Source organism: Lactuca serriola, chromosome 2 (assembly GCF_051521515.1).
Source record: "Lactuca serriola cultivar US96UC23 chromosome 2, Lser_US96UC23_V15, whole genome shotgun sequence".
Taxonomy (NCBI): Eukaryota; Viridiplantae; Streptophyta; class Magnoliopsida; order Asterales; family Asteraceae; genus Lactuca; species Lactuca serriola.
This window is the reverse complement of record NC_136409.1, coordinates 187,093,745-187,165,833: the sequence shown is the minus strand read 5'-3', so window position 1 is coordinate 187,165,833 and position 72,089 is coordinate 187,093,745. Positions and strand designations below refer to the sequence as shown.

The 72,089-nt window shown below is 39.5% G+C and overlaps 2 protein-coding genes across 3 annotated transcripts; both read right to left on the bottom strand.

The window, feature by feature from the left end:
• Nucleotides 1-27,492: 27,492 nt before the first annotated feature.
• On the bottom strand, nucleotides 27,493-30,271 carry LOC145087766 (SUPPRESSOR OF GAMMA RESPONSE 1-like). The gene is made up of 6 exons (XM_079025828.1): nucleotides 30,100-30,271; nucleotides 29,171-29,303; nucleotides 28,907-29,093; nucleotides 28,329-28,819; nucleotides 27,961-28,233; nucleotides 27,493-27,850 (listed from the first exon to the last, which is right to left on the bottom strand). Exons 1-6 carry the CDS (start codon nucleotides 30,105-30,107, stop codon nucleotides 27,797-27,799), a joined length of 1,146 nt encoding a protein of 381 aa, XP_078881954.1. The 5' UTR covers nucleotides 30,108-30,271; the 3' UTR covers nucleotides 27,493-27,796.
• A 34,923-nt stretch (nucleotides 30,272-65,194) lies between these two features.
• On the bottom strand, nucleotides 65,195-67,885 carry LOC145087765 (serine/threonine-protein kinase STY13-like). 2 transcript variants are annotated; one of them, XM_079025825.1, is made up of 6 exons: nucleotides 67,320-67,885; nucleotides 67,051-67,183; nucleotides 66,783-66,978; nucleotides 66,582-66,706; nucleotides 66,196-66,354; nucleotides 65,195-66,025 (listed from the first exon to the last, which is right to left on the bottom strand). In XM_079025825.1, exons 1-6 carry the CDS (start codon nucleotides 67,451-67,453, stop codon nucleotides 65,699-65,701), a joined length of 1,074 nt encoding a protein of 357 aa, XP_078881951.1. In that variant the 5' UTR covers nucleotides 67,454-67,885; the 3' UTR covers nucleotides 65,195-65,698. The 2 variants fall into 2 exon arrangements, with proteins under 2 accessions (XP_078881951.1, XP_078881952.1); XM_079025826.1 differs by having other exon boundaries at nucleotides 67,324-67,453.
• Between the last annotated feature and the right edge of the window lie 4,204 nt (nucleotides 67,886-72,089).

Here is a 72,089-nt window from a genome sequence, read left to right as displayed (position 1 = left end):
GGTTTTTAGGTTGGCCCGTTCATATGTCTATTTGGTTGGGCCCACCTATATACTTGTTGCGTTTGGCCCATTATTGTATGGTATGTGGTATTAATGGGAACTCACTAAGCTTTTTTCTTATGTTTTAAGTTTAAATTTCTAGGTGCTTTTGGTAGCAAAGGGAAGGGTGTGATTGCACAACATCTGCTTTTATGTTTTAGAGATCTTCCACACTCTTGATTTTATAACTTTGATTTGATGATGTTTGAAACAAATGGTCGATTACTCTTTTGAGAATTAAATTAATTCAGTTTTCATTTAAGTATTAAATGAAAATTTTGGGTTGAAATTTGTGTTGGATTAGTGTCTAAGTCCATAACTATTTTGGTATGTACTTGACCCAATGGTGCATGGTCCTTTTGGGTTGCCTTCACCAAATCAACTTGATAGGATGAATTATGGAGAGAAAGGATTAAATATGATTTATTAATATATTATGAGAATAATATATTAAAGGAGAAATCATATTGTTTAATTAATATTAGTCAATAATTAATTGGTAATTAGTTTTGTGACTAAAAGAGATTAATTAAACTTAAGGGACTGGAATTGTAATTATAAGATAATTGCAATTTGGGCCATGGATTGCCTTTGATTATAAGGTGGACGAATTCTATGGGGAAAGCCCATATGAAATCGTCCAAGGCCTTAAGGAAAGGGCTCAATGGGTTGCTTAGGGCTTAATCATCCAAATTAGGGTTTCCTTGTTAGATAACCCTAATTGCCCCCTATGTAAAGAGATCCCTTATGACCAAAAACGTCGCTAAGACTTGTTCTAGGGTTTCACATGTTTTTGGGCTGCCTTCATCCTCTCTCCTTTTCATCCTCTTGCTTATGGTGTTTGTGAACCATTAGAGGAGTGACATTTGTGACTCTAAGCTTTCTGAAGTCAACACAAGGAGATTTGGGATTGTTATTGCTATATAACAATCAAGGTAACATCTTAAACCTGTTCTCATGTTAATATGATTACTTGAATGCTAGAATTAGGGTTTATAGTCTTGGATAACTTGCATGTACAATAGAGAAACCTAGATCCAAGCTTTTGGGTTTGTATGAGCACATAGGATGTCTTATGACCAAAACCCATCAGTGGTATCAAAGCCTAGACTGGTTTCTATTGTATTGATGCTTGATATGTTTAAAAAATACAATTTTTTGGTTTCTATAGGCTAGACTCGCCGAGTCCATAGCTGAACTCGCCGAGTCCATGCAGACTCGACGAGTCCAAGCCTGACTCGACGAGTCAACTCGTCAGATGGAGCATATTTCGCGATTTCTTGCTGTTTTTGCTTATGGATAGTTACCTTATCATATTAGATCAATATAAATCCGATTTTATGATATATTTGATTATATTCTTGATCTAATTGAAGATATTTATCAATTAATAAAATATTTGTTTCCTTATGTGATAATTGATTAATTATTTTGATTAAATTGGTAAATTGTTTTGCAAGAAATCATTAAATAAATCAAATATGGATAATTATGTGATTAATTGTTAATTTAGATTATTTGTTATTTGATCCTTATGTTATGAAATGTTTCATATTTTCCCCTTTAGGTTTTATAGTTTAAATTTGAACCCAAAAGTTTTGTTGTTTTGAAATTTAAATAGTTAAAACCCTAATGTTTTGAAAAAGGTTTCAAAACTTGCCCTCAAGTTTTGGAATTTAAATTTTGATTAATAGTTTAATTTTGATGTATATTTAAATTCTAAACCCTAATGTTTTGAAATGTTTCAAAACTTTCCCTCAAGTTTTGGAATTTAAAAGTTGATTAAAAGTTTAATTTGGAATGTTAAATTCTAAAACCCTAGTATTGTTTTGAAAAAGTTCAAATCACACCCTTATGGTTTTATTAATTAATTAAGGTGTATAATTAAAAGAAGTTTAATAAATTCATAAAAGTTTAGGTTTACAATTTAATCGAATTAAAAGTATAACTGTTAAATTTGACCACCTAGTATTTTAAAAGTGTAAAATACACCCTATACTATATATATAACATTAAAAGTCTAACATTATATATATGTATGAGTAAAAGTCAGTCTTACCGTTAGTAGGCCTCATTCACGAAGCTGGTCTATAAGGGGTGTTTAAGGAAATTGCCTATAAAATGGCGATTGAATGGGTATCCACTCTTACCCATCGCACTCTTGACTAGTGGAGGGTCGTTAGCCGAACGGGTAGGATAGGACGAAACCTTCCATTATAAGTATAATGAATTATTAAAGTAACTAAATGTTTTCATAAAATTCCCAATCTTAGTTCTTAGGCAAAAGTGAACTAATGCAATTCCATGAAATTACACTTTGTGCCCTTGCGAAGACGTTAGTGGAGCGTGTGTGGTTTACCGGCACACTAAATGGTTCTAAGCAAAGGTAGCAAATGGTGACTCAATGTTTGTCATAGTTCGGTGGAGCGTGTGTGGTTTACAGGCACATCGAATAGGTGACTATAACATGTGGGGGCACCATGTAGTTCGCATGGTTATTCACACCCGCTTTGTGATCCTCGGCATCCCAGTCACAAACTAGAGGGGCATATCGAGATTTAAACATGCCATTGAAATGTTCAATGAATCTCAAAGGATCTAGGAGTTTTCATAGATTTAAAACTTAAATTTCTTTTTCGTTTTTCATGGTGGAAATTAGTGAATCGTCATTCACTTACCTTCAAATATTCTGCAATTTGGGTTACGGCATCCCTCTCCCGAGTTGTATAATATTGTGTTGGGTCCTAGCCTTAGTATCTCATTTGGGTGATTTACTAAGGACTCAATCTATCAACTAACTTGAATTTATTTTCTCCCGTTTTGTAGATGTCAAAGTTGAACAACTATGGTCTTCTCAAATCCCTTGGAATAAGCATTCCACATGAAGATGATATTCCACGATTCGATCAAGGAACAAGAGATCATACTTCACTTCCTCCTCCTCCTCCAATTATTCTCCCTAACCCACAAGTTCGAAGGCTTGAAAAGTTCAAGATCACTCAAGCCCTTTTGGCAAGTAAACAAAAAGAAGGAAAGCTGGTGTATGCACACGTCCTAGGGATAAAGTCACACATTAAGAATGTTGGGATTCGTTGTCTGTGAGGAAATGGCTGTTGATTGGGTTCTTCAGTGTCACACCCCCGAACCAGACGGCGGAAACGTCCGGGGGCTGTCGTGACTCAATTGCATACCATAACATTGAATATATATGAAACATAACAACATTCGTCACCATTCATTTCATATTACAACCAGTCGTGTTTACATGTCATACATTGTTTAAACATTACATTCCCCAAAAATTAATTTGTTCAATTCATACAAAAATAAGCTGCAACCGTCACTGAGTATGATTTCCTTTGATTCACTGGTTCCCTGAGAATACAAGTATTTTGAAAAACGTCAACATATGAAATGTTGGTGAGTTCATAAGTAGTGTTTGAAATCGAATGTTTGTATTTCTTGAAAAACTACCAGAAAATCCGATATTTTCTGAAAAGAAAAGCTTTTAAAAACGTTTGTGAAGATCCATAGGTATGCTTGTTTGTTTCTATACTTGTAAAAAAAAATGTTCATTGAAGATGTATGCATTTCAAATCTGTATGTAATAAAAACCCTAGGGAAACCCGATGTTCCCCTAGTTCTTTTGGAATCCATTAAGTTGCGTTGAAACCATTACGAAATAGTAGTGTCTGTCCCAGGCGACGTTGGAAGGTTCTCGAGCATTGATTATTTACTACAAACCCGCATTACACAAACGCCCAGTTTATAGTTATACTAACGAACCCGAAGGCGTCGTCCGTACTAATCACGTTATCCAATCGCCCGGACTAAGTGTAGTCCCACATCCGAAGAGAAAGAGGTCACGAAGACCCCGGTGACTCCATTAACCGGTTGGGGAAAATATGCGTGCGAGGGGTCCCCGACCCGCCTCGTAAAATATGCAGACTCTTCTAGCAATACCATGGACCCTTGGGGACCAGTGGTACAAGCCATTGAAAGTCACTCTACGTTGTGCCGAGTCGGTAAAACTCAACACTCCGTAGAAAATATGTGTCTTCGGGCCTTAAGATCAGGTCATTGGGCTAGCTAGGCCCAACAAGCAAGATTTTACACTTTTGGGGCCCGGAGATGGTGCGTAGACGTCTGTGCACACTCGTATGTATATGTATTACCAATCGTTATTTGTATGTATCGAAGAGTTAGTAGTTGTATATTTCCATTGGCTCGAGACCGAGCCAATTCGTTTCACAACGACTTTTGGTATTGTAATGAGTTGTATTTCGTTGATAGTCGAGGTGTCATTATTTGATCAAATTGTACATAATGAATCAGCCTTGAGATATTTCTGTTTTCAGCCCCTCATTATTTGTAAAATTTACATTTTCAACCCTTTTATTTCAATATTTCCCGGTTTGGTCCTTAAACTATTTTTCTTGACATTTTAACACCAAAAAGTATTGAAATTAACATTTTCCAGCATATTTTTCATAGAAAACAGTTTAAGCCCCTGAAAATGCAGTTTTTCTCGGTTTTAGCCCTTCTTTTCGCAATTTTGACAATTTTGGCCCAAATTGGAATATTTTTGCAACTTTGGTCCTTTTTAAATTTGAAAAGCATTTTAAACCTTTGAAAAGGGTTTGGGACACTTATAGTCCACTGTTTTACAGAATTTCACAGTTTTGGCCCTTCAAAACAGAAAAATTCGCATAATGGGCATCCTTGGGCCGAAATTTTCATTTTTAGCCCAATAAGCTTGAAATTTATGTTTTTAATCCTCTAATTGAATAAAATTCCAGAAATAGTTTTATGGAAACTGTTTTGGCACATTTCAACCATCAGAATCTGTAAAATGTCAATTTGGGCCCTTAATTTTGTATTTCTCACATTTTTGGCCCAAAATGTGTGTTTTTAGCTTAAAGAAAATTGTTGCTAACCACTTAGCTATTTTTCTTGTATCACTTATTATGTAGGAACATATTTGAAGCTAAAATCATAAAACATAAGTTATATCTCGGTTTTGAGGGGTTTAATGGCTAGATCCAACATTAAAACACATATAAGCATACATATAAGCATGGAAATCATACAAGGCATACAAACACATATAGATCTACACTTTCACTTGTATTCCCCCCCCCCCCCACAAAACTCATAAAAACAGAAAATAGGGGTATGAATCTCACCTTGGGGTGTTGACTCGGTTTTTGGAAGAAAAGATGGAAGAAAAATGAAGTGTTTTTGGCCTTGGCTCCCTTTGATGAAGATCTTGAGTTTTGAGATGATTCTAGGGTGTAAGATCACGATTTTTATATAGATTAGGAAAGGATTTTGATAACAAAAGAATTTAAACCATAGATCTATGCATAATCTTACCTTAGATGATGATTTACTTGCAAAATCCTCTTGGAAAGTCCCTAAATTTCGAGATTTTTGGAGAGGGGAGGAAGGAGAGTTCTTGAGTGTTCTAGAGAGAAAGTTGAGATATTTTTGGTGTGTGTGGTGTTGCTTGGCCGAGAGCAAGAAGAGAAGAGAGAAAAGAAGTGACTCTTGAAGTGATACATGCATGGAGGTATGTGATATGTGCCTAGAAATCCATTAGATAATAGTGAGGTGGCAACCCAAGTCAACTTCCCTTGGATTTGGGCCTTGGGCCGAGAATATGAAGGGAAAGAGGAAAAATTTGGGCTTTTGCCCCCAAGCCCAACATTAGAGGTAGTTTAGGGTATTTATTGGACTTATAAAATAAAATTGTGATTTTTATGCTTTATTAAGCTAGGTTAGGTTAAATTATGGATCAAAACTTGTGTTTTATTTCCTTCTAGGTTCTACCTAGCCCAAAATATTGAAATAAACGAATGTGGGTCCAATTAGAGCCCAATTAGGGTCCTAAACCCATGATAGTCCAATTGGAAGCTTATTGGTCCATTTGGATCCAATAAGGAAGTCTTAGTCCAAAATGGACTTAACCAAAACTTCTAGGGTCTCCAATTGGTTGATGGCTATTTATAGTACTTGTATCTTGTATTTGATTGAAGTTTTTGATTCACATTAGGTTGAATGCATAGATTACATGGCTCAAAATTTACAGTTGTGACATCATCCCCCCGTTAGAGGGAATTTCGTCCCGAAATTCTGTTTGAAAGCTAGATTTGAGAAAACTAGAATAGGTGAGGGTACTTCTGCTTCATTTGATCTTCGTGTTCCCACGTGAATTCTGGCCCACGCTTTGCGTTCCACCGTACCTTCACGATCGGGATGCGACTTTGTTTAGTACGCTTCACCTCCCTGTCCATGATTTCGATTGGTTCTTCGACGAACAGGAGATTCTCATTGATTTCGATTTCGTCAAGAGGAATGACGAGAGTTTCATCTGATAGGCACTTTTTCAGATTAGAAACATGAAACACGGGGTGCACACCGTTTAGCTCCGTGGGTAGTTGTAGTCTGTATGCTACTGGACCTATTCGGGCGACGATTTCGAAAGGTCCAATGTATCGCGGGTTTAGCTTTCCTCGTTTTCCGAAACGTATAACTCCTTTCCAGGGTGAGACCTTCAACAATACTCGATCACCGACCTGAAATTCTAAGGGCTTTCGCCGTTTATCAGCGTAGCTCTTTTGTCGGTCACGCGATGCTTGTAATCGAGCTTTGATCTGGACAATCTTTTCTGTGGTCTCGCGAATGATTTCCGGTCATGTCATTGCCCTATCCGACGTATGTGTTCTTGCTAGCTGGGTGTCACCTACTTCAGCCCAACATAACGGTGATCTACATTTACGCCCGTACAGTGCTTCGAAAGGGGCCACCTTAATGCTTGAATGATAACTATTGTTATATGAAAACTCGATCAGCGGTAGGTGGGTATCCCAAGACTTTCCGAAGTCTATCACGCATGCACGAAGCATGTCTTCAAGTGTCTGAATGGTTCGTTCGCTTTGACCGTCCGTTTGTGGGTGATACGTGGTGCTCATATCGAGATGAGTTCCCATGGCCTTGTGGAGCGACTGCCAAAAGCGTGACGTGAACCTACTGTCCCTATCCGAGATGATAGATTTTGGCACTCCATGAAGTCTTACAATCTCTCGTAGGTACAAACGCGTCAGCCTCTCCATCTTGTAGGACTCTTTGATTGGCAGGAAATGGGCAGATTTCGTCAGTCGGTCGATTATTACCCATATGGTGTCTAATCCGTCCGACGTCTTGGGCAGCTTGGTCACGAAATCCATAGAAATCCCTTCCCATTTCCACTCGGGAATTGCCGGTTGCTGTAACAATCCAGAAGGTTTCTGGTATTCCACTTTTACTTTGGCACACGTAAGGCACTTACTAACATAAGTTGCGATTTCCGCCTTCATGTTAGGCCACCAATAGTGCTGCTTAATGTCCAAATACATCTTGTCCGAACCAGGATGAATGGAGTATCGTGTCTTGTGGGCTTCCTGCATAACGGTCTCTCTGAATCCTCCGATTTTTGGAACCCAGATACGGTTCATGAAGTAGTATACCCCATTCTCTTTGACTTCCAGGTTCTTCTCCATTCCGCGCAATGCCTCGCTAGTTCTATTTTCCGCTTTCATAGCCTCTGCCTGGACTGATGCAATCTGAGTGGCCAAATGAGACTGAATGGTTATTGAGTGCGTTTTCGTACGGCGATTTGTGTACTCCTTCCGACTTAATGCGTCAGCTACCACGTTGGCCTTGCCTGGATGGTACTTGATCTCGCATTCATAGTCGTTTAACAATTCCACCCATCTTCGTTGTCTCATGTTCAACTCCTTCTGATTCAAGATGTGCTGGAGGCTCTTGTGGTCTGTGAAGATGGTGCACTTAGTACCGTACAGGTAGTGCCTCCAAATCTTTAGGGCAAAGACCACGGCTCCCAGTTCTAGGTCATGGGTCGTGTAATTTACTTCGTGCGTCTTTAGTTGACGGGACGCATATGCTATCACTCTTCCACGTTGCATGAGAACACAACCTAAGCCTTGATTTGACGCGTCACAGTAAACTACAAAATCTTCCGTTCCTTCAGGTAGAGATAGTACAGGAGCGCTGCAAAGAGCTTGCTTCAAGGTTCGAAACGCAATCTCTTGTCGGTCTGTCCACTCGAATGGCACGCCCTTTTGCGTAAGCAAGGTAAGCGGCTTGGCGATCTTAGAGAAGTTTTGGATGAATCTCCTATAGTACCCTGCTAGGCCTAAGAACTGACGAATTTCTGTGGGCGTAGTCGGAGTTGCCCATCCTTCCACAGCTTTTACCTTAGAGGGATCCACATGAATTCCATCTTGGCTAACTACGTGGCCTAAGAAATTCACACTCCGAAGCCAGAACTCGCACTTGGAGAGTTTGGCGTAAAGCTTTTCCGTGCGCAGAGTCTCTAAAATTTGTCGGAGATGTCGGCCATGCTCCTCTTTGCTTCGAGAATAGACGAGGATGTCATCGATAAACACAATGACGAAGTTGTCCAGGAACGGTCGACAGATTCGATTCATTAGGTCCATAAATGCGGCAGGTGCATTTGTTAGACCGAAGGGCATTACAACGAATTCATAATGTCCATAGCGGGTTCGAAAAGCGGTTTTTGGAATATCCTCTTCTCGGACTTTGAGTTGGTGGTATCCGGATCGTAAGTCTATTTTAGAAAAATAGCTAGCTCCTTGGAGCTGGTCGAATAGATCATCGATTCGCGGGAGTGGGTAGCGGTTTTTGACAGTGAGTTTGTTTAACTCTCTGTAATCGATGCACATTCTGAAAGATCCATCCTTCTTTTTGACAAAGAGCACCGGAGCTCCCCATGGCGAGTAGCTAGGTCGGATAAATCCCTTGTCCAGAAGCTCACTGAGTTGGCTGGATAATTCCTGCATTTCAGCAGGTGCCAACCGATATGGTGATTTAGCGAGGGGAGTTGCTCCTGGAACGAGGTCGATTCGGAATTCAACCTGTCTCTCTGGGGGTACTCCTGGAAGATCTTCGGGAAACACGTCTGGAAATTCACACGCTACCGGAATGTCTTGGATGTTAGTTTCTTCTTTGGTCTTGTCCACTATGTGAGCCAAGAATGCCAAATTGTTCTTTCGCAAGTGCTTTTGCGCTTTGATGCACGAGATGAGGCGGAGATTCGTACTGGGTTTGTCTCCGTAAATTACTAGGGTTTCGTGATTTGGGAGACGAAGGCGAACGGCCTTCTCGTGGCACATAATCTCAGCATGGTGGGGGCTTAACCAATCCATGCCGATAATCACATCGAAACTCCTAATTGATACTGGCATTAAGTCTATTCGAAAGACGTGCTGGTTAAGGGTTAGGGTACATCCGATGTAGATCTCCCTAGTGGATTCGGTTTTCCCATTGGCCATTTCCACCGTATAGGTTTCATTTAGCTTCTGGGGTTGTTGTTTTAGTAAATGTTTAAACTTCTCGCTTACAAAACTTCGCTCCGCTCCGGTATCAAATAAGATGCATGCATAAGTGTGGTTTAGGAGAAACGTACCGGTCACAACTGCGGGATCTTGAACTGCATCACTCTGACCCATAGTCAGCATTCTTCCTGTTCCTCTGCTTCCGGAGTTGTTGTTGTTGTTAGGGCAATCTCGACGGAAATGTCCCGTCCTTCCACACCCGAAACAGGTGTGGCTAGGCCCTGCGTTGTTGCCGCCGGCATTGGTGTTGTTGATGTTGCGGTGATTGTTGTTGTTGTTCTGGTTGTTTCCCTGACTCTGGTTCTGAGAAGGATAAGTCCTGCAGAACTTTGCAGTGTGTCCCCTTCGGTTGCAACTGGTGCAATGGAACTCCTTACATTCTCCATGATGATGGAAACTGCACTTATTGCACTTGGGAGCGCTACCAGAATAGGGTCTTGAAGTATTTGAAGCAGCTGAGGCTGGAGCATGTGAGGTGACTGGAACCGGCGCAGTAACAGCGTTAACTGCCACTGTTTGTTGCCTTTTTGAGGTCTCGGGGCCCTGACGCCCCTTTCTTTTCTGGTTCCATCCCTTCTTACCATCCCCTTCCTTCTTCTTCTCAGTCTCCACTGGTTTCTCGCCCTTTTTGTGGTTATGATCATATAGCCTCTTTGCCAATCTCTTCGCGCTGTCAAACGTTTCAGGGTTAGCAGCTATCACATTCCCTTGAATGGGGGATGTCAGTCCCCAGATGAATCGTTCGATCTTCTTTCCCTCTGATGTGATCATTCCCGGGCACAATAGAGATAGTTCACTGAATCTCGATATGTAAGCATCGATGTTCCCGTTCTGCACCGTGAGATTCCACAGTTCCTGCTCCATCTTCTGTATTTCACCTCGGGGGCAGTACTCAGCCGTCAACATCTCTTTCATTTCCGTCCAGGGTATAGAGTTGGCAACAGGGAGGGTCATAGCTTCTATGTGGCCATTCCACCAAGTGAGTGCTTGGTCCACGAAAGTGCAGGCCGCGAACTTCACCTTCATCTGCTCGGGGCACTCGCATATCTCGAACACCGACTCTACCTTCTCGATCCATCGCTTTAGGGCGATCACTCCCCCAGTGCCGTTGAAAGTTCGGGGTTTAGCGTTCGCAAAATCCTTGTAAGTGCACGTTTTAGTGGGTCCTTGGTTCGTCCCGTTGTTCGAACTTCCGGATCCTTGCCCGTTACCTCCTCCGTTGTTCCCTCGGTGAAGTTGTGCCATAGCCGCTGTGACCGCAGCAGACACGGCTGCCTAGAAAGCAGTGGAGTCAACTTCCGGCGGGGTTGGTTCGGGATTTCCGCGAGTAGCTGGGCGAGGCATCTTTCTGTCATGAAACGGAAAGATGTTGAGTGTGCGTGGTTTCCGTGAGGTTGTGGTCCTACTGACTAGGGGTATGGTACGGACTTAAGAACTTCTATCATTTAGCACACAATCCTAGATTCGCAACACATAGCAAACACGTAAAAGTTCACTAATATTATCCTATGTCTCTTTCACTATTGCAGACTAAACATACGTTCTCTTTTTGGTGCTAGAAGGGTATAGTTTTAGGTTACCTAGCTATCCCGATCTCATCAAGACGTGTGTTAGTTTTACTTTGGAGGGAATGTAGTTGATCAGGCTACATTCACTCCTTGGTATCACTAAGAACAGTCCCGAATTAACCGAGATACCAGTGTTATTGTGTTTGATTCAGCGTTGGGTCTTTATTCCTAATGCAAGCAAGTATGTTTTATTTATTTGTTTTGTTCAGAGTTATGTTAGTCCTTCTTTTTGGTTTATAGTTGCATATCAATGTATGGCTCGACATGCTAGTTCACTATAAACAAAGCTCTGATACCAACCTGTCACACCCCCGAACCAGACGGCGGAAACGTCCGGGGGCTGTCGTGACTCAATTGCATACCATAACATTGAATATATATGAAACATAACAACATTCGTCACCATTCATTTCATATTACAACCAGTCGTGTTTACATGTCATACATTGTTTAAACATTACATTCCCCAAAAATTAATTTGTTCAATTCATACAAAAATAAGCTGCAACCGTCACTGAGTATGATTTCCTTTGATTCACTGGTTCCCTGAGAATACAAGTATTTTGAAAAACGTCAACATATGAAATGTTGGTGAGTTCATAAGTAGTGTTTGAAATCGAATGTTTGTATTTCTTGAAAAACTACCAGAAAATCCGATATTTTCTGAAAAGAAAAGCTTTTAAAAACGTTTGTGAAGATCCATAGGTATGCTTGTTTGTTTCTATACTTGTAAAAAAAAATGTTCATTGAAGATGTATGCATTTCAAATCTGTATGTAATAAAAACCCTAGGGAAACCCGATGTTCCCCTAGTTCTTTTGGAATCCATTAAGTTGCGTTGAAACCATTACGAAATAGTAGTGTCTGTCCCAGGCGACGTTGGAAGGTTCTCGAGCATTGATTATTTACTACAAACCCGCATTACACAAACGCCCAGTTTATAGTTATACTAACGAACCCGAAGGCGTCGTCCGTACTAATCACGTTATCCAATCGCCCGGACTAAGTGTAGTCCCACATCCGAAGAGAAAGAGGTCACGAAGACCCCGGTGACTCCATTAACCGGTTGGGGAAAATATGCGTGCGAGGGGTCCCCGACCCGCCTCGTAAAATATGCAGACTCTTCTAGCAATACCATGGACCCTTGGGGACCAGTGGTACAAGCCATTGAAAGTCACTCTACGTTGTGCCGAGTCGGTAAAACTCAATACTCCGTAGAAAATATGTGTCTTCGGGCCTTAAGATCAGGTCATTGGGCTAGCTAGGCCCAACAAGCAAGATTTTACACTTTTGGGGCCCGGAGATGGTGCGTAGACGTCTGTGCACACTCGTATGTATATGTATTACCAATCGTTATTTGTATGTATCGAAGAGTTAGTAGTTGTATATTTCCATTGGCTCGAGACCGAGCCAATTCGTTTCACAACGACTTTTGGTATTGTAATGAGTTGTATTTCGTTGATAGTCGAGGTGTCATTATTTGATCAAATTGTACATAATGAATCAGCCTTGAGATATTTCTGTTTTCAGCCCCTCATTATTTGTAAAATTTACATTTTCAACCCTTTTATTTCAATATTTCCCGGTTTGGTCCTTAAACTATTTTTCTTGACATTTTAACACCAAAAAGTATTGAAATTAACATTTTCCAGCATATTTTTCATAGAAAACAGTTTAAGCCCCTGAAAATGCAGTTTTTCTCGGTTTTAGCCCTTCTTTTCGCAATTTTGACAATTTTGGCCCAAATTGGAATATTTTTGCAACTTTGGTCCTTTTTAAATTTGAAAAGCATTTTAAACCTTTGAAAAGGGTTTGGGACACTTATAGTCCACTGTTTTACAGAATTTCACAGTTTTGGCCCTTCAAAACAGAAAAATTCGCATAATGGGCATCCTTGGGCCGAAATTTTCATTTTTAGCCCAATAAGCTTGAAATTTATGTTTTTAATCCTCTAATTGAATAAAATTCCAGAAATAGTTTTATGGAAACTGTTTTGGCACATTTCAACCATCAGAATCTGTAAAATGTCAATTTGGGCCCTTAATTTTGTATTTCTCACATTTTTGGCCCAAAATGTGTGTTTTTAGCTTAAAGAAAATTGTTGCTAACCACTTAGCTATTTTTCTTGTATCACTTATTATGTAGGAACATATTTGAAGCTAAAATCATAAAACATAAGTTATATCTCGGTTTTGAGGGGTTTAATGGCTAGATCCAACATTAAAACACATATAAGCATACATATAAGCATGGAAATCATACAAGGCATACAAACACATATAGATCTACACTTTCACTTGTATTCCCCCCCCCCCCACAAAACTCATAAAAACAGAAAATAGGGGTATGAATCTCACCTTGGGGTGTTGACTCGGTTTTTGGAAGAAAAGATGGAAGAAAAATGAAGTGTTTTTGGCCTTGGCTCCCTTTGATGAAGATCTTGAGTTTTGAGATGATTCTAGGGTGTAAGATCACGATTTTTATATAGATTAGGAAAGGATTTTGATAACAAAAGAATTTAAACCATAGATCTATGCATAATCTTACCTTAGATGATGATTTACTTGCAAAATCCTCTTGGAAAGTCCCTAAATTTCGAGATTTTTGGAGAGGGGAGGAAGGAGAGTTCTTGAGTGTTCTAGAGAGAAAGTTGAGATATTTTTGGTGTGTGTGGTGTTGCTTGGCCGAGAGCAAGAAGAGAAGAGAGAAAAGAAGTGACTCTTGAAGTGATACATGCATGGAGGTATGTGATATGTGCCTAGAAATCCATTAGATAATAGTGAGGTGGCAACCCAAGTCAACTTCCCTTGGATTTGGGCCTTGGGCCGAGAATATGAAGGGAAAGAGGAAAAATTTGGGCTTTTGCCCCCAAGCCCAACATTAGAGGTAGTTTAGGGTATTTATTGGACTTATAAAATAAAATTGTGATTTTTATGCTTTATTAAGCTAGGTTAGGTTAAATTATGGATCAAAACTTGTGTTTTATTTCCTTCTAGGTTCTACCTAGCCCAAAATATTGAAATAAACGAATGTGGGTCCAATTAGAGCCCAATTAGGGTCCTAAACCCATGATAGTCCAATTGGAAGCTTATTGGTCCATTTGGATCCAATAAGGAAGTCTTAGTCCAAAATGGACTTAACCAAAACTTCTAGGGTCTCCAATTGGTTGATGGCTATTTATAGTACTTGTATCTTGTATTTGATTGAAGTTTTTGATTCACATTCGGTTGAATGCATAGATTACATGGCTCAAAATTTACAGTTGTGACATTCAGTCACTTCCTAACTCATATAGTGAGTTCGTAAGAGAGTACTATATGATGAACCGCGACGTGACCCTTATAGATCTCACCTATATGCTTATTGCTGCTGAATCAGCAATGGTTTAGCGAAATAAAAAATCAAACTTGATTGGTGAATCTGCCTTCAAGACCTCATTCGATATAAACAATGGCAACAAAAGACATGCTATGATCGAAAAGTTTGATCATAAGAGAAAGTCAATGTCTAAAGTAGTTCCATGTGTTGTTCCAAAAGAGTCGATTTGCTTTTATTGCCAAGAGAAAGGGCATTGGAGACGAAGCTGCCCCATTTACCTAAGAGATGGGAGAGTCGAAACGTATGGCTCTAATATAGGTAAAATCCATTAACTAACTCTTTTAAGCTTCTATTCTAAATTCTTAATACATAATGTGATAAGATTGCAATTGATGTTTTGTAGGATCGAAGAAAAGAAAGGAAGCTTAAGGGAAGAAGTGAGCAGAATCTAACCGTGAAGGAATGGATTTTGATCGCATTTCTCGAAGATTAGATTCTTGAGCTACTACTTACAGTTAGAATTAGATAGCTAAGAAAGATGTGTTAGCATAGTTTTTCAATGAATTGCATTGTAAGGAAAAAAAATTTCCGCAATAAAATGAATTTTGATTTTATGTTATTTATTTATCCTTGCAATGGCGTACATGAAAAATTGGTGTTTGAATGTTTGTATTATTAGCAATAATGGATTTGATTCTTAATTATGTTGTTTGTGGAAATGTCGAGAATTTACCAAATAGGGAGAGTTTCTCATCACCCAAGTTTCAATTGGACAGAAACTTGGAATCATGCAACTTGGTTGCACGATGAATGAGAAATTTCATATTTGGAAATTATACTAATTCATTGACAAAGTGTCAAGTGAAGAACGTGGAGATCGAATACACAAAGTTGCGTGTTGATCAACTCCACCATAAGAGTAACAAAGATATTTGTCATGATTTACTAAAGTTTTAGTAAATATGATTATACTTACAAGATTAAGTGTAATTCTGAATTGATTGAAAAAGTTTAAATCAATAGCAGAACGAATAAGAAGAATCAAGTAGGCAGAAAGATAAAAGTTTCTCCATTCTTAGAAGAAGGGAGAGTAGCTTTTATGCTTTATGATAGGTCTTAATGATTAAGAACCATATCTCAATTGATCCTCTAAGTGAGTCTTAGTACAATTGTATGTCTAGGAAGAGGAATCAAGAATTGAAGAAATGCTTAAATCAAGAAGTCAATCATACTTCATTCAAAAACAAGTCTTAGAGTTAAGATTGTGACATTGAGTGACAAGAATTAGAAAGTTTTATAACATTCATCAAATGTGGAAAGTTGTGATGTCTTGGATAAGACAAAGACCAACTAGGTCCAATTTATGAAGTGTTTGATAAAAGCTACACTAACTCTTGAATATTTGTTTGTCAAGAAATGGTTGTTGACAAGAGAATATTATATGTCAAGGAGTCAGTGGGAGTCTTAATGGTCTTGAAAGGTTTCAAGAACAAATCAAATAAACGTTATCGATCATCACTAGCACACGAGTTGAGGTTTAAAACCTATCGTGTTGACATTATTTTGTTTATGTGCCAGTCCAATCGAGTTAATTATGCATGTGAGTCCTATAAGTTCTCATTTGAATGCATAAAAGGCAAGGACCTTGATCAATGGAAAGTACATTGATAAGAAAAGGTGAGATGCTTAACTACTTGGAAGACATGGTGGGCAGTTGTGCTACCATAAGGCAAGAAATCGAGATTAAGAAAGTTCGATCCATATGAATTTAAATTTGTCGTAAACTTTGGTTTTGACAAATTCACATGGATATGAACAAATACGCCGTTTAAATCTAAGTGTCATAAGATTTCCTCCTTCATGAAAATGATTGTGAGGAAATGCTTTCACTAAGAAAGATTTTAAGAAGATAGTGATTGTAAAATTGCATTCTCGAATTCAATTATGGTTACAGTATCCCTTTCCATAATTTGAATTGTGAGGTTTGGCAATTGTTTAGACACACATATGAACTATCTAAGGCAAAGGTGTATAAGTTTAAGAGGCCTTGATAAAAGATTATCAAAGCATTAAGTATTAGAAACATGGACTTAAGAAATTCAATTGGTATTGTTCTTCTGGAAGTTAGCTGTTTCTGAATACATGTCGAAGCTAGTGGGAGCATAAGTGTTATGTTTTATAATAATCATCATGATAGTGGGAGCATAAAAGTTATGATTGTATGATTATTAAGGCACGTATTGCAAGTTGGCAATATTAATTATAGAAAACATGGGTTATACCTTGCAAAGTCGTAAGGGTTGTAAAGTTGTTTTGCTATAATTAAGGGAGAGAATATTATGCTTCATTTCAAATCTAAGGGATTAGGTTGAGAAATGTTAATAAATTTAGTCAAGGGTACATAGTGTGTTCTTAAAATTTCGATTATGATTACGACATTCCTCTTCACAATTCGAATTTTGAGAACATAGCAAATAAAACATTATGCATCGTGTCCCATACGCTTCGGGTATAGGATCGATTGCAAATGCTTTAATGTTTGACCATTCTAAAATTTTCCAAATGTCAAGCGTATTTAGAGGGAAAAGGGACTAGAATTGGTTTTGACTAAAATAATTAAACAACTATCAAAGGACAATCCAAAGTTTGACGAGGATTGGTCGCTTGTGAGTAGTTGGAAGCATGGTATTGGATGGACCATATCGACATTATTATGAATAGAAAAGATTCTATTAAGAATGAGTTGTCATATGGAAATTATGGAAATGTTTCCAAATTGGTTGGACCATATCGATTTTATTACGAATAGATAAGAGTCTATTAAGAATGAGTTGTCATATGGAAAATATGGAAACATGTCCATATTGGGAATTGAATATTGAAAATCTATGTGTAGATTAGAAACTTTTATGCAAAAGGATGTTCAAAGGAATGTACTTTGAGTGAGAGACATCATATCTAAGGAATTGTCTTGTAACAATGTCCAATAGAGGACTTTGTAATATCATTGGCAATAGTCTTTGTGACTTGGTGCAGTGACATTATGAAAGGATCATTGCATAGAATGTTAGAATCTAGCATATTTTATAAGTAACAAGAATTTGATATTCTCTCACTTATGAAAAAGGATTTGGAGTTGTGAAATGAGAATGATTGGAAATGTGCTCAATTAGGTCTATTTCACAAAGTAAGAACCATAGGTAAACATTGTGTGCATACTAAGAGCATGGGACAAGTGTAATAATTCAAGTAAGAAGTTGATTACCTGAAACAACAAATAATGAGTAATCGATATGGTGATAAATAAAAGGTGTTTTATTTATACTCAAAGGTTTGAGGCCATATGGGATTAGTATTATTCTTGTGTTTCACATTTTCATGTTTTGACTTCCTGAATAATTTAATTGGTTAAGAACAGTTAAATTATTTGAACGGGCCACAGTCGTTCATATGTTGGAAGTAGGTATGAATGAAGACTGTCATGAATTGGTGTGTGGATTGTCTAAAGAGCATTAGACATAAGCAAATGTTTGCTGCAACATTCGTGAGTGCTTATGAATATGAATTTGAGCATTGGATTAAACCCACGCTCACTTGGATCACTCCATGAATTGTATCACGAGTGATTGGTGAGACGATAACATCTTATATTCTTGAAACCGAGATGTATGAGTTGTATCTTGCAAATCGGTTGCACATTGATAATATGTAAACGCACCAGTAACTTGGTGTTATAAAACATATTGTTGTGTGTAATTCGGTGAGTGAGTGCAAGCAAGCATTGTATCAAAGTTTATCCGTTCCTTTTATCCAAATTAGGATAAAAGCGATATCTTTGGGCCCCTCGATGATTTAGTGATGACAAACGTAAATGCTCGGCCGGGCTAGGGCTAATTTGATTTGTTCAATTAGTCAGTCGTCATAAATCGGGAATCGAGATATAGTACAAAGAGAATGATTTGAAATCTTATCTCATACGATATCTAGAATGGAGGAATATATGATCCCTTATCTAAAGGACACGCGTATCTGATAGGATCAGAGTTGACAGCGGCTTTGGAAAGCTACGATTGCAGATCAGGATCTGAAGTCATACGCAGAATAGTTAGTAGACTTATCCAAGTGGGAGACTATTGGATTAGTGTCTAAGTCCATAACTATTTTGGTATGTACTTGACCCGATGGTGCATGGTCCTTTTGGGTTGCCTTCACCAAAGCAACTTGATAGGATGAATTATGGAGAGAAAGGATTAAATATTATTTATTAATATATTATGAGAATAATATATTAAAGGAGAAATCATATTGTTTAATTAATATTAGTTAATAATTAATTGGTAATTAGTTTTGTGACTAAAAGAGATTAATTAAACTTAAGGGACTGGAATTGTAATTATAAGATAATTGCAATTTGGGCCATGGATTGCCTTTGATTATAAGGTGGACGAATTCTATGGGGAAAGCCCATATGAAATCGTCCAAGGCCTTAAGGAAAGGGCTCCATGGGTTGCTTAGGGCTTAATCATCCAAATTAGGGTTTCCTTGTTAGATAACCCTAATTGCCCCCTATATAAAGAGATCCCTTATGACCAAAAACGTCGCTAAGACTTGTTCTAGGGTTTCACATGTTTTTGGGCTGCCTTCATCCTCTCTCCTTTTCATCCTCTTGCTTATGGTGTTTGTGAACCATTAGAGGAGTGACATTTGTGACTCTAAGCTTTCTGAAGTCAACACAAGGAGATTTGGGATTGTTATTGCTATATAACAATCAAGGTAACATCTTAAACCTGTTCTCATGTTAATATGATTACTTGAATGCTAGAATTAGGGTTTACAGTCTTGGATAACTTGCATGTACAATAGATAAACCTAGATCCAAGCATTAGGGTTTGTATGAGCACATAGGATGTCTTATGACCAAAACCCATCAATTTGGGAAGTTACAAGTTAGTATCAGAGCCTTGGTTTGAGGGATTCATGCTAGAAATGGATGTGTCTTAACTGAAACTGAGGACTATGGGATTCTTTTTACATAAATGTTTTCTGAAAAGTTTTTACAAAAAGAAAAAAAAATGTGACGTGTGCAATCAGCCTAAGCTCAAGTAAGTAATTCCCAAAATACCCATACATGTTGTTATGATATATGTGTTATAATATGATGTGCATGAGAAAAGTTAGACTAAGGATCTGCTCAAGATTGCATGTTAGAATGCTTGCTTAGGAGAGATGCATTTGTACATGTTATATGACCTGTTAGAGATGCATGATAGTGCGTAGGCTAAGAATCTTTCAGGAATTGCATGTTAGAATTGCCTTAAGGTTACTATGCCTTATCGTTTGATGGATTTTTTGCTTGAATGTTGTCTACTTTGTGTTATGTGAAACTTATATTGATATTAATTAACTATTAAGAGAAAGCGTTAAGTTGCATGTCACAAAAATTAAATAGTTTTAGAGTGTTTGGTTCGGATCTACTGCGTAGCTCTCGTTAGAGTCTAACCGTTGTAGTGCAGGATCTTGTAGTTGAAAGACTGATTAATTTTTGTTGCATGCAATTGAATTTGTAAGATAGTTAGTTGACATTAGTAAAAGTCTATCCCGCAGCTGATAGCAGGGTGGGGAGGGATTCTTAATGACCTAACAAAAGTGTTATAATATGCTAGTATGGTCATTTGTGTAAGAGGAATCCTAGAAGGAGAATCTAGGAAGATTAGTGGTATGTGTGTTTGTGTGTGTGTGTGTTCGTTGAACATGTGTGCATTTGATTAGAACGTTTAGTAGTGGTAGTGTATAGTGACTTGGAAACCTTGAGATAACTCTTGGGACGAGTACGAGTAGGTGTGGAAGGTAGTATGGGCTCGTACTACTGAAATCACAAGATCCGTATAGGGATCATGAAGATTTGAAGGGTTACTAAGGAGCTAGTTGAAAGTAAATAATGTGGTTTTGGTTAAGCAAGATGAGGATGATCGTGGTTATAGTTCGGCCCTAGTGTCCATAATGGTTTGAGTCTAAGTGTTGCAAATTTTCACGAGTTGGTTGATTCTGAAGTCTTGAGGGTGTTATCCGTAGTATTATCATATTGAGTTACAGGACTCAAGAAAGAAGCGTTAGTGACGGTTGTCATAGAGATTGTTGTCCTTGTCTGTAACACTCGGTTTCGAATTGCTTCATTATTCGGGGTTGTAGCCGATCATCGGTTATCATAAGGCTTAGGGCCTTGGGGAAGAAAGGATTTGGCCCTTTTTGGATGTGGGTGTTATATTTTAAGTGATCCGAGTGTTCGATGATGTTTCAGAGCCCAAGGGTATAATCATAATTTGTTAGTTCGAGTCTTTATGAATTTTGGGTTCCTTTTTGGGAAGTTTTAAGGCGAGGGTGAGTTGATAGAAGCGTAGGTGTAACGCTCTAAGAATTTCAACCTATTTAAACTTTTCAAAAACAACCCAATTTCATTAAGTTATTACAAAAAGGTTTTCAATACACTTATTATCAGAGTATTCCTAGAACCATATCATAAAACATAAACATGAGGAGCGGTACGATCACGCCTTTGCCTTACCACGGTCTCCTGAAGTACCTGAAACGTTAAACCACAACTGTAAGCCCGAAAGCTTAGTGAGATACCCCCAAAATACCAACCACATATACCATACACATAACATGTCATATCATAACAGAAAAGAACAGCCATGCACTTCGGGTCTACTGTGTGACTGGTCCGCCCCACCGGGCCTTCAGTCCACCTGGTCCACCCTCCGAGTCTAGCCATATACATCGAGTCTGCAGTGTGGTTGGTCCGCCCGCACCGGGCCTTCAACCCACCTAGTCCACTCTCTGAGTCTACAGTATGACTGGTCCGCCCGCACCTGGCCTTCAGTCGGCCTGGTCCACTCTCCGAACCTCGGCACGTCTGGTCCGCCCTCGTCGGGGTTACAGCCTATCCGGACCGCTCGTTAGGCCTTCGGAATATTCGGTCCGCCCTGGGTATGTTGGCCTACAGCACAAAGCAGGACCCACCTCAACCAAACCCCAGTCAACCAACCATGTGCACATAAACATACAATCATATAACAATTAATCACCAATCAACCGATCTAGCAGATCACATACATAGCATACTCTAACCAGGATACCGACCTAACCGGTCACTAACATAGCATCATCCTATATTCCAGGATTCCGACCTTAACCAGGTCTCTAACATATACCATCCTAACTACCAGGATGCAAACATATAGCAAAGCAATAACATAACAACTACCTGGATTTCCATCCGATAAAGGGCCGACTTTGGTGCCTTAGACCCTGTTGATATAGTGAGGATAACTCACCTGCAACTGCCGACTGAAAAGATAAGATCACGCTGCTCCAACCTCCGACACGAAGTCCGCCACTGGTCAATACCAAAAGTCTGAACTCAATAAATACCAATAATTACCAAAATACCCCTGGAAGTCAACTGGTCAACTCTTGGTCAAAGTCAAAGTCCTCAGTCAAAGTCAAACTTCTTGACTGACTCTACTCGCCGAGTCAACCTGCTGACTCGTCGAGTCCCTATGCTCTGAAAACTCTTAGAACACGACTCAACTCGCTGAGTCACCCCAAGGCTCGTCGAGTCCAACGATCATCGATTCCCATCCTGCTCAACTCACTGAGTCATCCCTCGACTCACTGATTCTCGGATCAACCAGAAAAGGCTAGGGTTCCCCGACCAGACTCGCTGGGTCCAAGCATAGACTCGCCGAGTCCCAGGCAATCTTCAACATACTCGCCGAGTTGTTCTTCCAACTTGTCGAGTCCGTGCACATATTCATACAACTCGTCGAGTGCACCAATATGACTCGCCGAGTCCAGACGTGACATCTTCATCCAGACGATGTCAGGCCATCCCAATGCTTCCAATACATAGATCTGGACTCCTAGGGCCAGATTCACACGTAAAGTTTCCAACTTTACGTGCATGCAAGGCTCAACAAGCTCCAACAAGCTAAAAAATGAAGGTTTAAGGCAAGGACACTCTCAATCACGCCCCAAAGCTATCACTTTTTGATCACATGGCTCCAAACCAACCTAGATCTGAAGTTGCAACCTCAGATCTAGTCTCTATACCCGAAATAGATCCCAACCATGCTAAAGAACCCCAAATCATACACCATGGATGAAATAACAAGGAAATAGCTTAAGGTAAAATCCTCTTACCTTAGAGATGAGTCTAAACTGATGTAGACTTCAGATCCACAAGCTCTCTTGATGCTATCCTCAACTTCCTCCAACTTTCTCTTCACCAATTCCTTCTTCAAGGCTTCAATCTTCTCAACAATGGGGTCACACACGAGATGAGGGTTTTTGGATCTCAAATGGGTAGCAAAGAGGCTAAGGGTGGCTATAATGTGCTTTATATAGGGCACAAACCCTGGATTAGGGTTTTCTCCTTTCAGCACCAACTCGCAGAGCCCAGCCGCCGACTCGCCGAGTTGGTCACTTAACACTTGACCAGAACCGCAACTCGACTCGCCGATTCTATCCATCGACTCTCCGAGTCGACCATCCTTATTTACACCAAGAACCCTGAACTTGCACCTCTGAACTCAAGTTGTTACAGTAGGGCTTCTCGTCACCTTTCCGTGGATGTAAAGTTTGTTGGAAACGGACGTAGGACGAAGGAGTTAAGGCCAAATGAAGTTTTAGAGTTTTGGAAGGCCATCTAGCACGCGGGGCGTACTAGATGTGTATGCGGGGCGTACCGAGTAAGTTGGTCGCGGCTGGTCGATAAGTACGTCGAGCCTACTAAGGGGTATGCGGGGCGTACTCCTTTCAGCCATGAAACCCTAATTTTTGGTTCTTGGCCCTATTTAAACCTCATTTCCTTCATGAACCTTGTCTTTTATCAGCCTCTAAGCCTCATAAACCTTATTTTCGACCCTTAGCCTTTATCTTGGAGCTTTTAAGCCATTGTGAAGAATCTTGGAGTATTTTGTGCACTTTGAAGAGTTTGGAGTTTGTTGAAAAATCATCACTTGGAGGGGAGCTTGTAGATCCAGGGGTTTCTCATATTTTGTAACTAACTAAAGGTAAAAAGCTTTGATCTTTTCATCTCTTTTGGTTGGATCTTCCTTTCGGTTGTTTATGGTCATTTTAGCCTCTTTTGGTGACCCTTGTGAGCTAAGGTCGTTTCAGAGGCTTAATCTTGTAGATCTGGACGTTTTAGGTGTCCTAAAAGCATAAAAATGTGATCTTTATGGTTTATTTGGACTTATGCATGTATTAAGACCCTTCATTAACCTCTTTTGAGCTCTAGAGCCCCATTAAGTCGTGCATGCAAGTAAAGTTGCCAACTTTACGTAATAAGTCATCCATAGGAATTAGATCTGAAAGTTTGGAGCAAGGACTTAAGTGGTTAAGTGCTTAATGGAGAAGAATGGGATTCAAGGGCGTACGTTGGGCATACCCATCTGGTACGCTGTGCGTACTGGCCCCAAAGGGTGTATGCTGGGCGTACCAGCTGAGTACGCGGGGCCTACCAGTTGAGTACAAAGGGCGTACTTGACATGTTGGACTTTTCTTGTTTTGTTGACTTGTTGTACATAGATCGTTAACCAGAAGTTTGACTAAGGTTGAACATTGGTTATTTTGAGCCTTTTTGGATATTGGGCCTTCTCCGGTTAGGCCCATGATGGATTTAGGCCCAATTTGGATATTTGGGCCTTATGGTGTCATTTTGTGTTTGGGTTATCTTTTGGGCTTGGTTGCTTGGGGCATTTTTGGGCCATCTGAGAATAAGTGTTTTAGATTAGGGAAAAGTTAATGGGATTTAGTGTAAGACCCATGTAAGGGTTTGGGCCCAATTTGGAAAATTGGGCCATAAGTGGGCTTTAGATGATTATTTGGTTTGTGGGCCTTTTGATTGGGAGTTTGGGCCTTAGTCTTGGACCAAACTAGGTGAGGGGTAAAATGGTATTTTTACCATATATATGGATTGTTGGATTTGGATTGGAACCTAATTGTTAATTGGGTGTTATTTGTTTGATAGCATGGGGATTCTAACGGATCTGCAGTTAGAGATTTATTTGTGGGTTCAGCTGTCGAGGTGAGTCTCTTCACTGTAGTATGGTTCGAAGGCACCAATGCCAGTCCATTTGGCTTATGTATTGTATGAAGACCAGGGGGTGGCCCTTGGCATGTGTATGAAAGACTAGGAGGCGGCTGCTGGCAGATCTGTATGCGAGACCAGAGTTTGGACTTTGGCAGTTAAGTAGATAAGTAGTCGTAGAATATGCTAGTTGTCTTTGTCCTAACACTTTTCTATAAGACCCAGGGTTTTGGTCCCCGGCTTGACAAAGAAAGACCATGATACGACTCGTGGCACAATGGCAAGACTATGTTGGTACATAGCACCTCCTATTGTATGTGTTATGTATGGTTCGTATGTTATGTATGGTATGTGGTATTTGGGGAACTCACTAAGTTTTGTGCTTACAGTTTGTGGTTTATAGTTTCAGGTACTTCTGGTTCGAAATGGAAGGGTCCGACTTAATCGCAACGCATACACCCGTGTTTTCCGCAAACTCGTGATTTTGGGAATGTACTCTGATAATTGTTATGTTTTGAAATACTTCTAAATGTATAAATAAAGGATAGTTGAGTGTTTTGATTAGATTAAAAATGAAATTTTTATCCTATGATTTTTGGGATGTTACATTGTCAACGCTAGTCAGCTGATGACTTGAGTTATCGTTGGTTGTGACGATTTTATATCTTTGGCTCACGTGTTTGAGGAGAAGAGAGATCGGACTTTCAATAGTCATTAGATAGATTAAAGGGAAGATGTTTTATGCACCAGTTTCTATGTTAGGAGGTAGGGTTCGACTTGTTGTGAAGGGTTTTTCGTCTTATGTAATGGGTGTTAGTGATATTACTGTTTTGTTGGTTTAGTGGTAAGAGTGAATACCATGTCGCAAGTCGAGTCTTCGACCAAGTTTTGAAGATAAGCGGGTGTCTCCGATGAGGATCGAACATATGAATTTAGAATTTGGGTTGGAAACCACAGGGTACGAGAAAGCAGATGCATATTTGATTGAACGATCCAAATATTTGCGGTTGCATCGAGGTAATTTAGGTGTGAGCATGAGAGTCATTTCAATCAGGACTGGAAATTGAGGGAATAAGGGTCTGTTTTCTTTGAAATCAGATAGGTCATGTTCAAGTTGATTGTCCCAAGTAAGTAGGAGGGGTAATTTAGGTACCAACAATCGTCGTTATCGTCGGTATGTTTCAATTATGTGAATGATGTCTTTGGTATTTTGTTGGTTCATGTAAGGAGTTTCTTAATGAGAACTCATAGGAAAGTCGTGTGGTTTAACCATCGGTTGTTAGCTATAGAATTAGTGTTTGTCGGGTCTGTTACGAGTTATAGCTAGAGCATCAGCAAGAGGTCCTTGAAGATGTAAGGAAATAGAGATTGTATGCAAATTATTCGGATGCGCAAAGTTCAGTTCTTGGATACCTCGTTAACCAAAATGGTATCTTGGTTGGCCCGATCAAGATCGAGGTAGCGGTGCAGTGAGAGTTTTAAGGTCTCCATCTAAGATTGAGAGTTTCCTTGGGGTTAGCTATGATATTGTCAGAATGTTTATCCTTTTGGGCACTCTTGAAATCAATGTTGATTTATATTAGTTGGTCAGTTTCGAGGCTCTTATTGATTTGTGGATGACAATCGCTAGTAGTTTGATATTGACTGATTTGTAGATGACACTCGCTAGTAGTTTGAACCCTAAGTGGGGTAGAACCGAGTATTTTGATTAGATGTTCTTGGAACAGTTCAACTTTTGATTTCTGCATTTCACATCAGAAGAATCTACGACTCGAGTATGTGGGATTATTGGTTTAGTCTTATTGTTGCAGGAAAGGTAGCATGCTATTGCTGGAGTGTTCGAGGTTGCGAAGCTTTCTTGTTCTGTTTCTTTAGTGTCAGTCAAATTTTTCCTTCATGTGTCGGGAAGAATCCAAGGATTTTCAGATCGCGGGTGCTACTTGGGTAGATATCAAGTTTATGTCTTCAAGAAAGCTTGAGTTGTCTTTGCGGCGGGGAGCTGTTAGGCAAGGAACTCGTTGTAGCAAGTAGTTCCTTTTGGGAGCATCAGGTATTTTGTAAAGGAAGGCGGATGGGTCGCTCAAGTTGTGTATCGGGTTTAGGAAGCATGGTTAGCTTTCAGTATGGATCGGGTATCCATTGTCAAAATTGGCAGTGATGATCAGTCTTAGAGTAGGGAATGCATGTTTTCGTATGGGTTTCGTTCAGGTTTTCTTCTAAAGCAGGAATGAGAAAAAGACTGCAAAGAAAACAACTTCGAGATGGATTACAGTTGTTAAGGTAGGAGTAATACCTTTTGGGGTTGTGTATGTCAACTATATATGGGACTTAAGCATTTTAATAATCGGCTCATTTTCAATCGATTTGTTGTAGTGTTCTTCGTGAGGTTGATTGAGAATCTTTAGCATGAATTAATGGAGGTTCATATAAGGTGACAAATTCTTGCTAGGTTATTTATCCATGCTCATCGGGAGTGTGCACTCAATTTGTGTGATTGTGGAAATGATGTTTCTAGCCATCAGTTATTTATCCATGCTCATGGAGGGTGTGAACTCAATTGTTTGATTGCGGAAATGATGTTTCTAGCCATTAGTGTCCGGCTATTGTTTTGAAGTGTTAGAAGCTCATATGTCGGAATGACATTGTCAGGTTCTTTATGTGTGACCTTGTGTTCGCAGTGCATTGTCAGGTTGTAACATGACACTAACTCAATAACCTCATTAAGGCTATCCATTAAGGCTACCCGATATCCTCACAGATGAAAAAGCAAGCCACATAATCATCTAACTCCACAACCATTTCATAGGGTTGTGGAAATTGTGTCCTAAGGAACAAAAGAGAAAGAGAAAAAGAGCGATGAAAAAGGAGAAAGATAGAGAGAAGCCTTCAACGAAAGTTGTGAAAACCCCTCACTCCACAAGACAACCACTAGAACTTTAAATGGTACTCACTAGTGAAATGGTGCCCATACCGGGTAGCCTAAGTCAAAAAGAAAAAACCCCCAAAATGATAAGCCATGAACACAATTTTAAATCCTAAATGGCTAAAACAAAACATTATATAAAAAACGCCATTAAACCAAAAGTGTTGCAAGTTACAAAAACATACTTTCTCTACAATACAAATACATATTATGAGCTTAGAAGCCACCGATAACAAATGGCAAAACAGAAGTCTCGCAATACTTATCATCATTCTTTGTTTACCAGCATCAAATGACAAACAAAGCTAATTCAAAAAAAGAGCTCCACAGCATCATAACTTTATATTTTTTCAGGATTTTTACAAAACAACCAAAATAGTAACATAAATATCACTTTCAATCTGAGATTCCTCAATAACCCACATCATTTCCATCCTCTATAACCGCTCTAACCAGTCAAAAATGCTGTCTTGTGATGAAAACTGTAAACCCTGCACATACATTTCAACAATGGAGTTACTTAACATGTGATTTTCCTCTAAAAAAATAATTCAAAAATCAGTTTTTTTTCATAACATTTAGAAAAATAGTTGACTCTTACAGCAAGGTTGAAATCTGGCGGAGTACCCAGGTCAAGATTCTCAAGATCACCAACCCCAGAACTTGCACCCACATTTGTATCAACATTAGAGCAAGATTGAAGGGCATGAATGTCAAGATTCTCTTTACAAAACAACGAGTCACCAAAATTATCTAAATCATCTAAATCAACCGCTTGTGAATCATCTTCCCAAATGGGTAACTCCAAATTCTCCTTACCTTCAGCATTAGAACATGAAGGAAGATATTTCTGCTCATCACACAGCTCTGATTCCTAATCCAAAATCAAATAAAAAACAGTCAGCATCATCTCAAAAAAAAAAAAAAAAAAAAACATTAATCACCAGAAACAAGGACACACTAATCAACCTGTGGTGGTAATGGTGGTTGTGGTGGTGATTCAAGAACATAACCAGTGGTGACATCATCACAAGCAACAGACTTTCCAGCCCTAGGTGGATCAGGGGCACCAGTATTTGGAGTTCTTGGACTTGTTAAACTCATCCAAACATCTGACTCTTCATGGTTTTCCTGTTTTTGTGGCTGATAAAATATCTTGGAAACAACATATTGTCCTTCTTTTTCATCTTCAATGGTTCCTAAATGATATTGATGCATGACCCAATTCAATTTATAAGGCTTTGAACCCCCGCCAGCTGTCCCATAAAGAACCATAATCTTCTTGCATCCGATTTGAGCCCCATTTTGTATAACACCTTTTGTCTTGCCAGTTTTATGCCAACGAACATCATTTGTTAAACCAGATTCTTTGCTAATCTTGCGACGTTTTCTTTGACCTGTTGTATATGCATTTGTGTTCCTATAAAAGAAATGAACAGAGTTTCCATCTTTTGTAGCACCTATCAAAATACAAGTCAAAGTCAAAGTCAAAGTCAAACAATGATCTTGTCTTCTCAAATGTCAATGATAAAAGATTAGTCACAAACCAGGAAGATTTTCTGGGTGTTTGCAGCATATTCCTTCATCCACATCAATTGTGGGGATGAATTCATCAATGAATTGGTGTGGCTTTTTGTTTCCTACACCACATTTGGCTGCAAGATGTTCTAGAAGCTCAACATCAGTGGGTTCAAATTTAACACCAAGAGGAAACCCAGGCCACTCAACTGACACCTGCAAATTGAAATGCATATGAGGTGAAGTTTTCAGTTGTTTTTATAATATGAGAATTTGGAAGGAGTCATTCTTACATTGCTGTTATCAATCTTGTAATGGCATTGTGGGCATTCCCTGTTTGCTCCACAGTCTTTGATTTGATGGACTAAAGGAAGACTTGAAGTTTTTACTTTCCTTGCAATACTTCTACCATCAACAAGCCAACTTCTACAGCATTCAAAAGGGTAGATTACATTAGTGGGAAAGAAACCTAACTTTTGTTGAAAAGGAATAATAGTACAATAACCAGTGATCATCTTATCTCTAAAGATTGTGCAAAATGGGTAATGATGAAAGACTATCAATAAAACAAGGGCCTGTGATATTACATTTTCACTTATGCTTGGTATCCGCTAATTAGATTAAGAATGCATAAAAATACCATACCTAGAAATCATTTTCCTGAGCAGTTAAGAGATCATAATCTATAAATATGCATCAAAAGTTCAAAACCCTTTATTTACAGATTGCTTGTGCCTAGTTTCCTCATTGTTTCATACCATGAAAGGAAACCACTTCACGCATAAAGCTTAAGTTACATAAATGCATCTTATCTTAAGAGCCGAATGATTTCATAATGTACTCCTTTTTTTTTCTAGAAATAGAGTAACTCAATGCTCGCATAAAAATAGATGTAGGGATGCAGCTGATACCCAAAGTCAAACATACACACACACACACACATTCTACATCTATTTTCCATACGCTGGATACGAGCAAACTCAAATAAGAAGATAACAGTGTGCTTGAGACTTGAGTAAGTATTCAAGATAGATAATCACACACAGATAGATACAAACTGAGAGAACAAAGCTGGGTGCAAACGAGTAAGATTCGGTCGACTAAACCCTAGAAAAAACATCCTAGCTACGATCGGAAGTCCGTCTTTTAGGGCCATAAAAAAGCCCCCCAAAACGGGAAATCGGAAGGTTTCTATCATCAATGACAAAAAAAAATTACTTACTTCGCCATTCTTGGAAGGTAAAATCGAGACAAGATTGTTCAACATCAAATGGAGCTAGGATTGAGAGATGAAGACGCCGGAGTCTTGATGTAGGTGGAAAATATACCGCAATTTCCCCCTTCTTTCTCTACTGAACCAAGTTAAGTAGTGGAGGAGAGAGAGTGTGCGTTTGTTTGTGTTATGCGCGTGAGAGTGGATAAAGACACATACGAGCGGGAAATTGCAGAGTGGATCCGTTACTGAGGTCTGTCTTCCGAGCCTCAGACTCGGGTGCACCTCTCTGTTTTTTACAATGGCAAGTATATATTATCTACAGTTTTATTTTATTTTTCTTTTCATACAATATATGTAAATAATTTTTCTTATATTTTAATCTTTTTATTAATATAAATATTAATACTAACACTTAATAATAATCAAAATTTGGACTCAATATCTCACAGTATACTAATTATATGAATGTTTAATAATAAAAAAACTAGTAACCTTGTTTACTTTTAGGGTAAATGACACAAAAAACACTCTTTTTACACAGAAATTCGATTTTGACACTGTGTTTTTTTTTGTGTCAATTTTGACACTGTGTTTTCCAATTTGTTACAATTCTGACCACTTGACCGGTTAACCAGGTTGCATGCTGACGTGGCATGATGACGTGTCAGTTTTGATGACGTAGCATGCTGACATGATATGCTGACGTGTCAAAATTGAATTTTTTTCTCACAAAAAACACTAAGTTTTCATTTTTTTTCGATTTTGACACTACGTTTAATTTTTTCTTTCAACTTTGACACTATGTTTTTTTGTTCCAAATCGAATATCATTTTTTCCAATTTTGTTCAATGTTGACAATTTTCTATTTGAAACCGTATAAATATTTTTTTAATACATTTAAACCGTATAAATATGTTTTTTTTTCATTTAAAAACCATAGTTTTGTATAAATACATTTTTTTTTACACTCAAACCATATTTTTATGTATAAATATGTATTAGCTATATAAAAATTATATTTTATATTAATATGCAACTTTAAAATATGTTTGAAGGTTTATAGGCGTGTAGTTTATCAAAATTTGGATATCAAGTTTGCAACCCATCAAATTTTTACATCTTATTAGAAGAAGCTTATGGTTAGTTTGATTCTCATGATATAACTAATGCTTTGAATGTAAGAAAAAAAACACCTTGTATTTAAATAAAAATGTGGTTTTTAAACGAAAAAAATATGTTTATACGGTTTAAAATGTAATAAAAAAATATATTTATACGGTTTCAAATGGAAAATAGACAAAATTGAACAAAAATTGATAAATGATGTTCGATTGGAACAAAAAAAACATAGTGTCAAAATTGAAATAAAAAATTAAACTTAGTGTTAAAATCGAAAAAAAGTGAAAACTTAGTGTTTTTTGTGGAAAAAAAATCAATTTTGACACGTCAGCATATCATGTCAGTATGCCACGTCATTAAAACTGACACGTCATCATGCCACGTCAGCATGTAACCTGGTTAACCGGTCAAGTGGTCAGAATTGTAACGAATTGGAAAACACGGTGTCAAAATTGACATAAAAAATAACACGGTGTCAAAATCGAATTTCTGTGTAAAAATAGTATTTTTTATGCCATTTACCCTTACTTTTAACATTCCTTTTATTTATGTATCTAATTAAGATCTTAATTTTTTTTTAAACATAAAGTTATCAATTAGAAAATTTTATCTTCTCAATCGATTATCTGCTCAACCACTGAATTGTTAGGCAACTTATTAAAATATATGTTAGGTATAAGTAAAACTTTTATATTTTAATGGACTTTATATAAAAAAAATGTTAGACGAATCGGGAAAGTTGTGTGACAATTTTAGATAATCTTTTTACTTTCATTTTTTCAACATAATCAAAAGTCCATAATTTATATTAAACATTAATATTAAATTATAGCTATCAAACATTGGACAAGTAACGGACCTTTTACCAAACCTAAATCCGAACCTAATTTTTGTCGAACACAAAGCCCAAAATTTTGATGGGAGAAAATAGGAAATGTGTTTTAATTTTTGTGGGACCGAGAAAGTCTACTTCTTCCCCAAGAAATGTACATGGAAGCCTTGGACATTGCCACAATACATAGCTCCCTTAACTTAACCAATATGACAGTATTGGTACCTCCACTTCTATAATCTTTAAATTTAACCTACACCACAAATTCAAAACAAGAAATTTTTTATACATTTGGTTCATACAAATCTTGGAATCATTATTATATATTACCTAGAAATAAAATAGGATGATCCATCCATTTTTCTCATCCAAAATGCATAAAATTATATAAAAATAGGCACCATTATTGTTAACCCTACCTCATTTTTATATCTATAGTATTCTTCCTAACCCTTTTATATTCAGATGCAACTCAAATCATACGTGCACTTTACAAAAATACACACTAAAAAATTATACACACATACCAAAAATCAAACACAACACAGTAAAGATTGTAACATCCCTTATTTTTCATAACCGAAAATAAAACTACACTTTAAAAGTCATAATATATTTTATTGTCGAAACTCTCAATACATTAAAAATTTTTGAGTACAGATGATTGTCTTGGAATAATAAAAATACAAAAGTAAAAAAAAAAAAAAAATCCCTTTGGTATGCATTTTTTCCGAATTTTGGTTCAAACCTCGATTTTTTTAGATTGGTGATCTTTTTGAGTTAATTTGTTTGTGGTTTTCGTCCTTCGAAAATTGAAAAGACTGAAATGCCCTCCAGGTACTATTTTTTATATTTTTTCTATTTAATTAAATGTTTTATTAATAAATAAATATGGGACTCTTCTTTCTCTCTCTCACTCTCTCTCTCTCTCTCTCGATCTCGACAAACCTAACTACTCACCTCTCCCTCATCTTCTTCCCCTCTGGTTTCATTCCCCTTCTGAAGATATCCTTATTCATCGATCGATTCATCCTGTAAATCGGAGTCATCCTGAGGAGTTTTTCTCTGCTATCGGTAGATATAGTGGGAAGAGCATCCATTTGCTATATACAAGATGATTTGGTGGTTGACCTGAGCAATTACTAAATTAAATAATCGATTACCTTACACAAAAAAAGCTCGATGAGGCCCAAATACTAGAGTGTTTTCGTAATCCTCGGACTCACTGGAATCAATGGCAACAGCCTCGCCAAAATCCTTCGTGAACTCATAAGAATCTGCAAGCATGTAGATGTAGTAATAAAAGTAATCTGAGAACAATGAGTGCTCCTCCATGGAGGCAAACATTGGTGGTTGGTTCTTTCCCATCACCGATGGTTGTTGAACCTCTGTTATTATCATCATCATCATCAAACTCACCCCGGAATACCACCCTCTTACTTGTTTCTTTGTTGCCCCAGACGTGCAACACCATTGCCACCCTATAGCTCCATTAACCACCGTTGCAACCCTGTAAGGGTTGTTAATTGTCAATTTCAAGATCTTCCACATGGATAAAAGAGAAGAACACACACACACATACACTTGCAACTCGATTATGGATTGTGTCTTTATGTTTTCATCGTCGATTTGCAGGTGTGTATATGTGTGTGTGTTCCCATTATTCCATAAATATATTTATTGGATGTCTTAGTAGGTTTTAAGGTTGCATGAAGGAGGGAGGGGGAGAGAGAGAGAGAGAGAGAGAGAGAGGGGGTCATGTTTATTATAAATAAAACATTAAATTACATAGAAAAAATATAAAAGGTATATTATAAGGGCATCTTAGTCTTTTTAGTTTTACGAGGGACCAAAACCACAAACAAACTAGCTCAAAATGACAACGAAACCAAAAAAGCCGATGTTTGGACTAAAACCCGGAAAAAATGTATACCACAGGGACCACTTTTGCAATTTTGACTAAAACACTCTTTAGGTAAGCTACACTTTCTATCCTAAGTATAACTATATTTATGTTTGTTGTCGTTATTATGAATATATATATATATATATATATATATATATATATATATACACACACACACACATACAAATTTATCAGTAATTCAATTATAATATTGATTGGTCTACTTACGGGAGAGGTATCTAGAATGGTTACGTTGGCTTGGTTGTTGGATTTTAGAAAAGCTATATGCCGAAACTATCTTGCCTCCCAATTGTTCGGCCCAGTCGATCCTTATCTGATAGAATTATCGGTATTCATTGGGATTAGTATTAGGTCAAACCTACATTACATATTCCCATCAAACTAATAAATTATAGCAATATATGTTAATCCTCGTTAAACTGTTGGTCGTTAGCCAAACTGCATGGTTGACTGTTAATCCTTTGAGAATTTGTCAAGGTAAGTTCTTCTCATTATATTATATACTCTAGTATGTATCATCTATATGTTAGGATATAGCTACCATGTAGTATGTACTTAGGCAGTTAGGCTAGGATAGTTAGTTGCATATTATGTGGATTGTTGTTATATGTGTATGTTATTATATATGGTGTTGAGGGCGGACCAGCCTCGAGCTGAAGGCCAATAGACTCGGGCGGACTAGCTTTATGCTAAAGGCCAAGGTGCGGTATGGCTATATGTTGTAGGCAAAGATAGGGCGGACCAACTATATGTTGAAGGCCATTATGTGTATGCATTGTATATGTATTGTGGTATGGAATATTTTGAGGGAATTCACTAAGCCTCAGCTTACAGTTGTTGATAACTATTTTACAGGTTGTTCATCGGACCTTGGAAAGGCTCACGCATAGCTGTATCAGCATCGAAGCATCAATAAGTTTTATAGACTTCTGCTAAGATATTGTTTTATATAATAATAAATTGTAATGTTTTGTAAGACTTATATTCCTAATAAGTAAAAATAAAAAATTTGCCTTTGAAATTCGGGACGTTGCACACATACCCTTAATATGATATTACCCACCAAACTTAATTGAACTAAGCATCCATTTTAGGTGTATAACAAGATTCCCATCCTTGAAATCAATACTAATTTCCTGCCTATGTAATATCTTTATAGTACATGATATAGCTAGGCACTCTTTTAACTTAATTTGAATTAAACATCCTTTATAAGTCTTATCTTGTCACTAGGCAAGACTACCATGCTTATAATCATTATCCAATACCAACTTTGTTTAGGCAAAACTATCCTAATTTAGTGTATATATAACACGGAGCATTAGGTATTTGTAACATTCAGATTCTTAGAGGTATTATAATTTATTATATTTTTTAATTTTGGGAAGTGCCACATCGTGGTGAAGGAATTCCGTGACGTGGCAATGGTCGTTGTATCGCGGGTTTTAAATGGCCGCCACAACGTGGTAGCTTATGGCCATGGCGTAGCAGCTGTTTAATGAGTAAACCTAATTTTGGGGGTTTACGTCATATTTAAGGGAATGTGAGGGCTAGGGTTGCTCACCCTCAGCCTCCATCACACTCTCTCTGCCTCCAAGCAAACCATAACCTCCATTTTTGCTTTCTAAGCCTTTTATATTGATTTTTGGGATTTAAGAAAACAGGAGGTTACATATAGGCCCGGATTCAGCAAGTAACTCTTCTCACCATCTTCTTGTGCATCTTCTAGACTCTTGTAAGTCCCTATGTTCCAAGATTTTTTTTCGTTTAAAGTGCATTGATCTAGGTTTCTATGCCTTAATCTCATGTCCTTGATTATTGGGTGATGAAATCTCATAAAGTTTGCAAATTTGTGAATCTCCAGGTCATTTTGAACCTTAGATGATTTGGATATGGAATAGCATTGAGTTTTACCATCATTCATGGAATATTTGGCCAAAAACCCTCATTTTGAGCTAATAGAGTCCAAGACATGCATTAGACATGCATGTCTAGAAAGTAAGAATTTTTAGGTTGTTATTTCATGCTAGAAGTGTTCTAGAAATGGGGATCTAGTTGTCTTAAAGAGAAAGTGCTTAATGGGTCAATCCAAGCTTTGTTCTCCCCCTTTTAGGTTTATATATGGGGATCTATATCCCTTAGAGAGTCTAAAGGGGTAAGCATAGAAACTTTATCCACTTGGACCTTAGAATAGACCATATTTGGGCTAGAGAGCTCTTAAGATCAAGGAAATCAACTTAATCCATTAAGTTGTTTGGAAGCCCAGTGTCCACTGCGTGGTCAAGGTCCCCACGGCGTAGCGGATGGGCTAAGTCTCGACTATATTGTGACAACCGTCAAATTCTGGTCAATTCAAAGTCAAATAAAGTCAACAAGTCAAACCGGTCAACTCAACTAACCCTTGTGTACTAGGGCTTACGTTATGTAATTACTAAACAACTCGCTATTCTAATTGGAGATCATAAATCGAAAAGTGCGTACATCTAGATCTCCTTAACCTAAAACTGTGGTACGTGGCGAGCCAAACCGATAAAACAATGTTGCATACTCATCGGGAGTGTGTAAGATCCTTAAACAAGGCTTAACGGGGTTTACGGACCTTGCTTTGCGAAGCCGAACACTCAAAAAGGTCACAAATAAAACCTCTCTTAATCGTTTTCACTCTATCTCTCTTTATCGAGAATCTCTCCCAAATCTCCCCACGTATGTCAAATCTCTCCCAAATCTCTCTAAGAATGTGAAATCTCTCCCAAATCTCTCTTTGTATGAGAAATCTCTCCAAGAATGTGAAATCTCTCCCAAATCTCTCTTTCTATGAGAAATCTCTCCAAGAATGTGAAATCTCTCTCAAAAGTTCCCGTAACTTTTTGAAGTAATTCGGGTCATTCCGACCCTTAACCGGGTCAAAAACGGCTTGAAACAGGGTAAAAATGAGTAAAATAGGCTTAAGGACCCGAAACCCCTCTTAAGGAGCTGAAACCCCTCTTAGGGCCGAAAGTCCTCTTAGGGACCGAACCCGAAGGCTGCTGAACCGAACCCGAAGCTACTGTTCATTCGGTCTATTTCGCTCCTGATGACTTCGGACCGAACCTACCCTTCATTCCCTACCGTCTCGCCTCGCTTCGGACCCAACACCAGAAGGGACCGAACCTTCGGCCCCCTTCCGAGAAGCCTCGCTGTTAGCCTTTTTCTTCCCAATTTTCGACTACGATTTCATTTTGGCTTCATTTTTAATTGTTTTAACGTGGGATTTTCACCCAAAACTTTATTTTAACATATAAGGACCCTTAATTAATGATTAATCACATTTTTGGGGATAAAACCTTATCCAAGAAGAGTGGGTGAAGTACAAGGGTTGAGTGTTGACTTTTCTTTGTATTATGACACAAGCAACCACCTAAGGATTATCCTAAGGAATCGGCACGAAGTCCATCGTTACCAAAGCTTATAGATTACAACTGGTGAACAAGTAGTCCAAAACATCTGGTAAACACTTAGTTCAAAAGTAACTAGTGAACACACTTAGTTCAAAATACCTAGTGAACACACTCAGTTCAAAGATACGTAATGAGCACACTCAGTTCAAAATACCTAATGAGCACCTAGTTCAAAAACACCTACAGGTTACGAGCTTACTAGCGTTCCACCGGACCATCTAGTATCGCCCATGGTCATCATCTATACTCCACTAGATGACTGGATCACTGACAACATTGATGTCCCCCATCGTGTTATCACAAAACAACTATTTCATCTACCCATGTTTTACCCAACACATTTTGTAGATATAAAATACATATATAGTTTAAATCATTTAAAACATGTATAAAAATCTTTCACCCAGCATAGACAGCAAGTATTCAGACAATATGCACACACAACACGTAATTTATATTAAAATACTTCATATCTATGTGTAAGATGAAAGGGACTATGCACTCACCTGAGAAGTTGGTGACTCGGTACTCGGACAACGCTTCGTTTACTTTAAAATAATTTCCTTCGACGAAACCTACTATTATTACCACTAGATTTTAGTCTAATATTTACCGTGACTAATTATTAGTCTTATTATGATTATTATTATATAAGCGTTTAAACAATACTTTCCAACCACTATGTACAGACAGGGGCCAGACATAAAACACCGGAGGGCAGGACCATTTTGGCATATAGCACTTCTGAAATCCAACAACCCTATGCGGCCCTTTAAACCAGATTCCCCGTACCGCGAGTAGTTAAAAAGATATTATAACGACACTTATATAAGTCATAATAATAGCTCAAATATTTATTATAAATTTATAATAACAATACTAATTTTAAATATAAACTATATTAAAATAGGGTAAGCATAACTTACTTACAATGGGATTTTAGCTAGGAGTCGGGCTCTGTAGGGGCAGAACTTCGTCGCTGAATCTTTCTAAGAAAGATTCGTGCAGCGCTTCAGCGCTCACCTTACTATACTAAAACTACAGAAAGAGAAGTCGAATCACGATGGACCGAAATGCTCGGGGGATAAGGAGAGAAAGACTCTTGAATCAAGAGAATGGTGCAAGAAATATGAGAGCCCAAGCCTCTTATTTATAGTAATTGAATTTACAAAAACTACCCTCCATAATTACTTAATGACCTTATAGTTATATAAACAACTAAACACCCCTTTATAGTACTATTTTAAATAGATTTAACAATATTTGCACTAAACTAATGTCGAAAGGACTCAACATTAGTCTTATAATGACCGCATCGTCGATACCTTTCTAATGATATATACATATGTATATATATATATATATATATATATATATATATATGTGTGTGTGTGTGTGTGTGTGTGTGTGTACGTATATATGATTTATACTTTATTTTAATATGTAAATATGCTATTATAATTTGTAACTCGTTCATACAAACTCCGTTTTTGACGTCCTTTATATCCACGCGTAGGTGGAGACGTACTCTACAACTTTCGTTTAGACTCTGTCGGCTAATTTTGACTTTATTTTTAAAGTTATATTTTTAACAGGCCGGGACAGGATTGGTCCGTTAAATCCTCATAACTTCTTCATCCAACGTCCGTTTTCGCCCATCTTTTTCTCGTTATGCTACTCTTAACGAGATCTTCGATTCTTGTTCAGGTCGTCTCAGCTAAAAATCGCTCGATCTAATATTCGAATTTCGGGCTGTACACTGCTAATCCGAAACTTTGAAAAATCATAACTTCTTCATACGAAGTCAGATTTGGGCGTTATTTATATGTACGGAAACCTAGTGACATATACTACAAATTGGTTCAAATTATTTATAAGCTTCTGTCGAAAAGTCGTTTTCGACACTTATTGCCTCTAATTTGACTAGCCCGGATCTGCGGACGTTACAAATAGGGGTACATCACAAAGTACCGGATTTTCATATAAATGGGGTACATTACAAAGTACCGGGTTTTCATATAAATGGGGTACGAATACAAAGTACCGGGTTTTTATACAAAAAGGGGTACAGATACAAAGTACCGAGTTTTTTATACAAAAAGGGATACAGATACAAAGTACCGGGTTTTTAATTACAAAAAGGGGTACAGATCTTAGATGAGTATATCATCTATGAACACGATCACGAACTTATCCAGGAAGGGACGACATACCCGGTTCATCAAGTCCATGAACACTGCTGGTGCATTTGTCAATCCAACGGGCATCACTACAAACTCGTAGTGACCATAGCGTGTTCGGAATGCCGTTTTGGGGATGTCTCCTTCCAGCACTCGCAGTTGGTGATAACCAGATCTTAGATCGATCTTTGAGAAGTAGCTTGCTCCCTGTAGTTGGTCGAACAGATCGTCTATGCGCGGTAGGGGATATCGGTTCTTGATCGTGAGTTTGTTTAGCTCCCGGTAATCAATGCACATGCGAAAAGATCCGTCCTTCTTCTTCACAAATAGGACCGGTGCTCCCCATGGTGAGAAGCTCGGTCTGATGAAGCCCTTGCTCAGCAGCTCGTTTAATTGACTGGACAGTTCCTGCATCTCGCCTGGGGCTAAACGGTAAGGCGGATTTGCTACTGGAGTAGCTCCGGCGATTAAGTCGATTCTGAACTCGACTTGGCGTTCTGGTGGGATTCCTGGGAGATCTTCTGGGAAGATGTCTGGGAAGTTGCAGACTTCCGGAATGTCTTTAATGTTCTTCGGTTCTTGTTTCTGGTCTACTACGTGAGCTAGAAAGGCATGATATTCCTTGCGAAGATATTTTCGTGCTTTAACACCGGAGATGATTTGTAAATTTGTACTAGGTTTGTCACCATAAATGACAAGAGTTTCGCCGTTTGGTAGATTGAGGCGAACGGCCCTTTTGTGACAAAGTATATCGGCATGGTGAAGACTTAACCAGTCCATACCGATGATGATATCAAAACTTCTTATCGAAATGGGCATAAGGTCAATTTGAAATAAGTGCTCGTTTAAATTTAATGTGCACCCTACGTACATACCGCTTGCGTTTTCCATTTTACCGTTTGCCATTTCTACAGTGAATATTTTATTAAGTGGTTGGGGTTTTTGATTAAGTAGGTGTTTGAATTTATGACCCACAAAACTTCTCTCCGCACCGCAGTCAAAGAGTATGCATGCATAAATGTTGTCGAGGAGAAACGTACCCGTACCCACCGTGGGGTCAGCTATTGCTTCATTTTGACCTATCGCCAGCACTCTCCCAACACCGCCAACATTCTTTGCCTTGGGGTAATCCCTCTTGAAGTGCCCAGTTTCTCCACACACATAACATGCCTGGCTTATCCCAGTACCAGGAACCTGAGTGATTGGTCGTGCCGGTGCCTTACAGAAATGGGCAGTGTGCCCTTTCCTGTCGCAGTTTTTACAGTGCATTTCGTGGCAATTACCGTGGTGATGGAAGTTGCATTTGCTGCACTTTGGCAGGTTCCCAGCATATTGTTTTGTTGGTGCAGGGGTAGCAGGAGTTGTAGTGGGAGCAGTAGCAGCATGAACCGCCACCATTTGTTTCTTTGAAGGTTCTTGCGAAGTTTGCCCCTTTCTCTTGTTCCAGAATTTCTTCTTGTTGTTGTTGTTGGCATTGCTATCGTTGTTGTTGTTCCCTTTGGTTGGTTTAGTGACGATAGCCATGACGCCTTGACATACACCATGATCAACGAGAGATTGAGCCAGTTCCTTGGCGTTGTCGAATGTCATGGGTTAGGAGGCTAACACACTCCCTCGAAGTTGGGGTGATAGTCCCCAGATGTACCTCTCCACATTTTGGCTTTCTAGGATCAACATCCCTGGGTAAAGTATTATCAAGTCACTGAATCTGTTGGTATAGCATGCGATGTCCGAGCCTACCATCGTAAAGCCCCACAGTTCATGTTCGAGCTTCTGAATCTCGCCTCTTGAGCATTAATCTCGTAGGAGCATTCGTTTCAGGTTTTCCCAACCCATGGAGTTCGCCACCACTAGGGTTAGTGCCTTGACGTGGCCGTTCCACCATGTCAGGGCTCGTTCGGAGAAAGTAAAGGCAGCAAATTTTACTTTGCTTTCTTCAGGGCATGCGCAAATTTTGAATACAGCTTCCGTTTTCTCTATCCATTGGGATAGATCCATCACTCCCCCGGTCCCATAAAAGGGAATAGGTTTTCCGTTGGTGAAGTCTTTGTAAGTACATACCCCGAAATGGCCTTGACTTTGGCCATTTGTAAAGTTGTTTATTCCTCCTCCTGACCCGTTGTAGCTCATTTGAGCCATCGTTGCGGTTACAGTGGTTGTTACAACAGTTTGGAACATAGCTGCATCCATAGTTGGAGGGGGCGGTGGAGGTGGTGTTGGAGCTGAGTTTTTGCGTGCTGATCTACGAGAAGGCATGTTCAGTTAGAGAAATAATAATGAACACTATAAGTTTCTAATGATTTGACAATCGTGTACTAGAGGGTTAGTTGTATCTTGTAATTTGTTTTGACTTTAGTTCAAAGTAGATATAACAATTTCGATAATCTCATAAGTTTCGAGAGGTATGTAAAGAAGTATTTCATATTTATATATATGTCACACATACGGTGCGTTACATTATGCTTCGTGTTTAGGAAAACTTGACCTATCTAGAGGTCTCCGATTACAAGTTCAAAGGAAATAAGAAAAACTTTATCCGAGGTACTATTCTATATCAAAATTGTTGGAGCTGGGCAAGTTCTACTTGCGGCGTGTTGTGTGTTTGGAGCTAGACTCGACATCCGACTGTTTGACTCCCATTAGGCGCCTTTCAAGAACTGCTTGTTGTTCCTTCATCTCTCTTATTTCTGCCAGTGCTGTCACCATTTGGTTCTGAAGCGTTCATGTGTGGAGTTGGGTACTTTCGTGCAGTCCGTCCAGCCGACGAATGTCTGCGGCGTTACCCTGCGTAGCGGCATTGACCTCACGGATTCTGGCCGCTTGCTTGTCTGACTGGTAGTTTTGGGTGGCTATTGTGCCAACAATAACAGGAAGTGCTCGATCAGCTGAGCCTCCCCCACTGACATTGTAAAAGTCTCGACACATGCCAAAAGGAGGGCGTACACCTAGTTGACGGCTCCAATGGTAGAGATGGCTTCCCCAAATGGGAATGGGACCTTGGTAACCTATTCTGACTTCGGGAGGACGGGGAGCGGGAGGGTTCATTACTTCCGTCTCGGAGTCTGTTCCATCGGTAGCTTCTTCTTCCTCCTCGACCTCCTCGTCAACTTCAAATTCCTCTCCGACTTCAACTTCGAATTCTTCTTCGACTTCCTCTTTGATTTCCTCTGGGTCTTCTTCCGGGTCTTCTTCTATCCATCCGCCGTTGCCTTGGTTTGGGTAGTAGGGATCTCCCAGTAAATGGAATCCGGCCATTTTTCTGTACTAGGATAGAGGTATGAGAATTTTATAAGAAAAGAAATTTCTATTTAACGGCATCCTAAGTTTAACTACATCTTATGGTGTGCAAGTTTTTCATTGTCCTATTATTTTATAACAATTCTCCTATAGTATTTCAAATTTGCGAGTCTAAAAAATTTTATTTGGTAAGTTTTTGATTTGTTGTCCACTACGACCATTCCTCGACGTACGTTGGTCAAATCCAGAATAAATATAGTTGATCAGGCTATATTTACTCTCGATTTAATTACATACCTCGAGGCCCAATCGTAGTGTCGCAACTTGCCTTAATACTTTTTAGAAAACTTTGTTATGATACGAGACTGATACATGCGAGCAAAAATGTATAAAGAAAATATATTGTTTATGAAAACGTTTTGTCAGAGGGTTTTTGGTCCCCTTTGCATTTATAGTTTGTATATCTTATGTGGTTTGATATACTTAGTTCACTATAAACAATGCTCTGATACCAATCTGTCACACCCCCAAACCAGAATGGCGGAAACATTCGGGGGTGGATGGCTTCACGTAGTATCATAACAATTGAATATTGTAAAAAAAGTAACACACCCATCATAAATATAATAAAAACGTACATTGTTTTGTTATACATGTTTCCAAAAGAATATTACAATATGATGATGTAAAATGTTTAATAATAATCGCCTTTAGCGTTCCTTCTTCAAAAGTTGGTAGTTACCTATATTACTGATTCCTTGAGAAATACAAGTGGTTTCGAAAAAGTGTTAACAATAAAGTTGGTGAGTTCATAAGTGTTTTGTATTGAAAAGTATGTCTTTTTGGTAGAAAATCGATGAATGTGGTTTTCAGACAGTCCAATATTTTCCATATATAGTTTGAAAAGTTCCCAAAGTTGGAGGGCGTTAGTATCTTTCGTAATTGAATGATAAAGATAAGTTTGTACTCAAAATAATGTAAATACTGAATGCATGTATAAATCTCGTAAATCAAGTTTGTTTTTATACTTTCGTGTGAGTCTTATAACCATACTATTGACACAAACTGCCTGTAGCAACATTCTTCAGGTGTTGTAGTGTTATGACATTTGTCACCCTAGACCTGCCGGTCTAACTATAGCTAACAGTTTAGGTGCGGGGTTGTCAATCCCGTATAGATCTATACACAAGTATCACGTTCTCCCTCCAAGAGATTATGGCTTATAATACAGGACTTGAAATGCATACATAAGAGTACGTTGAAGTTTGAATATCTCACATTACTTAGTATAAATAGATTTACGATAAGAAAGTCTTTGTTTCACTTTAGATGAAAGTATTTCGTTTTTCATGACGTATACGTAAGAATGTAAGAATAACTTGCAAACTATACCCATTATAGTTTTTCAGAAAGTGTGTTCCATTTGGTGAAAATAACTTGGTGATATACTAAACTTTATATGTAAAGATAGTTGTTGCATTTAAGTTTATATAAAACGATACGTTTTCTTGTATTATACTTGTATTCCCCCCCCCCCCCCTAAAACATGAAAAGACTTGAAAAGTAAGGGTATGAACTCACTTGTTTGGTTTGAAGAGAGTGGGACTAGAGTCGAGCATAACTTCAACCGTGGAAAGCTGCGTCTTCGAGCTTCTCGGGGATCTCGGTAGCGTAGAGCCTTCGTCGGGGGCTCGGGTGCGGAAATTGAGGGTGTCGGGACGGCCTCTGGTGCTTGAAAGTGTGTGAGAGTAAGTGTGAGTTTGAGAAATGTGTGCTAAAGTCCGGAGCTTATGCCTTCTATTTATAGGGCTGAAAATGCGAGTACGCTGGGCGTAACTTTGCGTCATGGATTACGACTCGAGTCTAACTAGGCGTAGAGCTGCAGCCGATGGGACTCGACCCTGCACCTGAGTACGCTGGGCGTACTATTACATTACGTTGGGCATAATCCTGGCTTCCATCTTCTAAATTCCGTAACTTTCGCGTACGGGCTCCGTTTATTGCGTTCTTTATATCCACGCGTAGGTGAGATTATGCTCTACAACTTTCATTTAGACTTCGTCGGCTAGTTTTGACTTTATTTTTGATGCTATGTTTTTAATAGGCCGGGACTGCTAAAGTCCGTTAAAAAATCATAGTTTCTTTATCCGACGTCAGTTTTCGTTTGTCTTTTTATCATCTTACTCCTATTGTGGATACCTTCAACTTGCGTTTAGGCTGCGTTAGCTAAATATCGCTCGATCTTCAATTCGAGTTTTTAGCCCTCTACTACTGTTACGAAACTTAGAAAATTTGTAACTTCTTTATACGAGGTCCAATTTGGGCGATCTTTTTATGTACGCTTACAGTTTAACGAACTCTACAACTTTTGTTTAGATACTTAAGGCTAAAAATGCATTTTATTGGAATTTCACTTTTTACGTTAAATAGTGTTTTATCGGGTGTGTCGTAAATATTTGAGTGGTTATAGTTTCTTCAATATAACCCGGTTTCGAATGTTCTTTATGTTTTTGGAAACCTTGGCACGATATCTATCATTTGATGAATCCAAATTTAGACATTTGAACACTTTATTTTTGAGGTTAATTTCGTTTATTCCAAATAGTTTTCGTTGTATTTGACTTTTGAGTGTTACATTGCTTTTGGAAAAATATAGGGTTGTCACAGCAGACTGTACTTCACTCCTTCGTCTTCTCTCATACCTCATTTATCAATCAAGATGCAAAAACCCTAACCATTGTGTGAGAATCGATTTTCGTCCATGCTTTGAAAATGTGGGGACTCATAAATCTTAGAGAGAATGTTAATGTTCATGAAGCTTATGGTAAGATTCTCTGGATTTTATCTTTTCAGTAATAATACTTTTATTATTAGACAAAACTGCAAATTTGGTCCTTGTGATTTGCAAAAATCTTTGGATTGGGTCTAAAAAGTTTTCAACTTACACCGAAGGTCCAAAATCAAGGTTTTCCAGGGTTTTTAGTCCATTTCGTCTTAGTCCGTTTGTTTGGAGTCGTTAGGGCCATCACGTGACCTCCATGTAAGGGCATTTTGGTCATTTTTCTTCCCAGCCTCCGTTGCCGCCACTTCAATCAATAAGATTGCAGACCCTACTTCACTCCTTCGTCTTCTCTCATACCTCATTTATCAATAAAGACACACAAACCCTAACCATTTTGTGAGAATCGATTTTTTCGTCCATGCTTTTGAAAATGTGGGGACTCAGAAATATCAGAGAGAATATTAACGTTCAAGAAGTTTATGGTAAGATTCTCTGTATTTGATGATGAAGTTTCAAACTTAGAAAAACTCTAACAACCGTCTCTTTCTGTTTTGAAGATGGTTACCCCAACATATTCTATATTGAACTTCATCATGGAGGGAGTTTCACAAAGTTTCCAAATATCAGGTATATTAATGGGCAAGTTAGGTACTTTGATGCTGTCAACATTGATTAATTTCTATGTGCATGAACTAGACTTGATGATGAGAGAATTAGGGTATGATGGTACTGAAATCATGTATTACCATTTCCATTTTCCTAATGAAGGATTTAACTTTGTACTACGAGCATTAGGTAATGATGATGATATGGTTATCTCTCACAATATGTTACCTATAACAAAGTGATTAAAGTGTACACATAGCATGGTCAAATGAACTTGCTTACATATTGTAACGTCCCAAAAATACGAGCCAAAAATTTCATTTTTAAAACATATACTTAGCAAAACATTCGAAATAAAACGTTCACCGATCATAACATTCCATAAAGATATCGCATGTCTGGAAAAACATTTTCATAAAACATAATAATGTCAGAGTACAAATCCCCATGAAGATCTCATAGTGCGGAATACAGAGCATGTGTGTGATGGGCCGTTACCACGCCAGCTCTTCCCCCTTCAAAGAAGAGGTACCTGAAACCAAAACTGAAAATTGTAAGCACGAAGCTTAGTGAGTTCCCCCAACATACCACATACCATACAATCACATAACATACATATATTGTCAGGCATATCTGGGTGCCCGACCTACCCCTTCGGTCCTCTCGACCGGATACTGTCTAGTATTTGGGAGTTGGCCTCCCTTTCGGTCCTCTCGACCGGATACTGACCAGTATATCTGGGAGTTTGCCTCCTCTTCGGTCCTCTCGACCGGATACTGACTAGCATATCTGGGTGTTGGTCTCCCCTTCGGTCCTCTCGACCGGACATTGGGGACTATTTCACCCCCTACTACTACCACATAACACATATATCTCATAATCTATCTAGCATGGCTGGGCATGACCACCCCTTCGGCCCTATCGACCGGTATGCTGGGGACTATCTCCCCCTACTGTTACTAGCACATAGCATCATATCATACTAGCACAATAACATATCACAGGTAGTAGCAATCCTAGATGAATATCACAGAGACAAACATCTATCATACAATCCTACTGGTGGGCCGGCATCGTGGCCGTAGACCCACCACTACTGGAAGGTAACTCACCTCAAAGTAGCTGCTGATCTGCGTGGGAACCGACTGTCTTCTGCTGCTGCCGCTCCGGAAATCCTCCGGCTATAATTCCCACAAAACCCTTAGTCAAATACTGCTAACTGACCTCAGGGTAAAATGACCATTTACCCCTAACCAACCAAGAGTCAAAGTCAAAGTCAACTGCCAGATGGCCCGACTCGCCAAGTTGACTTGCCAACTCGCCGAGTCCCTATCCCTTTGTCCGACCATAAACATGTCTCTACTCGTCGAGTTATGCATTGACTCGATGAGTTCTCCTTCTAAAATAAAGGCCAATAGTCCTTCATCCTACTCGCCGAGTTGTATGAACAACTCGCCGAGTTCATCTTCATCCGAAGAACACTCTATGCTGAGACTCGCCGAGCTGTATGAACAACTCGCCGAGTCTGTTCTTGAGGCAGGAAGATTGCCTTGAACTCGCCGAGTCATGGCATTGACTCGCCGAGTTACTTCATGAGTGAGTCTGGCTTCCGACCCACTAAGTCACACCCCACGACTCACTACTCCAACCCGCAACACGAAAAGGGGGAAAACTCGGGGACTCGCGACTCGACTCGCCGAGTCAGATGAACGACTCGCCGAGTCGGCCACATGTAAATACTATACACGTGATTCTGCTTGAATCCAGCTCAAGCCATTCATAGATCTGGGTTTCTAGGGCCTGATTAACACGTAAAGTTTCCAACTTTACGTGTAAATAAGCACCAATGAGGGTTTTAGGGCTCAAAATGCACCAAAAGAGTAGATCTAGGGCATTCATGCAATATGGCTCCATAAAGGCAGTAGATCCAAGCTCCTGGAGCTCAATCATGCCTAGATCTAGAGGCTAAACAACTTATTACAATCCCTACTACACAAACAAGCTTGGAGAAGGCTCAAGAAAGACTTTCATGGAGCTACAAGGGACAATAAGCATGAAAACAGAGGGAAACTGAGTTATACCTCAAGGAAATCACTGAGATAACACAAATATGCCTGGCCTCCTTCTTCTCTTCTTGATATACACTCCTTCCCTCTCCAAATCTTCAAGAAACACACCAAAAGTGCTTCAATCTCACAAGGAACAAGGCTTGAACGAAGTATAGAGCTCTGAGGGTGAAGGGGGCGAGCTTGGGGGCGGATAAGAGGGTTTAAATAGGGTTTCATTAGACAACGGGGACTCGCCGAGTCACCAACTTAAACGTGCTCCTAAACCCATCTCTACTCGGCGAGTCGGGCCTACAACTCGCCGAGTCTATGACCAAAATGTAAAATACTTAGATAAATTTTTACGTACCAGGAACCAGGTGCTACACATATTTTATATCCCTAAATGGTCCGAGAAGGGTTATAATAGAAGACATTGATAATCAGGATCCTCCCAGACCCTCATCACCTTCAGTTGCTCATAAAGTGGTAACTCTAATCCAAATTGATGTTGATGAGGGTGATTTAGAGTTAGCATTAACCTTATACAAGTCAGCAACACCTGGATTTACTAGGTCTAAAGGTTGGAAACATAGTAAAGGGGGATCGTCTTGTAGTATAAAACTTAACTTGGATTGGGAAGGTGGTGAAAAAATAATGGCAAGTGGTGCAGTTGATAAAGGTAAGGGTGTTGAGCCAATGCATCCTGAATTTGTTGTAGTTGATGCATAAAAAGAGTTAAACAAAGAGATTGATGTGAATGAAGAACTTGACATGAACAAATCCAATGGTGAGGGTGTGGAAGGATTTACAGATAAGTGGTATAAAGTTGTCATGGATAATGATCCTCAAGGAGTCAATGAATTTTCAACTAACATCAACATAGATGATGAGTTAATGACAAAATTTCAACATTTTGAAGGGTTTGAAGACCAAGATAGCATCTCATTTAATGGGTTTGAAGGCCAAGATAATATTCATTTCAATGACAAATGGAGACAAAAGGAGCCTGATGACATTGAGTTTGAGAATCAAAAGAGTGAAGATGAAGATAATGACTTTATGATTGATGAGGACAACCTAATTGAAGATGTTGAAGTTGACATGGTGGATTTTAGAGAGTCAAGGTCCACTAAATCCAACTGGTACAAGGATTTTGGAAGCAAACACAACACTTGCTAGCAAGTATCATGCACGATGGAATGGGGGACAAAAGTATCATGTTAAAGGTCCATGGAATGATCAACATGTGGTGAACATGGGGAAAAGGATTGTTGTAACGTCCCAAAATTCAAGACTAAAAATTTCTTTTAATAGAATATTACTTAAGGTAAAATCATCATTTCAAAACATAAACAGAGTATTAGTTTTCAAAACACACGTTCATTATCAGAGTAAAACATTCCCAGGCTGACTAATTTATGGTGTGTGCCATGCGATCATCCCGAGCTCCATTATCCGCTACCGGAAGTACCTGAAACCAAAACTAAAAACCGTAAGCACAAAGCTTAGTGAGTTCCCCAAATACCACATACCATACAAACCATTCATAACCAAGAATCGACTTATCCATAATCAAGTAAGGTGCTATGTGCCAAACATAGTCTTGCCATTATGCCACGGGCCGCGCGTGGTCTTCTTGGTCAAGCCTGGGCCGCTCCCTGGGTCTTACAGACATGTGCCAAGGGCCACCCCCTGGTCTTACAGACATGTGCCAAGGGCCACCCCCTGGTCTTCTATGCAAGTATCACAAAGACAACTGTACATACTACTTTACTTAGCTAAACAGCATACAGTGTGCCAAAAGCCACCTCCTGGTATTTCATATATAATAGCATACAATGCGCCAGGAGCCACCTCTCGGTCTTTCATACATATTGCCTAGGGCTAACCCCCGGGTCTTCCTATCATCCATAATAACATACTGTGTGCCAGGAGCCGCTCCCTGGTCTTTCATGCGTATTCTAAATGGGTCGGCATTGGTACCTTAGACCCATACAAACAGTGAGGAGACTCACCTCGCACTGCTGAACCCTGCTGATAATCCTCTGACTGCTGACCGACAACTCTCTGAACTCCTGCTCCACTAGCTCCCTGAGCTACCAATATCAATGCAACACTTAGTCTAACTATCTCCCGAAAATCAACTAAGTCAACTCAGGTCGAAGTCAAAGTCCTGGTCAAAGTCAACCTTCCAGGTCAACCCTACTCGTCGAATCACCCTACTGACTCGCCGAGTTCATAAGAAGTCCAGAGTCCTTCCACTCGCGACTCTACTCGCCGAGTCAGTCCATGACTCGCTGAGTCTACCGATTTCCGAGTCCTGACCTGTCCAACTCACCAAGTCTCTAATCGACTCACTAATTCGAGTCTAGACTCGAAGGGTTTGGGGTTTCGCGACTTGACTCGCCGAGTCCAAGAACAGACTCGCCGAGTCCAAGACAATCTTCATCCAACTCGCCGAGTTGTTCTTACAACTCGCCGAGTTCATGCCCAACTTCATCAGACTCGACGAGCTGTTCATCCCACTCGTCGAGTTCCTCCTCATCTTCAAGCTACTCGCCGAGTCCACTCAAAGGACTCGCCGAGTCCATCCGGTCCTCCATACATGTAGAGGACTTTTGAGTCATGCAGGGACTCAAATTTGTAGATCTACCCTTCCCAAGCCTATTCCTCACGTAAAGTTGCAAACTTTACGTGTAAAGAAGGAGATCTAAGCAAAATACACCATAAACTAGGGTTTAGGGCCAAGGGGCTTCAACATTGACTCAAGGGCTGATACTTTATGCTTCTCTAGTCCATAACACACTTGGATCTGAAGTAGCAACTCCAGATTCGGCTTCTAACTCGAATGGGTGACAAACCATGGCTTAAAAGCCCCAAATCTCACAACCATGGAAGATCTAAAGGAGAGAGACGACTTATTACCTTCAATATCTCAGAAGGGATCCACAAAATCCAGATCTGAAGCCAATCCTTGAAGCTTCACTGATTCCCCCCTTTCTTCTTCCTTCAATTCACCCAAAAATGGCTTGGAAGCTTGAATGCACAACAATGGAGACTTAGGGTTCACTTTCTGAATGAGGGAGGCTCTAAGGAACCCTAATGGAGAGAATAAGGAGCTTAAATAGCGCCCAAAGTCCTGGATTTAGGGTTTTCCTCGCACAGACCAGACTCGCCGAGTCCACTTGGCCGACTCGCCGAGTTGGTCACTTACACCTCGACCCGGATCCCGCTCGGACTCGCCGAGTTCCTCCTTAGACTCGCCGAGTCGCCCCTAAAAACTAGGGTTTTCTTTCCTTTCTTGGCCTTCAAAACTTTGGGTGTTACAACTCTCCCCCACTTAAACAAAACTTCGCCCTCGAAGTTTGCTATGGCCCACCGCCTGCGATCTGCCTCCAATAACTCACCAATTAATCCAACACCAGCTGCCTACCTTCGCTGGCCTCCCGCTTGGTCATTCCGACTAACACAAATCCTTGCGGATAATCATTTCGGGTCAACTCTGACCCTGATCATTCTGGAAACACAACTTACTCAGTCGACAACCTTTTGGTACTCTCCGAGTACTGCAACTGAACCCATAGGGATTCACCCCTTCTCTCCTCAAGCGATTCCCTTGCCTTCCCAAGGTGATGCCCCAAAACAACTATCTCCCTTGCCACTGTGAAGATCCTATCTTCACCAAATCCATTACTCCCATTACTTCCAGTATGGGTCATTATCGCCAGTATCTACTGGGCATTCTTTCTACTATAATTGGTGTCGAGCACCCCACGACCAACTACCTGAATTTCACCATAGACCGCTTGTCGGCACTGCTACTGGCTGGAAATTTTTGCTATTCCTTATCTGCCTTCCGGATGAACTGAGACCACCCTGGTCCCTACTAATCTACCAATATCTGGATGACCGGCCCCCACCGGTCACTATCCCCAACTCAACTCCTAGTCGCTCCCAGCGACTTTCGAAGAAACTTCACCAATAACCGCTCAATCCATTCTGCCACTAAATCATACACCTGACACATTCGCTCTAACGAATAGGGACAAATGAAGGCTATGGGCCACCCCGTAGTCTTGCTAAACCAATGCTACGGGCCACACCGTAGCCTAACCCTACTCCCATACGATTGCTTCAGGCCGCACCGCAGTCTTGCTAATCCAATGCTACGGGCCACACCGCAGTCTTACTAATCTAATGCTACGGGCCACACCGCATCCTAACCCTACTCCCATACGATTGCTGCGGGACGCACCGCAGTCTTGCTAATCCAATGCTACGGGCCACACCGCAGTCTTACTAATCTAATGCTACGGACCACACCGCAGTCTTACTAAACCAGCGCTACGGGCCACACCATAGCCTAACCATGCTCTCATACGATTGCTGCGGGCCGCACCACAGTCTTGCTAATCTAATGCTACGGGCGACACCGCAGTCTAATCTAATGCTACGGGCCACACCACAGTCTTACGAATCATCCTCGCATACGATTGCTACGGACCACACCGCAGTCTTAATATTCTTCTCTTGCTATTTAGTCACTGGTGAATGCTACGACCATCCGGCAGTCTGACAACACCTTTCCACACCGACTAGCTGCTAGTGGATGCTACGACTAGCCCATAGTTGATCATACAGCACAATCGAGTACTCCCAAGTGGTACTCATGTCCCAAATGGAACTCCCAACCGATTCCTATGTAATCCGCGACCAGAAATTTCAAGAATGAGGTCTCACAATTGGCAAGTTTTCCCAACTTCCAATTTACACTATCCTCCAATCATACAGTCACCTGAGCCGTCTTTCTTCCTAACAGGAGAGCAAAACTTATCCTAGTTTCAAAACCCCTTCTATTTCCATAACCTGATTGTTTCTCCCCCACTTAGCCTCAGTTAAGTCCTTACTGCCTGCGAAAACCCGAAGATTTCCATTCCTTCCTTCCTTACTCGATAGGCATGATAACCACCATCGCCCTATCCCTGCTAGCGATCCGCCTCTAGCCCACTCCAACTACCGTATGATTACAGAATACTAGATGAACACCTCCCGCATCCCTGATGCTAAAAAAATAATCCCCTAAGCTCTGACTATTGTCCTTATAGTCTGAATAACTGGGCACAGACTCCTTGGTGATAAGCCACTTTCCCTGATGCTTCCGAAAGCCATCCCGAACACCCAGATCAGAACCATCAAACCCTGATGGTGGTGGCTGACCACTCCCGAACCATTTTCAGCCGTAACCGAGATGATACCGGACACTTCGAACCCGAAGTGAAAGATGACCTACACTAGCTACTAATAGCTCCTGGTATGCAATTGGCATATGACAATTCCAAAATACAATCCAAATACAAGCAGAGAGACAAATCATACATAAAATCGCCTGAGTCCAGGGTAAGAACTTCCCTAATTCACATAGGAATGAAAATAGCCATAGATACATACCTACAACATTCCTTGCTGTAATCCAGATCTTTCGCATCTGTCACTGCAAGGCACTACCCTCTCGCCCATCCGTAAACCTCATAGTCGTTAGGGCAGGCGCACTCCCTGATCCTCCCCTCATCGTCGGGCAGTTGATCCTCTTGTGGCCCACCTGATTGCAGTGAAAACATAATGGGTTTGCCCCCAGTGGGCAGTCCCTGCTGACGTGACCATCACCGCCACACTTGTAGCAGCCGGAACCCCTGGAACGACACACTCCCTCGTGCGGTTTCCCGTACGTGCTGCACTGACTTCGGCCCTGCCGACCCACTAATCGCTGATCTGAAGTCTTGGGTCTCTTCTCGGGACCCTCCAAAGTGAATGTCTGATCTGACTTCCTCTTCGCAATGTGCTCCAGATCGATCTCCCTCTCCCTAGCTCTGAAAATCATAGAGTCCAGGGTCGGGCATGCCGAGAAGCTGACATGCTCCCGAATCTCCGCTCTCAACATGTCATGATAGCGGGTCCTCTGCATCTCATCATCCCCTGCATACTGAGGAACTAATAGGGCTCTCTCCCGAAACTTGGCGGTAATCTCCGCCATCGACTCTGTCGTCTGTCTCATGTCTAGGAATTCTCTGGCCAGCTGCTGAAGCTCCACTGCCGGCGCAAACACCGCCCTAAACCTGGTCACGAAGTCTGACCAGGTCATAGCCTCGACGACTGAGGCTCTGTGACATCCCCAAAATCTCGGCCAGAAAAGACCGATTTCATTTATGCTTTTTAAAACATTTTCAGAGTAAATCCATTTGATTTTTAAAAGAGATGCGGAATTTGTTCCCAAAAACAAAACATGATAAGATAGATATTTATCAAAACATTTCATATAGAAATATAAATTCATTTCAAAATCAAAAGTCGGGATGTCATGTTCCGATACAGATCATAAAGCATAAACGATGATATTACAAGTCGTTCAACAAATATATACATATACAGACTTGTAAACAAAAATGACTTGATGATTCGCCCATCTTAAGCTCCTGCGTCACTTCCTGTAATACAATTAAACTGAGTGGGTCAGGCTTGGGATCCTGGTGAGCATATAGGGTTTTCAGACCCACAATAATTATATTAAATTACAACAATCAACAATAAACCCGATTACCCATTCCCGTTATCCTCACCTTACGTTCCTAAAAATAACGTCTATTATAAGGAACTTATTTCAGAATTTTCATCGAGACGGACATTACTGCAGAGGGGCTTCCTCAACAATAAGTGTCCTAAAGGCAACCATGTGGGGGATAGAGTACACCGGTGAACACGTCGTTCACAACACCTACAGGTAATGAGCCTGCTAGTGTTCCACAGGACAGTCTAGAATAGTCTGTGGTCGTCATCCATACTCTGCTGAATGACTAGAATAACACCAATAACACCGAGGCCTCTCATCTGTTTATTACACACCAATTATCTACCCATGTTCTACCCAACATATTAGTAGATAAAAATATACATTTTTATACGCTGTTTAAAAAACCTGTATACCATGTTTTAATCAATACATATTCCACATAACAGATGAGGCATACACACATAACACGTATTTCATAGAGAATATACATTCACACATATAACCACAAAATATATACACGTAGCACGTATTTTATATTAAATACTTCATAATATTGCGTTGGAGAGAAAATAACTACACACTCACATCCCGTATTCTTAAATACGTTTAAAAATTACTTGTATAATATCGCGTATTGAAAAGGGACTATACACTCACTTGATCAGAAGATGATCGGACAACACTACGACTTGCAGAAGTAGTAATCCTCAGCAGATCTGGAAGATCTCTACAAAAATCGAACTTCTTGCGGGCAGAGCTTCGACTCGGGAATCGCACTTCTCGGGATCTTCGGGATCTCGGGACTTGCTTCGGGTCTCGGGGATATTACCGGGGCTTCAGGGTACTTCTGGCACGCAAAACGATGTAAAACGGGAGAGAGAAGAGAGAAAATAGCAACCATAAACGGCTGGCCCTTCAAATCTATTTATAGGGCAAATTTGGCCCTTGCCACGTCGTGGCAACCTTGTTCCACGTCGTGGGCTTGGTCGTCACTGCATGCGTCATCCCAAGTTGCATCTGGGGGCCTTCCGGAGGTGACAGGACACTTGCCACGTCGTGGCACTGCTTGCCACGTCGTGGGCTCTGACAGTTTTGGGGTTTCGCGCCCCGAACTTCAGAAATTCATAACTTTCGCATACGAACTCCGTTTTCGACGTTCTTTATATCGCCGCGAAGGTGAGATTATGCTCTACAACTCTCGTTTAGACTCCATTGGCTAATTTTGACTTTATTTTTAATATATTATAAGTATATTACTTATATATTATCTTTAGTAGGCCGGGACAGGAAAACTCCGTTCGAAATTCATAACTCCTTCATCTGAACTCCGATTCCGTCTGTCTTTCCGTCGATGCACTACTATCGATGAGATCTTCAATTCTCATTTAGATCACTAAGGATAGTTATCTATCTACCTTAAATTCACTATTTACGTCGCGCTGGGTCGTGCCGGTTCTGTCGCGAAACTTCGACAGGTCATAACTTCTTCGTTATAACTCGGATTTTGGCATTACTTATATCTCCGGAATCCTTGTTTCGACCACTACAACTTTATGTAAAGATATCGGACTTATCTCATACTTTACTTTTGACGCTTATTTTTTTATTCTTAATTCATTAAATAAGAAAATAAACACATAAATCACATAATTCGAGTATGATTAAAGCAATTCAAGTATGGTTATTGAGCAGCGTGTAACTCCGAGAGGGAGTGCAAGTTCACGGAAGTGAAAGCGGCAGAGCAGAGTTATGATTAAAGCAATTCGAGTATGGTTATTGAGCAGCGTGTTTGCGGCAGTGGATTAGAAGCTCACCCGGTTTGGAATGTCTGCTGAGGTCGCGGAGGGAAAATCCGCAAGTGTAGAGCCATGAGGCTCGGAAGGGATGCAGGGAGAGAGAGAGTCTTGAACTCTCAGTGTGATTCCGATCAGGGTATGGGGTGTATATTAGTGGTTCATCCTGGGGAATGTTTGAGGGTATTATCAGTGCGTCAGGTTTTCCCAACCTGAGGGTGTAGGAGCTAGTTCAGCACGTGTATGCGGTTGCAAAAGGAGAACTCGTGAGAGTTGCTCCGAGATTGAGAATGGGTCACTCCGTCGTCACGGAATGGATAGAGTGGCATTCGGATCGGGGATTCGATGGTTCAGGGTTTTCTAGCCCTTATGGGTCGAGTGATTGTTGAGATTTGGAGCAGAGTTGCATCTTGGGTAATTCTCGGATATTAGGTGTGATTATCAGAGGGTACAGCCAGTGCCCGATTCGAGACGGTGGTCAGGACACCGTAATGAAAGGGAAAGTGTGTTCGAGTTTCGATGGGTATACCTTGTGAGACCTGGTCCGATCAAGGCCAGGTGGCACGTTGTGGGAGTATTTCTGGAGTTGAGTTGCTGTAAGCTTCGAGGACGAAGCCTAATTTAAGTGGGGGAGAATTGTAACATCCTGAAATATCAAGAGTAGAGTTGAAGGACTAAAGGAGTAAGTTGTGAAAGAGTGACTCGGCGAGTAGAGTCGCGACTGGGTTGCGTACTAAGTAGCCAACTCGGCGAGTCGGTGAGGAGGACTCGGCGAGTAGGCGTTGATTGGAGAAAACCCTAATTCTCGGGGTTGAGCCCTATATAAAGAACATTATGTTTTCCTCCCAGCCTCTTTATCACCCCTTGAGCCCCAGAAAACCCTAAATCACGGAGAAGCACCATTGTTGAGTGGATTGGAGCTTGGAGAAGTAATTATTGAAGGAATTTTGAAAGATTGAAGGCTTGGAGAAAGGGGCTTTGCTTGGATTCGAATTACATTGCAGTTGGGGCATCCATTGGAGGTAATATCTCGTTCTTGGGCTATTGTTATGTTGTTTCTTCATTTTGGGGTTTGTGGGAACTTGCCTATGGATGTAATTGGAAGTCTAGAGGTTAGATCTGAGGTTGCTACCTCAGATCTGGAATGGAGAAGAATCAGAGAGCATGAAAGTCCCTGTGTTGGAGTGTTTAGTGAAGCTTTCATGTCCCAAACCCTAAACCTAAGTGCAAAGAGCCTAGATCTCGTTGGATTCACGTAAAGTTTGCCACTTTACGTGATGAAGGGGTTGTAGGAAGCTAGATCTATGTTTTGGATCAATTGCATGGCTTGGATTGCTTCTATTTGGATTCAGACTGGCGGTACTCGGCGAGTCACACGGGTGTACTCGACGAGTTGTTAGAAGATGAGCCGGAACTCGGCGAGTTGGAAGAACAACTCGGCGAGTTGGATGAAGATGGCCTGAAACTCGGCGAGTTGTATGAACAACTCGGCGAGTAGGTTGAAGATAGCCATAGACTCGGCGAGTCTGTTCCTGGACTCGGCGAGTCTTGTCGAAGAGTTCCGATATTCTCTGGTTGAGTCGAGAATCGGTGAGTCAAGGGATGACTCGGTGAGTTGTGTGCGAGAGGACTCAGAAGTTGTGGGACTCGGCGAGTCTCGGGGTGACTCGGCGAGTTAGGTTGCGGACTGAGTGAAGTTCTGAGTATGGGAACTCGACGAGTCATCGGGTTGACTCGGCGAGTAGGGTCAGTCAGGGGTTGACTTTGACCTTGTCTTTGACCAAGGGTTGACCAGTGGTTTCCAGGGGTATTTTGGTAATTGTTGTTTATTGTTTGAGTTCAGTGCATTGGTGGCTGTCCAGAGGTGGGGATCGTATCAGTGATCGGAGCAGCTTGGGTTGTCCGTTCAGTCGGCAGATTCGAGGTGAGTTATCCTCACTATATCTATAGGGTCTACAGCACCAAGGCCGACCCCTTTATCGGATGGAAATCCGGGTAGTGTCTGTTGTTATAATATTGCGGAATATGAGCCGGAAGGCATTATATGTTGTGGGCCGGAAGGCATTACATGTTGTGGGCCGGAAGGCATTGCGATGTGGACCGGAAGGTCATGGCTTGGAAAGGCGTATGTGTGTAATTAGTATGTTGAGTGATTCGTAGGGTGATGTTATGCTAGTGTCCGGTTAGGCCGGTATCTTGGTTAGGGTAATGATATGTTGATCGATTTGCTGACTGTGATCTGTTGTATGATTATATGTTATGTGCACAGTTGCTTGGTCTGGGGTTTGACCCGATATGTATGGTTGTTCTATGATCTGTTATGTTATGTGGGCATTTTATGTTATGGGCCGGAAGGCGATATGTTATGGGCCGGAAGGTAATATGTTATGGGCCGGAAGGCGATGTGTTATGGGCCGGAAGGCAATATGTTATGGGTCGGAAGGCGATATGTTTTGGACCGGAAGGTTGTGGCCTGGAAGGGCGTATATGTGGTTGGTATTTTGGGGGTATCTCACTAAGATTTCGGGCTTACAGTTGTGGTTTTATGTTTTCAGGTTCTCAGGAGTCTGTGGCAAGGCAAAGGCGTGATCGTACCGTTCCCCGTGTTGGTGTTTTATGATTTGAACCTGGGAAAAATACTCTATTAAATAATGTATTGAAAACCTTTTTGTAACAACGTTATTAAAATGGGTGGTTTTTGAAAAGTTTTAATTGTTTTGAAATTTTGGTCGTTACAACCTTCCACATCTATCCGTACTTTCCTCAGGAACTACTTCGACTCCACCAGGTCTCTTTCTACTACTTTTGCTTCCAGCACTACCTCATCCTAGGCTGACCCTAGGGAAACCTCTGGCTCAACTCGAACCAGTCCTCAGCTGCTGAAGGCTTCCTCGTGATGCCAATTAGCCATCACCTGGATACCATCACATGTGACGAGGCTCATATAATCCTTCGAGTAAAAGACTCGTCCCTACAACGGTTAGACTCAGACGAGAGTTGCGCAATAGGGCCAAATCCACCACTCTGAGATTATTCAACCCTGATCACATGTGACATGGCGTATCCACTTAATGGCTAACTCCCATCACTCAAAATCCCACAATGCACAAAGCAAGCAGCATTCAGACAAGGGGAAAATCTAACCACAACATACTCAAGCAATCATACACACATAGCAAAAATCTGAACTAGCATGCGACACAAACTCATAACTCAGGCATAACCTAAACAGGCTATCCTACTACTGTCTAATCAGCACTATCATGCAAGTCAAACACATATAATAGGCACATAAGGCATCATTCCTAGATCCTTAGTCCTAATCTAGCATGTTGTTCTATCAACTGATAATCATAACATAAACTTGTATGGGTATTTTTTTTGGGTACTTACTTGAGCTCGGCTGATTGCATGCACCACACCTCTTTTCTCTTTTCAAAGTTCTTTTCTTTCTGAATTCTTTTTGCTTTTCTAAAAGCGTTTCCTTTCTCAAAACTCTCTTTTTACAAAACTGTCTTTTCATTTGAAAACTTTTATACCAATTCCTCAGTTTGAGTTCAGACGCGCCTGAGAGCATGTCCGAATCCCTCAAACCAAGGCTCTGATACCAACTTGTAACGTCCCAAAATTCAAGACTAAAAATTTCTTTTAATAAAATATTACTTAAGGTAAAATCATCATTTCAAAACATAAACAGAGTATTAGTTTTCAAAACACACGTTCATTATCAGTGTAAAACATTTCCAGGCTGACTAATTTATGGTGTGTGCCATGCGATCATCCCGAGCTCCATTATCTGCTACCGGAAGTACCTGAAACCAAAACTGAAAACCGTAAGCACGAAACTTAGTGAGTTCCCCAGATACCACATACCATACAAACCATTCATAACCAAGAACCGACTTATCCATAATCAAGTAAGGTGCTATGTGCCAAACATAGTCTTGCCATTATGCCACGGGCCGCGCGTGGTCTTCCTGGTCAATCCTGGGCCGCTCCCTGGGTCTTACAGACATGTGCCAAGGGCCACCCCCTGGTCTTCTATGCAAGTATCACAAAGAAAACCGTACATACTACTTTACTTAGCTAAACAACATACAGTGTGCCAGAAGCCACCTCCTGGTCTTTCATATATAATAACATACAATGCGCCAGGAGCCACCTCCCGGTCTTTCATACATATTGCCTAGGGCTAACCCCCGGGTCTTCCTATCATCCATAATAACATACTGTGTGCCAGGAGCCGCCCCTGGTCTTTCATGCGTATTCTAAATGGGCCGGCATTGGTGCCTTAGAACCATACAAACAGTGAGGAGACTCACCTCGCACTGCTGAACCCTGCTGATAATCCTCTGACTGCTGACCGACAACTCTCTGAACTCCTGCTCCACTAGCTCCCCGAGCTACCAATATCAATGCAACACTTAGTCTAACTATCTCCCGAAAGTCAACTAAGTCAACTCAGGTTGAAGTCAAAGTCCTGGTCAAAGTCAACCTTCCAGGTCAACCCTACTCGTCGAGTCACCCTACCGACTCGTCGAGTTCATAAGAAGTCCAGAGTCCTTCCACTCACGACTCTACTTGCCGAGTCAGTCCATGACTTGCCGAGTCTACCGATTTCCGAGTCCTGACCTGTCCAACTTACCGAGTCTCTAATCGACTCACTGATTCGAGTCTAAACTCGAAGGGTTTGGGGTTTCGCGACCTGACTCGCCAACTTGCCGAGTTCATGCCCAACTTCATCCGACTCGACGAGCTGTTCATCCCACTCGTCGAGTTCCTCCTCGTCTTCAAGCTACTCGCCGAGTCCACTCAAAGGACTCGCCGAGTCCATACGGTCCTCCATACATGCAGAGGACTTTTGAGTCATGCAGGGACTCAAATCTGTAGATCTACCCTTCCCAAGCCTATTCCTCACGTGAAGTTACAAACTTTACGTGTAGAGAAGGAGATCTAAGCAAAATATACCATAAACTAGGGTTTAGGGCCAAGGGGCTTCAACATTGACTCAAGGGCTGATACTTTATGCTTCTCTAGTCCATAACACACTTGGATCTGAAGTAGCAACTCCAGATTCGGCTTCTAACTCGAATGGGTGACAAACCATGGCTTAAAAGCCCCAAATCTCACAACCATGGAAGATCTAAAGGAGAGAGACGACTTATTACCTTCAATATCTCAGAAGGGCTCCACAAAATCCAGATCTGAAGCCAATCCTTGAAGCTTTACTGATTCCCCCCTTTCTTCTTCCTTCAATTCTCCCAAAAATGGCTTGGAAGCTTGAATGCACAACAATGGAGACTCAGGGTTCACTTTCTGAATGAGGGAGGCTCTAAGGAACCCTAATGGAGAGAATAAGGAGCTTAAATAGCGCCCAAAGTCCTGGATTTAGGGTTTTCCTCGCACAGACTAGACTCGCCGAGTCCACTTGGCCGACTCGCCGAGTTGGTCACTTACACCTCGACCCGGATCCCGCTCGGACTCGCCAAGTTCCTCCTTAGACTCGCCGAGTCGCCCCTAAAAACTAGTGTTTTCTTTCCTTTCTTGGCCTTCAAAACTTTGGGTGTTACAAGTGTACTTGTAGAAAGTGGGAGCTTATTGGAATTCCATGCAAGCATGCAATTGCAACCCTAAATGAAATGCAGACAATGCTAAAAATGTGGGAGAACTATATACTTATGCGTATAAGGTGTATTGGCTTGATACATGGAAAAAGATGTACTCCTTCAAGGTGGAGCCTATCAAAGGTAGAGCTATGTGGCGTAAAAGTGACTACCCAACAACTCTTGTCCCTCCACCACACAACATAGTTATAGGCAGGCCAAAAAAGAAAAGGAGGATTACAGTAAAGGAAGGGATTGAAATTCAGCAACGTAAGAGCCAAGAAAACAGTCAAAGTCAGAATGATAATGAAACTCAAAAGCTGAGCAGGAAGTTTTTGGCTGTGACATGTAGTAAGTGTAAGCACAAGGGGCACAATGTTAGGACCTGTAAGGGCCAATATATGAATTGATGTTCAAGTACTTTGGTTGTTTATGTTAGTTAAGACTTGCTAATGCACTTTAGTTTATTTGGTAATGATTGTATACTTTAATGCCCTTTTTTGGTACATTGATGCCTTTTTTGTTGCCCTTTTGGTAATGTACTTTGATGCCCTTTTATGTAACAATGTAATTAACATTTTTTGGTAATGTACTTTAATGCCCTTTTTTTGGTAATGATTGTGTTTTGGCATTAATTTATTATGGTATGTAACTCAATATATGCATGTAACCTTTTTTGGTGCCCTTTTGGTAATGTACTTTGTTATTGTTTTATTTTCTCTTATAAAAGCATGTAACATGTTATGGCAATGAACTCAATATATGCATGTCAAACCATTACAATTGCATATTCAAGTGAAGACAAAAACCATTACAATTGCATATTCATGTCAAGATAAAACCTTTACAAATTCATATTCATATAAAGATAAAACCATTACACTTCCATTTGTGATAAAAGCATTACATATCCAATGATCTAGAAGACAACACTTACAACATATATAAACCACCATTAAACCTTCTAGCACCAAAATACAACATTTTTAGGTGGTTATTACCAACAAAAAAACCCTAACTTCTAATTCCTAATTCCAAAACAACACAAACAACAGAAACAAGGTCCACGAGGCAAGCAAGTACATCTTCAGCTGACCCACTTCAACCTCATACCTATTCATTGTTCTCAACAGTCATGGTATGATAACAATTGATCTTTGACATATAGGGGGATCGACCCACCCCAAAAATCCACATCTGGATCCCTACAAAAATACATTAAAGTAGAAGAGTTATTGCATAACTACGAAATAACATAACCTAATATGAGTTTGCTTACCATTTTAGGGCATGCATAGAAATGACGACAAGAGTTTTGTGAGGTCCATGAGGTTCTCACAATAGCAACATTCCCACAGAAGCAGAGCACCATTTTTAAAGCTCGTAACAGTAGAAGTAGATGAGAGACGAAGAAGAAGAAGACATTTTGTTGTTGCTTCTCTGTAAATCAAAATGAAGAAGATGAAGGGTATTGTGTATGAGTATGTATATAAAAGAGAAATATGATATTATTTAAAATAAGGAAGCAAAAGGACCAAAATGCCCTCACATGGAGGGCACGTGATGGCCCTAACGGCTCCAAACAAACGAACTAAGACGGAATGGACTAAAACCCAGGAAAACCTTGATTTTGGACCTTCGGTGCAAGCTGGAAACTTTTTGGACCCCATCCAAAGATTTTTGCAAACCACAATGACCAAATTTGCATTTTTGTCTTATTATTATTATCACGTAATAATATTATATATACATAACCATATATGGTGCGCACAACGTATGTCATCAAGTATACATCTAACACATATTTCAGACAATAAGCACAAAATTCATAGATAAACTGTCAATCGATATTTAATATTTTTAATAAATATCTGTATTAAATCATGTTTATGAAAGTAACTATACACTCACCTGATTGAGGTGGAAGATCCCCATGAAAACTAGCTCCTTAGTTAATGCTACTGCTACCCCTTTTTAACATCCTAAATATGAATAGCACTATGTTTCAATATTTGTTCGTATTTATAAGCTTATGATTTGTTCGTATCTATTTTGAAGTGTTTAATATCACGGTTTTTCAATTAAAAGTCTGATTTTAAGCTCTTATATCATAAATACTCTCAATTTACCATGTTTGTTTGACTTTTTGCTAGGTTTTAGGAAAAATACAATTTTTTTCTTGAAACTTTAGAATATATTCATCAGATTTCAGATTTGTTCTTAAAAACTCTAGTGTTTTTTTTTTTCGAAATCCGAAATTTTAGCCAAAAATCAGGAATTTCAGTCTATAATGTATTGTCGAGAAAAAAAAATTGTTGGTCCCAAATACCCAAATTTGTAGTTGTTTTTCTTTTGGCTATTTCCTTTAAATTTACATATTTTTTTGAACGACAATCAAATATATTAGCACAAAAAGGGACTTAAGTGAGAAGCTCAAGTTAAATACAAGAAAAATTCAATAAAGATACACACCATAAAGACCGATCAATATTACAAAATTTAGACACGTTTTTAATCCAATTGAAGATGTTAATACTAATATCATCACCTAAAAGCATAACTGATTGCTTTTCATTTCTGAAGATAATTCCAATGGGCGCCTTCCAAATCATCCATATCCATAATCCATAAAATAGAATCAACAAGGGACAAATTTACATTATTAATGTAGTTAATTTCCTTATATTTAATATCTATAAACAATTGTTTTTATACTTGGAAGAATGTGTGCGTGCGCATAACTTTACGTGCACATTAATTTCTTTTTAGCATATTTAGATCATATCTCGTTTTTTGCACACAAATTTAAAGTTAGATTCAAAAACTGATTTGTAATTTATTTTATAATCTATGGGCTTCCATCATCTTGATTCTTGATGACCAAGTTACCACAACTTTATAAATTTTCACCAATGCTCAACGTTTAATTTTTTTTGATCTATTATAAATTAATGTAAAACTTAAACTCTATAAAACAAACTGATGTCGGCATGTTTACATATAATACACTTTTTCGACCTTAATATATTTAATTTATATAAAGAAAAGACTGGTACATTAATAATTGAGTGGGGTTCAAAGGGCCCCTCGATTGACCTTATAATTATTATTTCTAATTTTTACATCACCATCAACCCTTTATTGACTCTTTAAACCATCTACATTTGTTTTCTACCATAAACAAACCATGACTATTATAAAATTACAAAAAGAACACCACACCCAAAAAAATGAGCAATTATGCACCAAACCATTCACAATGGTCTCATATTTTTAGCACAAAACCGCTCATTCTTGCAAAGCATAATGTTCTTTTCACATTTTTACATAAATACTGGTTAGTTTACAATAATAACCACATTCAATGGTTCAAAATCATAAGAGAATCTATAATCCTCCAACTACTTAAACTCATGTACTTTTTACTCTTTTCCTCCTTCCTTGCTCCTTTTAAGTAAGCTTTCATCATTCCACCATTACCAACACCTATAAAAACACGAAAAAACACCTCGGGGGCTATTTTCCATTGTTGTTTTTTGTGTTCCTTCACTAGATTCTTTTGTTTTTTGAATTAATGTACTTGTGCCAGGGGAATCGGGTGAAAAAACAGCATTTTGAGAAGCAAAAATCCGAGGTGGAATACCCGTGGGCCCCGGTTCAGGTGGCAAATTGGCAGACAAATAATGATTTAGCATCTGAATTATTTGACTGAAATTTGGACGCGCATTTGGATCTTCCTTCCAACAAGACGTCACAATTACAGCCAAATCCTCTGGGAGATCCTCAGCACTTGGCCTCACATTCTGTATCATAAAGAGTAAAAACAATATATATATATATATATATATATATATATATATATATATATATATATATATATATATATATATATATATATATATATATATATAAATCTTCTTTATTTTCAGAACAAAAAAAAAAAATTAGTTAAATAAAAAAGATGTGTGTGTACCTTGAAAGCAGCAGCATAGGCTGCCTGGAGATTTGACATCCCCTCAAATGGTAACTTATTATGTATAAGCTCCCATAACACAATTGCAAAGCTGTAAGCATCAACTTTGTGGTTATAATGTTTCTTCTCACCCTGCCTCAGTGTTACAGTGCTGTAAAGCTACAATCACATAACAAATATCCGTTTTTTAGAGAATCAATTTGTTGAGATTTGGCTAAAATAAATTAAGCAGCTTCCATGCTTATAAAAGAAGTCCAAGGCTTTGGTAGGATTTCTTTAGTGTTCTTATTTATCTATTATTCCCAACACAATCACGATATAGAAAACAACGAAAAGATAGGATTTTTTTTTTTAATTTTATAAAATCGAAACATTTGAAATATCACCTCTGGAGCCATCCACCGGTATGTTCCGGTTTCTGCAGTCATCATTTCCGTTAATGTTTCTTCTCTGGCCAAACCAAAGTCAGCAAGTTTTACCATTTTGTGGTCTGCTGTTAACAGCAAATTTTCTGAAAATAACAAGAAATGAAAATTTTTAAGACATCTGCATTTGTTTTTATATAGGAACAAGTGAAGGAAACTTACCTGGTTTTAAGTCGCGATGAATGATCCCATGTGAGTGTAAGCACTCCATTGCACGAGCTATATCAAGTGCAAAACCTATAGCAACTTTTCTATCCAATCCCTTTGGTCGCATATTCACCATGTATTTCCTTAATGTTCCACCAGTAAGAAGCTCAGTTACTACCACCATCACTGGTTCTTTACATGCTCCGATAAACTGTGATTACAAAAAAAAAATGGACAGTTATATACGATTTTGATATTCAATATGCATTATAGAGCATACTACCTTTACTAAGTTCTTGTGTTGCACTTTAGATAACATTGCAACTTCTCTCACAAATCGGCCTTGGATTTTTGCAATGCTGTCAGGTGTATCGCCTTTGTTTACAATTTTTATTGCAACATTCATGTTTTTATACCTGGCAAAATGCACAAAATCAATAACAATAAAGTCAGATGCCTCAAATTGAAGGATATGATATGCATCTTCTTAATTGATTGCAAGCGAAGTGTGGTTTCTTCAATGAAAAGAAAATCAAGATGAAGTAGACTTACTTGCCCTCATAGACTTTGGCATGTGCACCTTCACCGATCTTTGGACCGACAAAAAGAAGTTTCGGATCAATTAACCACTTTGCTTCCAAATTAAACTCCTCATTAGTCGAGTAAAATCCGTTTCCAGATCCCATTATATCTCCGAATTCTCGTACAGGATTTAACACAAAAAATATTTTCAAGACTGCATTTTGAAGTTAGACCCGCAAAAAAGGGATCAACTGCAACAATAGAAGTCTAGTGGAAAGACGATTGAGCTTCAATGTAGGAGAATCATACTCATACACAAGCCTAAGATCATATACAGAACTAGGGAATCTAAATGAGATTATAGAAATTAAAAAAACAAACACCAGAGACCTGATGCAGAGCTTTGTTCCGAGAATCAGAGTATATTAATGGCGACTTGAAGAGGTGAAAAGAGATTGAATGAAAGAAGAAGACAGATGGGTGGTTGAAGTTAAGGGAGTATATTGAAGGTTTTAGGCATTATTTGGGGTTGATCGGCAGAGATTGAGGAAGGGAATTGGGAGTGTTTGTCAGACAAAATAGTTTGAATTATTTGAAGTCATTAAAAATAATTAGGTGAGAAAAGGGCAAAAGCGATGGCGTAAACTGGGAAATTCTAGGCTATGTGACACGTGGTTCAAGATTTAATATACGTCGTCCCTTAAATCGATTGATATTCGATTCTATATCTTTATGTGTGTCTACAAAATTTATTTTTATGAGATACTTATGAAAATATCTTTATTATTACTTATTAAGTATTGGAATAAATTTATTTCTTTTACTATTTATTAAAATCACCGTCAACTCCGAACTATGGTGGTTTGGGATTACAGATTACGTACCCTCCTCTCACACCTCTCTTTCTTTTTCCTTTGTCAAGTGACATCTTGGTTTTGCTTCCAACTATTTTTCTTTCATTTGCATCGAGTATTTACAAAAAAATGTATACTTTTTCAATTACATGACATTTTTATGCCAATAGTTGAAATCTATAACTTTTACTTATAAAAGTCTTCCAAGCAAATAATAAAAACTTTCGAAATATATAAAATTACATAAAAAAAACATATAAATATAAACTAAAATATGAATATAATGATGATAAGTTAAATTTTCTAAGCTACAGTTATTAAAAGTTAAAAGTAATCCAAATTTTAGTAACAAGTGTACCGGCTATGTAACATCCCAAAATTTAGAGCAAAATATTTCATTTTTAAATAAGTAATTATAAAACTAATTGTCTGAAAACATTCATAGTATCATCTCATATCAAAACCCATATGTCAATAATTGAAACATGTCATAAAAAAACAATATCAACGTATAACTCCCAAAGATCTTATGTGCGGAAAAACATAGTGTAATGTGCTGCGATCATGCCGACTCCTTTCCCTTCGAAGAAGAAGTATCTGAAACCAAAACTGAAAACCGAAAACACAAAACTTAGTGAGTTCCCCATCATACCACATAATCACATATTGTCAAACATATATGGGTGCCCGACCTACCCTGTCAGACATATATAGGGTGCTCGGCTTACCATGTCAGGCGTATATGGGTGTCCGACCTACCCTCCGGTATATTTCAACCGGTTACGGGGTCTATTTCACCCGTTACCATATCATAAACATACTCTCAAGCATATCTGGGTGCCCGACCTACCCTCCGGTGTATTCCAACCGGTTACGGGGTCTATTTCACCCCTACCACTACCACATAATAAAATAGCAATAATCACATAAATCATAACAGATAGTGACATACCAGACAATCATCTCTAATATAACAACGACTAGTGGGGCGATATTGGTGCCTTCGACCCACTCATACAGGAAGGTAACTCACCTCGAATATTGGAATGTAGCTGAAAATCCTTGACTCCGAATGTCAACCCAACTCATGCTCCTAAACATGAAAGATTTCCTTAATTACCCTTTTTGTTGGGTTTTAAGCATTCTAACACTCCTATGGTGTATATGCAACCCTAGAAACATTGGATCTATGTTTTCTCTAAAATACATGCAAATTTGATTTTTAAGGTTTACAACCTAACTAGCATGTTATGGGGTACTTGTAATACAAAACTTTAAGTAGAATAACATACCTTTCTTTTGTAGTTGATTGCTTGGAGTTTTAGAGCCTAGCACCAATAGTATGGATGTCTCAAGTGGTGTCACAAATCACCCAAAACAACTTGGAAATACTTGAGAGAATATGATGCTTACTAAAATCGACCCACCCTTGTTTCTCACACACACTAGTGTCAATTCTAGAACCAAGGACCTCTTTATATATTATGGAGGATTAGGGTTAAACCCTAATACCCATGACTCTTCATTTACCTAGGATCCATGGGTTAAAAGCTCCATGGACTTCCATATACTCTTAGCCCATCCTAAATAAATCTCGAGTGTGCGCCCCTTTAGAGAAGAGATAGGGAAGCCAAAGGTGAGTCTAGTAGGTGGACGTATCGAAAGTGTTCTTGCCTCTATCATTAGCTCGGGTAGCCCAATCCATATATATATATATATATATATATATATATATATATATATATATATATATATATATATATATATATATATATATATATATATATATATATAAGAGTCCATATTTAATTAGCCTCTTTTGATCACTAAATTAATTCCAAAATCAATTCTTGATCAATACTAATTAAATAATATGATTTCATATTAATATATTATAACTTATAATATATTAATAAATCATAAACATCTTATTCTCAAAAGTATGTCCATACAAATTGTTAGGTGAAGTGCAAACCAAACGGACCATATCGGGTCGGGTCAAGTTCACACCAAATATAGTTACGGACTTAGACACCTTATCCAACAGTCTCCCACTTGGATAAGTCTGATAACTATAGTTGCAAGTATAACTTCAGGAACCAACCAGCACTCGTAGCTCTTTAAAACTCTTTGAACTATGAAGCGCAATTTTAGATAAATGATCATATAATCCTCTGTTCTCAAGATATCAGCCAGACAAATACATGGAACAATGTCATACTTATTGTCCGACAGTTTGTTTCTCGATCTCTGATTTGCTTGACATAGAACTAAATTGAACACATCAATTGGGTTATGATCGGGCCCGACACATAAGTCAAAACCAAATCATCGAGGGGCCTAAATATCGTTTCTATTGCTAGAAGGAACAAATAAACTTTGACTCATATGCTTGTACTGACTACTAGTTGAATTATGCACAAAAGCACGTTTTATGACATCAAGTTATTGATGCGTTTTCGTACAATCAATGGATAACCAACTCATAGTCAACAACTCACATCTCTAGGTTTGAAGATATATGAAATTATCGTCTCACGATCACTCGAGATAAATTCCATGAAGTGATACAAGTGAGCGTGAGTTTAATCCAATACTCAGACCTTATGAGCACTCATGAATGTTGCAACAACCATTGCAATGTCTAATGCACCTTAGACAAATCTTACAAGCCAAATTCATGACAGTCTTAATTCAATACCTACTTCCAACGTATGACCGACTGTGGAGAGTTTTGAATAAAATAATTATTCTGGAAGTCAAAACATGAAAAATTGAAACAATAGTAAATGATTAACATAAGATAGTAACACCTCACTTATAAATAAATAATAACTTTTATTTAATCATCAAATGTCAATTACATTTTACAGGTTTCAGAAATAGCTATCTAATTATTAAAACTAATATCGTCTCTCAGCCCGATGCTCTTCGCATGTTGCAAATGCCTAACCCTAGTCAGTCCCTTCGTGAGGGGATCTGCAGGGTTCTCTTCTGACGATACCCTCTTTGCCACGATGAGTCCTTATTATATCTTGTGTCTTATGAAGTGATATTTTCTGTCATTTACTGGGTCTACCATGATCTCTTGGTTCCTTGGCTAAGGCAACCGTACTATTGCTGTCACAGAAAATCTCCATAGGCTCTTGTATAGCTGGTACAACTCCAAGGTCTCCAATGATGTTCTTCAGCCATATCACCTCCTTTGCTGCTTCACTCGTTGCTATGTACTCTGATTTACAAGTAGAATCAGTTACTGTCTCCTGTTTGGAACTTTTCCAAGTAATTGCTCCTCCATTCAGGCTAAAGACCCAGCCCGACTGAGAGCAGAAATTATCCCTATCAATCTGAAAACTAGCATCGCTATACCCTGCTACTCTTAAGTCATCACTCCCACTGAGGGTAAGAACCCAGTCCTTAGTCCTCCGTAGGTACTTGAGAATATTTTTTACCGCAATCCAATTGTAGCACCTGGTTTCCGGTATGTGAATTTTATTTGAGCATTGCCCTAATTTAGCCTTAGACTCGGCGAGTCATAGGGTCCGACTCGCCGAGTAGGGACGGGACTCAGGACGCGTTTTAAGTAGGCGACTCGACGAGTCCATATCCTGGACTCGGCGAGTCACCGCTGCGGGATGAAACCCTAAGTTTCAAGGGTTTGCACCCTATTTAAACCCTCATTCCGCCCCAACTCGTCCCCATTCACCCCAGAACTCCCCCTACATCGTTTTCCCCTTGTTTTCTTGAGAGTTTGAAGTGTTCTTGGTGTATTCTTGAAGGTTTTGAAGTGTAAGAGGAGTAGATCAAGAAGAGGAGAAGGAGATCAGCCATCCTTGTGTCATTTCAACATTTCCTTTGAGGTATAACCCGTTTTCCCCTTGATTCTATGCTTAAAAAACTTCATTTGGGTCCTTCTTGGTCAATTTCCCAAGTTGCATGTTCATTA

Coding starts and splice junctions, on each gene's coding strand:
- LOC145087766 (XM_079025828.1), bottom strand. Junction 29,094..29,170: donor ACAAGATTGATAACAGCAAT/GTAAGAATGACT, acceptor TTCAATTTGCAG/GTGTCAGTTGAGTGGCCTGG. Junction 28,820..28,906: donor ACACCCAGAAAATCTTCCTG/GTTTGTGACTAA, acceptor GTATTTTGATAG/GTGCTACAAAAGATGGAAAC.
- LOC145087765 (XM_079025825.1), bottom strand. CDS start 67,453: ATGGGATCTGGAAACGGATTTTACTCGACTAATGAGGAGTTTAATTTG. Junction 66,707..66,782: donor TCATCGCGACTTAAAACCAG/GTAAGTTTCCTT, acceptor TGTTATTTTCAG/AAAATTTGCTGTTAACAGCA. Junction 66,355..66,581: donor ACCGGTGGATGGCTCCAGAG/GTGATATTTCAA, acceptor ATGTGATTGTAG/CTTTACAGCACTGTAACACT.